Source organism: Lactuca saligna, chromosome 9 (genome assembly GCF_052625555.1).
Source record: "Lactuca saligna cultivar CGN05327 chromosome 9, ASM5262555v1, whole genome shotgun sequence".
Classification (NCBI taxonomy): Eukaryota; Viridiplantae; Streptophyta; class Magnoliopsida; order Asterales; family Asteraceae; genus Lactuca; species Lactuca saligna.
In genome coordinates this window covers 185116779-185188544 of record NC_136425.1, presented here as the reverse complement: position 1 = coordinate 185188544, position 71766 = coordinate 185116779, and the positions used below count along the sequence as shown (strand labels likewise).

General features: G+C 32.6%; 7 protein-coding genes across 15 annotated transcripts; 3 read left to right on the top strand and 4 right to left on the bottom strand.

Moving 5' to 3' along the window:
- Positions 1 to 2262: 2262 nt before the first annotated feature.
- Positions 2263 to 7550, bottom strand: BCA5 (beta carbonic anhydrase 5). 8 transcript variants are annotated; one of them, XM_078972282.1, is made up of 10 exons: positions 7381 to 7549; positions 4696 to 4761; positions 4506 to 4573; positions 3975 to 4136; positions 3844 to 3892; positions 3603 to 3716; positions 3435 to 3488; positions 3250 to 3332; positions 3059 to 3164; positions 2263 to 2661 (listed from the first exon to the last, which is right to left on the bottom strand). In XM_078972282.1, exons 1-10 carry the CDS (start codon positions 7420 to 7422, stop codon positions 2458 to 2460), a joined length of 948 nt encoding a protein of 315 aa, XP_078828408.1. In that variant the 5' UTR covers positions 7423 to 7549; the 3' UTR covers positions 2263 to 2457. The 8 variants fall into 8 exon arrangements, with proteins under 8 accessions (XP_078828408.1, XP_078828413.1, XP_078828412.1 ...); XM_078972287.1 differs by having other exon boundaries at positions 4696 to 4796; positions 7381 to 7528; XM_078972286.1 differs by having other exon boundaries at positions 4696 to 4793; positions 7381 to 7528.
- Positions 7551 to 16708: 9158 nt separating this feature from the next.
- On the top strand, positions 16709 to 20772 carry LOC145014026 (protein EXECUTER 1, chloroplastic-like). The gene is made up of 11 exons (XM_078972379.1): positions 16709 to 17388; positions 17469 to 17585; positions 17682 to 17747; positions 17854 to 17960; positions 18083 to 18164; positions 18262 to 18912; positions 19012 to 19135; positions 19198 to 19361; positions 19454 to 19528; positions 20344 to 20436; positions 20527 to 20772. Exons 1-11 carry the CDS (start codon positions 16912 to 16914, stop codon positions 20611 to 20613), a joined length of 2043 nt encoding a protein of 680 aa, XP_078828505.1. The 5' UTR covers positions 16709 to 16911; the 3' UTR covers positions 20614 to 20772.
- A 1354-nt stretch (positions 20773 to 22126) lies between these two features.
- On the bottom strand, positions 22127 to 25166 carry LOC145014027 (nicotinamidase 1-like). The gene is made up of 5 exons (XM_078972380.1): positions 24970 to 25166; positions 24191 to 24374; positions 23966 to 24099; positions 23116 to 23301; positions 22127 to 22322 (listed from the first exon to the last, which is right to left on the bottom strand). Exons 1-5 carry the CDS (start codon positions 25108 to 25110, stop codon positions 22233 to 22235), a joined length of 735 nt encoding a protein of 244 aa, XP_078828506.1. The 5' UTR covers positions 25111 to 25166; the 3' UTR covers positions 22127 to 22232.
- A 3789-nt stretch (positions 25167 to 28955) lies between these two features.
- LOC145017742 (Inositol monophosphatase family protein) lies at positions 28956 to 30488 on the top strand. Its single transcript, XM_078975713.1, has 2 exons — positions 28956 to 29447; positions 29566 to 30488. Exons 1-2 carry the CDS (start codon positions 29049 to 29051, stop codon positions 30361 to 30363), a joined length of 1197 nt encoding a protein of 398 aa, XP_078831839.1. The 5' UTR covers positions 28956 to 29048; the 3' UTR covers positions 30364 to 30488.
- Positions 30489 to 33443: 2955 nt separating this feature from the next.
- On the top strand, positions 33444 to 35235 carry LOC145018842 (protein translocase subunit). 2 transcript variants are annotated; one of them, XM_078976702.1, is made up of 4 exons: positions 33444 to 33630; positions 34272 to 34572; positions 34673 to 34794; positions 34897 to 35235. In XM_078976702.1, the coding sequence occupies exons 2-4, from the start codon at positions 34296 to 34298 to the stop codon at positions 35071 to 35073; spliced, it is 576 nt and encodes a 191-aa protein (XP_078832828.1). In that variant the 5' UTR covers positions 33444 to 33630; positions 34272 to 34295; the 3' UTR covers positions 35074 to 35235. The 2 variants fall into 2 exon arrangements, with proteins under 2 accessions (XP_078832828.1, XP_078832829.1); XM_078976703.1 differs by having other exon boundaries at positions 33446 to 33546.
- A 12874-nt stretch (positions 35236 to 48109) lies between these two features.
- Positions 48110 to 54579, bottom strand: LOC145014803 (dynamin-related protein 3A-like). The gene is made up of 20 exons (XM_078973243.1): positions 53976 to 54579; positions 52986 to 53268; positions 52866 to 52894; positions 52662 to 52763; positions 52478 to 52546; positions 52323 to 52382; positions 52108 to 52221; positions 51972 to 52020; positions 51742 to 51851; positions 51115 to 51207; positions 50909 to 51001; positions 50680 to 50817; positions 50487 to 50600; positions 50277 to 50369; positions 49677 to 49728; positions 49331 to 49479; positions 49106 to 49252; positions 48953 to 49005; positions 48756 to 48855; positions 48110 to 48671 (listed from the first exon to the last, which is right to left on the bottom strand). Exons 1-20 carry the CDS (start codon positions 54366 to 54368, stop codon positions 48399 to 48401), a joined length of 2514 nt encoding a protein of 837 aa, XP_078829369.1. The 5' UTR covers positions 54369 to 54579; the 3' UTR covers positions 48110 to 48398.
- Positions 54580 to 58590: 4011 nt separating this feature from the next.
- Positions 58591 to 61374, bottom strand: LOC145017188 (gamma-glutamyl peptidase 5-like). The gene is made up of 4 exons (XM_078975254.1): positions 60885 to 61374; positions 59338 to 59490; positions 59017 to 59184; positions 58591 to 58771 (listed from the first exon to the last, which is right to left on the bottom strand). The coding sequence occupies exons 1-4, from the start codon at positions 61203 to 61205 to the stop codon at positions 58670 to 58672; spliced, it is 744 nt and encodes a 247-aa protein (XP_078831380.1). The 5' UTR covers positions 61206 to 61374; the 3' UTR covers positions 58591 to 58669.
- Positions 61375 to 71766: the final 10392 nt, after the last annotated feature.

The following is a 71766-nucleotide window of genomic DNA, read 5'->3' as shown; positions in this document are numbered from 1 at the left end:
GGGTCAAGTACATACCAATTATAGTTATGGACTTATACACCTAATCCAACACATACGACTTTGTGTCATTCTATCAACGCCCAATTCCTAAAATGCTCAAAGTTGCAATTGGTGTATAAGGTAAGTTAATCAATTATCCCGTTGTTGTAGACATCATGTTGAACTTGAGATACGGATCGCTATCAATCTCATTAGTTGTTCAACTTTTGGTAAGGCGTCTTAGATGTCTAACTCTCAACACATAAGAGGAACAAATCCCATATTGACTATATCATCCTCTTTCATAGTTCACACCATACTTAAAAATGGCTTTTATAACTGCCCGGTTAAGGAACAACATTTAACCACACCAAAGCATAATACTCCCTACACTTAAATCCCACTATGTATCTCAGGTGTTAAGGATACAAAGATAGTACCTTTTAATCAAGTATCATTGATAATAACAATCCATGAGATGATCTCGATGCGGGTCAGTTCAATACTGGTTCTCTAATAAGTACCGATGAAACTTGGTTACAACCATTTGCCTACTTTCATCTAGTGAAAGTCAACCAATCCAATTCATATTAGTCTTACTTTATAATTTCTCCCACAATTATAACCGACTATAAACCTTTAGAATAATAACATTATTCATGGATTAAACATGTTAATATAGAACATAACAAGTATTAATGTGATGACTATATCCCAATAAATCATAACATTATCTAATAGTTGTTATTATAATGTTCCAATATCCAAATACTAAATCTAAATCAAAAACTCATTTCTAGAATAATAAAGTCTTATAGCTTAAGTGTGACCATTCATAATTAGCCAAACAGAATGACTTTATCAATGGATCTAATAAAATTTAATTTGTGTGAATTTTGTGAATACTATCATCTCCATACTTAACTTTACTCTAAGTATAGTTAAATATCCTGGAGAATATGATTGGTGCTCTTTCGTGACATATAGCATCTTACTTTGATTAAGTATACTCTCGAAGTCACAAAGATTTCTATGTGATCCTTTAATGGCAGAGATCAACATAGTTTTTCAATGATCTCATTCATCCAATCATATTTGAATTCAACTTCTAAAGTAGTGTATTCTTATTAAATTCATTCCAAAAAAACTTACCCTTCATTCCATAATGAAGTCAAAATCCAATTAAGAATAGAGAACAAAGTAAGAGATAAAGAAGACACGGAATAAAGAAGAGGCTAAGAAAGAGTAAGATAAGAGTATGAGAACTAGAGTAGAGGACAAAGAAAGAGTTAGATGAGATGAGAAAAAGTAGAAAGAAGGATTAGAGAAGAAAGATAAAAGTGACAAATGAAAGAAGTAAGAATAGTAGTGTATGCTAATAGAGAAAGATTGTAGATAATAGAGTATTAGAAACAGAAACAAGAAGAACGAAAAGAAAAGTTATAGAAAAAATCGCTAAACACTTAATGTCTGATGTTGTAGATATGTTTTATGTTTTGCAGGTCCAGATAGCAGTATCTATGGTACCAGAAAAGAAGACAGAAGCACAAGGTCAGGACTTAGATAGTCAGTTGTTATTTATTGTATTCTTTGTTGTTCATGTAAATATATAGATTTTATTGTAAATCCATGATTTGTCCCGGGAAGTAAAGTGTTTTAATTTGAGTAGAATTCTACAATTGTAAATAAAACTCTGATATTTCCCTTAAATTAGATGTTAGAAAATTTTGGTCTTTACAACTTGTATCAGAGTCATAGTTCAAATGAATTAGGTTTGGTGTATCCATTCCTAGTCTTAAAGTCTTAAATTGTGGAAGATGGATGAGAAACATACAGTATGAGTTGGTTTTATGATAAACCATGTTAAGAGATCAAGGTACAAGTTTGAAAATATGTGAAGATAAAGAACCTGAAAAATATTGAGTTTCGTAGATTGACCAACCTTGAAGGTTTTGGTCCAGAATGTTAGAGAGAAAAAAAAAAAAAAAAAAAAAAAAAAAAAAAAAAAGTCATTTTGCGAAATGATAAGAAAGGGCCCTCTAGTTAAAGAGGTGCCACAAGTATATAGAAAGAGTGATATTGCGGTATCATGAAAGAAAGATGTAGTAGAGATGGTATGTCCTAGTAGATGGACAATGGATAGAATATGTGACCCAATAGAGAAACATACAAAAGATTCAACCTAGAACACTTTGATCGGACATCACAAAGTAAGACTAATACTGAAATATACAAAAGATTCAACCTAGCACCATATCAACGATTGTCATGTTAAGCATTCACTTGTGAATCATCAACAACAATGTATATATATACCACAAAAAGGATACATAAATTTCATCATTCTCATATCAAGAGCTACACAAACAAACAACATCCCACAAATTACATTCAATAATACACCACAAACAACATTCTTGTAATATATTGTTCCTTTATAAAGTTGTTACTATCAAGAAGAGTAAGAACACCACAACATTATTGCCAAAATTCACGATTCTTGATGATGTATCCACCTTTTTCGTGCTTTTGACTGCTCTTTTGGTAATCAAGAGTCCACTTTTCATATGTACAATCTATAAAGTTATAATAGCCACCATGTAGAGAAAGCAAACCTTTTGCCACTCGTTCTTCTACCCATGGGTATGTAAGCAAGTTCAATAGTGAATGATTGATTGATTCCTGAAAAGTTAAAGATGTCAGACAGTGTTTAGCATGTATTGGACTGGACAAATGACCAAATTACCCTTACACTCCAAAAAGAATCATAATACTAACATAAGATAAGTTGTAAGGAAAAAAAGGAGGACAAATAGGTAAACTGGTAAAGGGTTAGTGTCTTAATACATTAAGCTATGTTTCTTTACTCAACTCATTAAGTCATTTTGTCTAGATTAATCAAAAAAAAAAATAGTCATGTATCAATGGGACAAAAATAGCAAAAAAAATCCACCCAAAAAGGTGGGGCAACTACAAGGACTCACTCTTGATCTCTTGTCTGCACAAAAGATGAGAATACCCTCATCCTCATATCAAAATAGAAAGTTGGTAAAAAAATGATAATAATAATCATAAGCACCTTTTCACAGTGTTTGCATTGCTGGTCAAAGCTGAGATTAGAAGCGATGGCTTTTGTGCTTGATTTTGCTGATTTTCCAACCACCACCCAATTCTTGATAAAGCTACTGAAAAATCAAGAAAAGTTATATGAGAAAAATATAACATGAAAAAACTTTAAAGAAAAAGATTTTGTAAGTCAAAAGTCAAAACCTTGAGTTTTCTTCATCCTCCATGCCCATTAGGGCACGGATGCCTCCACAACAGCTATGGCCAGTCACCAGAATATTTTCAACCTGCAATTAATTTTATTCTCATTATCAATTTATCATTAATTAGAATTACAGTTTTATATCCATCAGTAATAATTATAATTATTAACAGAAAGTAATACTTACTTGAAGTGCATTGACTGAAAATTCAAGTGCAGCATTTGTTTCACATGGTCCATTCTGCACATGAAATCAAGAAGATGATAAAACTTGTACAAAAGAAGCATGAAACTCTCAAAATCAATATATTTTCAAATAACTTGTGCCTATTAATGAAATTTTTTATAATAATACCTCAAATGGTGGAACAAGATTAGCAATATTGCGGACTACAAAGGCTTCACCAGGTTGAAATCCTAGGATATAAGAGGGGCAAACTCGGGAATCTGCACAAGAAATCACCAGGAACTGTTCTTACAATTGTTAGTCAACCAAATAGTTCCCATTCTAACAGAAAACAATAAGGTTATGTTTCATTTTGCACTTGTGTCATTTATAGACCAAGGGTAAAATGGTCATTTGGTCATAGTCATACCTTTGGGGCTTGAGCTTCAGCAAGTTCTTGATAGCACTCCAAGTTTCCCCTGTCCAGGAATAACAATGTCTCAAATGAATTAAGAATCTTCGATATATGAAACTTTCAGGTGTAATAATTTTGTCACTTACAAGTATTTTTCTTTTTTAAAACTCAGGAATCTTTGCTTCATTTCAGTGAACGAATCACTTCCATCTTTTGATTTCTTTATAAGATTTGGGGGATCCATTTTAGTTTCTTGAACCAAACCAACCCCCTCCCTTGAGGCTTTCAATTTCAAAGCCAGATTGCTCCTGTAAATGAATGAGGTGGATAATTTTAGAAAAAAATATATATAATATATTTTTTTATTGCAGCATTAGGCCATTAGCTAACATAAAGCAAAATAAAGACATGCTTATCTCTTGGGTCCAATCCCGAAGGTTGCAATGATGTCTGTAATGTTAAATATATGTTTTTTTCCTATATAAATAAATCATCAAACGTAAGGATATGTATATATATATGGTGGCATATTGCAATCTGCACCAAATGGGAATCGTATTTTGGATAATAAAAAGATTTTGCAATTAAGATATGATGAACACTTGAAACATACAGAATACAAGAAAGTTGTAAGCATAGCTTTAATAATATGAACTGAAAACTTTTAGAAAACCTACTTGGAAGAATTCAGAAATCCGAGGTGTGTCTGCTCAATTCCCGAAAACTTCAACTTGGAACCAGAGATCTGCCACGGAATTCAAAACAAAAACAATAATCGGTCATAAAAAACAGATTAACATTTCGTCGAACACCTTATCTGCATACTACATATACATCTAAATAGAGAGATAGAGAGAAGGGGGTTACTGTTGTTGTTGATGCAGCCGATTTCGAACACTCGGATTTGTATAGAGGAGAAGATCCAAGAATTGACTGCGCCATTTTCGGATTAATTAGAGGGTTTCCTGCTGGTTATATAGAATGCTAAATGCTAATTCTTTTTTAACAAACAAATTAGAGGCGATACTTGCGAATATATATAGAGAAACGGGAAGTATACCAACTGGGTGTTGGTGGCCAGATCAAGAACAATCGTTTCGTTCCAAGAAAGGCGGAGAAATCTATGTTGCCATTACTAAAAATAGGAAAGCTGTCTGCTCAAGCCAACTCATCAGTCCAATTGGAATAACTAGGCTTCTACAGGTGTCAATGTGATGTAATAAATAGATTATAGATAAGTCCAAAATCCCATTTTGGGATTTTCAGGACAACAGTATTTTCGTATTTTTCTAATTATAGTCATCAAACTCGTTTTAAATCATTATTTATTACATAAAGTGGTGTTTTCATTTTTTTTTTTTGGCAATATTTATTTATTTGTTATAAAGCCCTTCCATATCTTAAAGGTATATTGGCAAAATTAGTCAAGACGTAGCTTTTAATTACGAAGAAATTTTAGGCAAAAGTAGTTTATAGCTTTTATGTAACATTAATTAAAAACTAAAAATAAAAGCTACCAAAAACTAGTTAAATAATTTTTAGATTCAAAAGCTTTTAATATAAAAACTAGAAACTTCTGTTGTAACATGAATTTCAGTCGATCTCGAATTTTGTTAGCTCGTCTAAAGTGTAATGTTTCACCAAAGTCTTTTGATTTTGATATTTTTAAAAGTATTTTAATTACTTGATCATAAAAAAGTATATTTATATGTCAGAAGATTCATGTGATTCAAGCTCCAAAGTCCCAACCCAATGAAGAAGGAACTAGAATCAAGCATGACCAATTGAGCATTGGCGATGAATACGAAGAACAATATTTTAATTTCTAAATAAAAAATTAAAAAATTCACCGGTTTGTTGTGGTCTCAAATCCTCAGTTATTTTGAGCCCAATCACTATTTTTATTTAAAATAATAATAATAATAATAATAATAATAATAATAATAATAATAAAACTATATTTATCTAATTCATTGTTAATTGTTCTTTCTAGTAATTCGTTTAGCAAAGCTTGTCTACTAATGCCACACTTGTGTTTTTGAAAAGCTTGCCTACTAATGTCGTACTTGTGTTTTTGAAATATATATATATATATATATATATATATATATATATATATATATATATATATATATATATATATATATATATATATATATATATAAGTTTGTAATTATTACATGTTGAGTACATATTTTGTAGAATTTGGTTAAAAAAAGTTAATTTTTATTTTTAAGAACGGTTAACTATGGTGATGCTAATTTAAGTTAGATTTTGTTGAAAATGATTTGTTTATTTAATAGTTAATATTTTGTTATAGATTGTTGATCGTTACAATTTAATTCTTATTGTTTATTAATTTAAATTTTTATAATTTGGATTGAGGATGCATGGTATGTCATTGTATGGTTTGGGTCTGTAGCTGTCTGTGGGACCCATTTTACTTCATCAAAAAGACTACCATGTTCTTTTAACATATTATGGTAGCAGTCTGGTCACCATTTGATTGTATTTTAATGAAAGATATTTTAGATTTACAGAAATAAACAAATAAATAAATAACATTAAGCTATATATTTAGTAAAGTTTTACATGTATTTTAATCCTTAATATTATTGTCTACCATGGAAAGAAAATATGATAATTTTTGCACGTTCATTTCGAAACAAATATAACGTTTAACATAACATTTAATATTTGCTGATTCAATATTTACATTTATAACTTTAACATGTCCTATAATTTAGTCAAAACAAAATTGATTATTGATAATATAAAATTATATTTTATAAATCAACATATATATAATATGTCAATAAAGTTTTTTTTAGATTCTTATTTATATTATTAAAGGAGATTTCAATAGTTAAACTGATGTTGAATTAATTCATTTATATCTTTTCTTGAGTTCTGAATATAGTAATAGTTCATTTTTCAATTTCTACATCGACATTCATTTCTACAAAAAGTCCACAGACTTCTTCCATGTAATTACCCACGTCGACATCGCTAACAAACAAAATCGGAATCGGAGTTGTGATTATGATTATGATTGTATCGAAAAGAAGAAGATGAAGAAGAAGGGATGAAAATTAAACGGTTTTTGACTGAAGTTTTTGATCTTCCATTACTTTTTTCTCAATTTCGAGGGCAATTAATTGATATGCAAATGGTGAATTGATTGTCGGGTGAAGATTAAGTGGTTAGGGAGAAGATTAGATGATGTCTGTCAGTAAGCAACTCAATTTTGCCCTAATTAAACTATCTGCTTCATCAATGGCTTAAATAACAAGAACATCGCAGCAAGCAACTCAATTTTTGCCCTAATTCAACTATCTGCTTCATCCATGGCTTAAATCAGCTTCGTTTATCTCTCTCAGAAGGTACAATCATCTTCTTTTGCTAGCCACATACACACACGATGATTGTTTTGATTCTTTTTTGCTCAAATATGATGTGTTTTGACATGATCATATTTCAATATTTCAAAAAAATGGTGGAAAAATAAATATTATTACATAAAAGTAACAAACTAAGAAAGAGTATTCTTACAACTTTGATAGAACGCAGAAATGGTCGTAATCCAACCCTCATCTGTTCATCAAGTGTACTACTGTGTAAGCACGATGTACAACTTCTGTTCTCTCTTAGCCTTCGAGAGTTCTAGTCTCTCCCAAAACTTTGGAAACACCCTTTTGTGAATCTCCTTATATGCTTTTCGAAAACAGTCTCTCTATTTTTCTTATACACGTAAAGTTATTATATTTTTTTTAATTAAATTGTTTTTTAAATCTCTTTTTATATTCAACAATGCAATAATGCATGGGCATAATTTTATAATCACCTAAATTTATTAATGATATGGAATTTTGGCGACGAGTTTTTCAGTCCTTTTAGCAGATTGAGTGTTTTTGTTTTTCTTTTCTAAATATGAATAAAATATATATTTTTTGAAATTAGAATTTGAAACTATTATTTTAGAATAAAAAACAATTATTTCAAAAACTATTTTCAGATAGAGTTTATACAAAAAGTTTCTGACTTTCTGGTATAACAAAATTACTATGTTACTTTAAAATTTTCGTATGTTTATTATTTAAATGTTATTTTATATAATTTTATATTTTTTAAAAAACTTATAACTATTTTTCTCAAACAGTTATACACAAATAAAATTTTCAACTTTTAGTATTAAATAAAAATTACAAATTTTATCATCTAGATTCTATCTAACTATTTTTGTCTGTCATATTTTATAGAGTAAATTACTGAAATTGTCCCTGTGGTTTTGTCAAAATTGTACGTTTGGTTCCTAATTTTTTTTTGCACTCGAATCGTCCTTGTGGTTTGATTTTGTTGCGTTTTTTATCCCTATAGTTTGATTTTGTTGCATTTTTCGTCCCCTATAATAATTTACTCTATTTTATATAATAAGTTTACTTTGAAATACCATCTTAAAATATAATAGTTTAAAAAATGAAAATCATGTAAATCGATCTTGATAAGAGTATTATTTTTTCGATTTTTAAATAATATTTCACGAAATAAAAAATTGTGTGGATAGCGTGGAAGGTGGAATTATAATATTTGAATAATATTTATATAGTGGATTAAATTGGAAGAAAACTACTAAAAAGTCAATAAAGGAAGGATAAAGACTATGAATTGGAAGATGAGCGCGATAAGCATTCCAACTCAAAGCGATAGGGTATACAAATCAACCTTCACTTGATCATTTTGCCTTTTTTAGAAAATAACTTTATCACTTAAATATAAATAAATAAATATAATATTCATTTCCTTTATTGTTTTTAGAATGGCTAAAACCGTTATACATTTCCAAGCATATAATATAAAATACAAAATCAAGCCTCTGGTCATAGCATATTATTATATTTATCTTTTTTCTTTCAAAAAATTTTGATTTAACAATTTTCATCATTAATAATTTTAAAGTTAAATTATTAATATTTATACGTTGCAATTTTTGCCCCTTACTTTGAACTTACGGTTTTAGTCGTCACATAAATTTTTATAGTTTTTGTTTTGATTGATATTACTTTTTACCAAAACATTATAAATTTTTACGTTATTTTTTTACGTTCTTATTTTATATTCCTAATTTATATAAACGTTATAGATTTGTTAGATTTCTAAGGTTTGGTCCCCTTGGTTTGATTTTTTTTTTTTTTTTGGTCCAAACCAAATTTAAGGATCCATAGACCAAACCGAAAATCGAACTACAATTCAGCTTGGCTTGATTTGAAAATTAAGGAAATCGGATTTTAAGGTTAAACAAAATCCACAGTTTCAAACATCAAATATATAATATTCCAAACCAAACATAAATAAGCGATTTAAAATATGTAGTAAAACAATTTATAATAGATATTACTTAAAAAGAAATAGAATTAACAGAACTATAAGCATACATGCACTTTAACATATCACACTTCAAACTTAAGCGATTTAAAATATGTAGTAAAACAATTTATAATAGATATTACTTAAAAAGAAATAGAATTAACAGAACTATAAGCATACATGCACTTTAACATATCACACTTCAAACTTTACAGATGGTGGGCAAAAGAAATGGGCAACGACCAGCATAACATGTAACAACCCAATTTTTACGATCAAAATTTTCATTTTTATAAATTACTTTAAATAAAACATTCGTATGAAAACATGGTCGAATCATTACATCTCATAAAACTGTGCATAATGTCTGAAAATCCAAATCATAAAATAGTGATAATGTCAGAGTACAATCCCAAGGAATCTCATAGTGCGGAATCTGAGGTGTGTGTATGATGTGCAGCTACCGCGTCGGCACCTTCCCCTTCGTTGAAGAGGTACCTGAAACAAAACTGAAAACTGTAAGCATGAAGCTTGGTGAGTTCCCCCACAGTGTCACCTACCATATAATATATTGTCAAGCAATTCTGGAGCGTCTGACTTACCCAGGTCAAACCATTATGGGGTGTTTGATGTACCCAGGTCAAGCCATTCTTGGGTGCTTGACGTACCCTTCGGTCTATTTCACTCGACTACCGGGGACTATTTCACCCATACTACTACCACTTAAACACATATCATGCTAGCATATAACATATCAGGTAATGGTAATCTTGGGTGAATATCACAAAGACAATCACCTAACATATGACTCCTACTGGTGGACCAGCATTATGGCCTTAGACCTACCGCTACTAGAAGGCAACTTACCTCGTAAGGCTGACTGCTGGAAAACTGATCGGCAACTGTCTGACTGCTGTTCCAGTAACCCTCCGGCTATAATCCAGCAAAACACTTAGTTAGAACCTGATATCTACTCATAGGGTAAAATGACTATTTTACCCCTAACCAAGTCCAAGTCAAAGTCAACTTCCAGTTAACCCAACTCACCGAGTTAGGCCACCAACTCATCGAGTCCCTAACTCAATACCCGTCCTTATCCACGACTCTACTCGTCGAGTTTAGCGACGACTCGACGAGTTCCCCTTCTATATGAACATTGAATGAACATTCATCCGACTCGCCGATTTGTATGAACAACTCATCGAGTTTACCTTCATCTGATAAACAAGTCATGTCCTTGACTCGTCAAGTTGAATGAACAACTCGTCGAGTTCATCTTCAACTATAAGGAGATTGCCTTGGACTCGTCGAGTCTGTTCTTGCACTCGTTGAGTCCCATGAACTCCAGGTTTAAGGCTAAGTCCAATACGTTGGGTCACTCCCTTAGACCCTCTAAAAACCCTTCTAGCGCCCAACTGGGTTCCTTCAAACCCTAACAGCAAAGGGGAGTTTTGCTTCGGACTCGCCGAGTCTCAAGAACGACTCGTCGATTCGAGCATGTCCAAGTCTCATTTCTCGATTTCCAACATACAACTCTTGACCAAAAGATAGATCTAAGCTCCTTCAATCGTTCTCGCACGTAAAGTTACAAACTTTACGTGCATGCATGGGACTTTGAGCTCAAAATGACATAAAATAAGCTCTTATGATGCATGGAACCTTACATGGGTGCAAAAGCAACCCCTAACTGCCTTGTAACTCCCTTACTGACTTGATTCTGAAGCCTCAACCCCCAACCATGCTTGCAATCATGGTTGGTTACCAAAAATGGCTTATAAAAGCCCTAAATCTCCTCAAAAAGGGATCTATCAAATGAAAGAGCAAGGTTACAGCTTTATACCTCCAATGAACTGTGGAAGATGCACAAACTCGGTTTCCCCTAGTCTTCACTTGTTTCCTCAAGCCTTTCCCTTCCTCCTTATGCCCACAACTAGCAAGATCCACCAAAAATGTTTTAGCTCTTCTCAAAAACGGCTAGGGTTTGCTTATGGCGAGTTCTAGAAGCATTGGGGATGAAATGGAGGCTGAATAAGTGGTTTAAATAGGGTGCAAACCCTCATCTAAGGTTTTGTCTAGACAACGCCTACTCACCGAGTCCGAACGAGGGCTCGTCGAGTAGGTCATTAAACTTCTGCATCCAATACGCTTCGACTCGACGAGTTGGACCTCAACTCGCCGAGTCAAAGGCCAACATGCAAAGTACTAGAATAAAATACATACCATGAACCATGTGCTACATAACATACAATAATCACAACGATAACAAAGTGAGGAGAATGGGGAAAAGTGTATCACTGCCATATATGCTTGAAAAGAAATGAAGACAAGGAGAATGGATTAAAGGAGGGAACTTTTGAGGTTATAGAATTGAGAATGTGATTTGTTTGTGAAATATGAAATCTCAAAATATGTTTTCAATTTGTTTGAAAACTATCAAGATTTCACATCTTTAGAGTCAAAAAGAATTAAGACAATCCCTTGACCAATGAGAAATCCTCAAAATCGTTTGAAAACTATTATTCTTTAGTCTGTAAATTCTCGTTAACATTTAATATAATCGGACTCTTTCAAACATCATAAATATTTAAAACAATCGTATTCCCAATAATAGTTTAAATCATATAAATAGTAAACTCTTTAAATCATCTTATATCTTAAAAATATTTTAAATCTTTAAACATCATTCAACCATAAAGCATCTTAAATATTTAGAACTCTAAGTAGCAATACCCTTAAGAACATTTATAGTATAAATACTCTTTCTATTCAAAACTCTTAGTCTCTAATTTTTCAAACGTCTTTAATTTTTGAAACATCCTTAATCCTAAAACATGTTATATCATAAAACTATTTATTGGATCGTATCCAAAACATAACTCTTAATATCATAAATTTTGTTCTTTTTTAAAGAAAAAACTATTTGATAGATTACAATCATAAAATTTTCACAAATAAAATATATAAATGTATTATGTTTATATCACTGATCCTCATTCATCTCCTAGTCCTTTCTTATATATCTTGGTTCTCTTTTGTTCTTGTTGGTTCTCTTTATTCTATTTTGTTCTCTTTTGTTATGTTTTATATAAATTTAAGTCATGAAATCATCTTTAGTTTTGTATAGATGGCATGTATTCAGTCTTCCTCACATTGATGTATCATTATGTCAATTCACATTCCTTCAGTTCTCAAATGTTCTCTTAATCACCACCTAATCATATATTTATATGTTACAAAATGGTCAAAATATCCTTGAGAGGGTCCATAACTTTCTCGATTTCATTCTGCTTGTTATGGCCCTATATATAAGTATTGTATAACATCCCATTTTCCGTTATTAAATTTATCATTGTACTTTCTTTTAGAAGCTTAAAATTGGAATAACAATAAAAATAATAAATAATTAAAAGTAATTACCTAACATACAAGAACTATGTTTTTAGGTGAGGTCTAAAATGGTTAAATTTTGGTATCTTAAATTGTTAAGGCTTTTGACTATAAGGATTATTTTTACCAAATCCGATCATTAAGAGGACAAAGTAAAAAAAATTAGGAAAAAGGTATTTGGTCTAATGGGTAATAAGGGGTACACCATATAGTCTATTGGGCCAAACCCTATCCCACCTAGGGTGCACCTGACCGGTTTAAGTAACAAACATGGAGGGTGGATGGTTTTGTGTACCTCTCGAGAACTTTTGTCGGATTCCACCTCCACTCGCAGCAGCAACTACCGCCAGATCTTCATCGGAGAAAAAAAAGAGAGACGAGAGTAAGAGGGAGCTCATTCTGTTACTTGGAAGCATTGGGAGGTACAACTCTCATCTTAGCTTGTTTTCTTTCTTCTTCTTATTCTCTAAGACACTTCATATAACCACCATCAACCATCACCGAAAAAGGTGGTGGCACCTACAGTATTTGAAATATGATTTGAAATGATGTCATCCAAGGAAGAGTGTTGTAAATAATTGGATGACAATATTTTCTACCCAAATGTAAAATATGTGTAAGAGTTATTTTCAACTCTAATGACAAATATATCAAATATGTGTACGAGTTATTTTCAACTCTAATGACAAATATATCAAATATGTGTAAGAGTTTATTAATTATATCTAGTGATTTTATATATATATCTTCATTCTTAATAAAAATCTCTTCTAAACGCTACATGTCCTTTTTATAGACAAGCTTATTGCCACATGGCATTCTCTCCAGCAACATATTCCATTGTTTCCCGCCCATTGCAATTTGTGATATGAATTTCCTTGAAATATTCCTGATTTTTAGCATTTTACCTACAGAATCCTTTAAACGATTTCCTTTAGATCAGGAAAATATAATGCTATTAATTACTCATATTTATCTATACTAAAATTACTACATAATTTTAGAATAAAGTTATTAATATTATGTCATTGATTTCCCCTCACCGGTTTATTCCCGTTAATTTAGGAATAATTTAATTCGATTTCTTTCAAAAAATTATTTAAACATTCCAAAAAGTCAATCTTTTCTATCTCTAATATCAAAAAAATCAGGGATTTTAAATAATTCAAACAATCGATCATTTCTATCTCCGATATCAAAATATCAAGGATTAAGTTTGCCCATCATTTATATATACGTGAACATTCTTCATTCTTCATTTATCTTTTTCCTGCTTCAGTTCCATATAAGAGATAAGGGAAAGGGATTTGTCTATAGGTTTGCTATTTCCTCTAATTCATGCTTCATCTTTTTCCTCTCTGTTTTTATTATTGTCTTAAGTTAATTACTTTTCATTCCTTTCATTTTTTTTATATTTCTTTTCCTATTTCATCTTATTCTTCTTTTCGGCCATTTGTTTTACAAAACTCTTATGTGTTAAATTCATGTTATTTGTAGCATTTACCAACTTTTGCTTGTAATTAAATCAAATAGCATTTTATTTTGTAACTGTTCCAACTTTTCACAATGTTCTTCCTATTTATTTGTTAAAAATAAAACCAAATTTCATAATTGTTATCATTTTGTTTTTTGTTGTGCTGCTTTTGAAATAAAATTCATTTAGAGGATCATTTGGTCTTTTAAAATAATTTTTGTTAATTGACCGATACATTCCATTAGATTTTCTAAGTCCATAGATGTGTTTTAATTTTTTTTTATATTTACAACGATCATTCCAGTTAGTGTAATTGCATAAAATAACATTTTACTTTAGCTTATTATCTGAATATTTCCCTTTCTTATTCTATTTGGTTTGTAATTATATCCAATAAATTGATATGCAAATTATATTAACTGAACAAAATTCCTAATTGTTTTTCAAAATTTTCAAATTTGTAAATTGAGTTAAATGGCCAAAATGTCAAAGGAAGGATGTGAGTGTTTTGGTCCTTCTTACGAGTTCCGGCACACCAATCACATACATTATATAACTTGAAATAACATTGTACTTATGTTTCTTTGAAAATTTTAACATGGTACTTTCATTTTTTTTTAAAGTGACAAAATATTAATTTTATTTTTGTCGATTTGGGACAACTCGATATCAGCATCATATTGGTAAAAATGCATTGTAATACGCAGGAAATTGACTTTTTTTTTTTTATATAAGTTATAGAGAGAGAAATCAAAATAAAGAAATAAAATTAAAAAACAAAAATTAGAAATAATTTTTTATAGCATTGTACTTATAAATGTTTGATAGCAATAATCACGTAATATAAGCTATCTTAAAATTTCAAAATTTGAAGTTTTTGCTTACTCAAAAATCGTCAAAATAGCCCATAATTGCCTCCACTCTCAAGGAATTGGTATTTCTTTGCTTTCTACATCTTCTCTTGGCTATTATCCCACCAAATTTCCTGCAAATTAACCAGGTAAAACACTTTATATTTCTAACTTTCTTCTGTCAAAATAATGAACAAGGAGGAATAAGTGGTTTTCTGAATATGTTGAATCTTACTATCGTTTTATGTGGTACGTTGTTGCCTCAGTTGAAATCTGGAAGTACTGATTACGTCATTTTCTTCAATCCACATATTCAAAATAAAGCCCTACGATCAAATCGATATTAATACCACTATCCAAGGTTTTTCATTCTGAAGCGTGATCAACATTGACAGGGATCCACTTCAAAAGTTATATAATTGAATCTAATTTACATCTAAGCAATTGATGTGTAAGGTTCTATGATTACATCTTCAGATGTGGAGATGCAGTTTTGCTTTGAAAATAAAGACGGATGAAGGGTGGGCGGTGGTGTGGGGATTTTCATTAGGGCAATAAAATGGGAGGAGTAGTAGATGCTATTTATCAGGGGGTATGAAGTGGGAGGGTGGTATCTTCGAGACTAATTTTATTAGATTAGTTTTTTAATAAATGCATAAATTATAAATATTAAAAGGTGAAAATTTTATAGGATAATTTTTTTTATGTTTATGTTATATAACTACACATGTACAATATATGTAAGCCACCATAGCTTATAAAATTTTATAAAACATACAATTGAAGTGTTACTACTTATTTAGTCATGGTCTAATACATGTTTTAGATTTTGATTTTATGCATTTCCCTCTAATACTGATTATTTATGGCTTATTATGTTAATCATTAATCTTAAAATATGAAGTGTATTTAATTATATGTATTTATATTTAAAAAAGTTAGTAAATTATATTTGCATAATAGAAAATCCAAAATATTACCTAGCACATCAATCCGTCAAAATTTCTCTATAGCATATATACTTCTTACATGTCGAATAACGGTATTTATATTATTTTACAATTTATTTTTAATATAAAAATTATATAATATGTGCAAGAGTCTTTAATTTATTATATTTCTAATATTTAATATTATTTTTAATATTACTAAATACTTTTTGTCATTTTATAATAAATATCTACAATTGTGAATCAATATCTACTAATAACTATACAAATGTTGCTTTAGACTAGAAAAATATAAACTTAGCCAAAACATATGTATATCATCATACAATTATTAATCTTCCTTCAACAAATATAAATGTTACAACACCCTTCTCAACAATTTCAAATGGTACCCATTTTTATATTTACAAATATAAAAATATATGTTTGACCTTTATTTAACTCATAACAATAACAATTTCTAGCGTTCTAATTTTACCAGAAAATTATATTTTCGATAATAACGTTCAAACACCACTATCTATTAATAAAGATAATTACTAAGCTATACATTTATTAATTAGTAAATACTTTATTATCACTTTTCAATAAATAAGTTCAGTTTAATTAAAATTATTTTTTAAACTTTTCATCCGTGGTGCCCACGGGTTATAACCTAGTATATATATATATATATATATATAGCATCATTGTAAATGTAAAGATACACCAACTTAAATACAATTTACTAGTGATCATACTATCTTCAAGTCTCTCTTCTTCTTTCATAAAGTTTTAATTTAGTTTAATTAATCTTATTTTAATTATATCTAGTGATTGTATATATATAAATAGCATCATTGTAACCATAGGGACCATTTTCATAAATCAGGATGACCGTTTATGTAAATTTGTCATTATTCAATTTCTGTGATTGGCTGCCACACTTGCTCCATCCTTCTGTAAGCTGTTTTGCTCCCCTGCTCCACCGTGCGCCACCGTACTGCTTCTCTTATCCTTTGCAATTTTCTGCATCCCTTCGTCTACACTCGAACCTCCTTTCTGTCTCTTCTCTTCAATGGCGTCTATATCTCCCCCAGCCTTCCCTTCCTCCACTCGCAACTTCGATCCAACTCCCCACAAACTCTCCTACGCAACCCCTAAATCCAACACCACCTCTCATTTGAACCACCGATCAACCTATTCGTCGACTCTCTTCTCGCAATCTCTCTCCATCGGTTTTCATTCTAATACCATCTGTCGCTGCCAAAAGAATAACGATGAAGGCAACCCCGGAGACAACGAAAGCCCTCGCCGTTGGGACTCGGCGTTTCACGACTACTTTAAAAATGTGATTAAGTGGTTCGATGATTACATGGATGGCTATCACTATCATATTAATCAACCGGAAAACGACAAAGGGAAAACGGATGATTCTGGTGGTGGTGCTGTGATCGTTGGAGATGGAGGTGGTGATGAAGATTGGGATTGGGAACGGTGGAAGAAGCATTTCAGTGAGGTGGATAAGCAGGAGGTTATCGTTTCGATCTTGGAGGTATTGTGTTTGACTGTTTGAGTATACTCTTTTCTACTCTAGACTATTGTAATGACATTCTGACATGTATGTCACTACAGAATCAACTACACCTTGCTGTGGTTAAAGAGGACTACGAAGAAGCTGCTAGGATTAAAGTGGCAATTGCAGCAGCTGCAACTAATGACACTGTTGGCAGAGTGATGTCTCAGCTGAATGTAAGAGAATAATGTGCTTTGTTATATTGGGGAGCATCACAATCACATCTACAATTACAATACCTGTAGTACTTATCTATTTTCATGATGTTGCAGAAAGCCATAAAGGAAGAACGTTTCAAGGATGCAGCCTTTGTACGAGATCATGCTAGTGCAGGTTTGGTGAGTTGCTACAACCATTCTATCTTGGACTTTGAGAACTATATGCAATCTTTTTCTGTATTTTTTCACATATGGTTTACTTTATGTTGTTCATATGACATTTCAGGTAGGGTGGTGGACTGGATTTTCAGATGATAGCCAAGATCCATATGGTCGTATTATCCAGATAAGTGCAGAGTATGGAAGGTACCTTGCAAGAAGTTATACTCCCAGGTTTAGTAACTAAATCTTGTGCATAATTTTCAACATTTTACTCTTTTGAATCTGAGAAAATGACTATTTTACCCTTCTGTATATGTACATTTGGTTGATTCTAAAGATGCATTGTTGTTCAGGCAGCTTGCTGAGGCTGCAGATGGTGTCCCTTTGTTTGAGGTTTTTATCACAATGAATGAGAAAGGAGAATACAAACATCAGGTGGCTTTCTTTATCTATCATTCTATCTCAATTTCTATCAACTTCTGTCATCTGATCCTTCACTTATTTCACCATGGGATTGAAATTGCATAACCAGATTGTATACTTGAAACAAAGTGAGAATTCTAGAAACTTTTCAATTGATTCCGCCACATCATCAAGTCTTATCAATACCTTGAATTCCCTGGACTCCATGGATGAAGAAAGTGATCTATCTGCAAATGACAATGAAGACACGAATGCTGGTTTTGAGAATATTTTAAGAGATATAATTCCTGGTGCAAAAGATGTGAAAATTAAGGTGATGAATCTCACACCACTAGGAAAAATAGACATGAGTTTAATATCGAAGGTGGTTGAACAAATAATGGAGGAAGAAGATGAAGAAGTAGAAGAAGAAAGAGAGAGTGATACAGAGTTGGATAGTGATACAGAGCAATATGAGATTGATTTTGATGTTGGGATTACAATAGTTGATAATGAAGGTAATAGTCAAACTGCAGTCAAGATTATGGTTAGTGATTTGGCACAAGAAGCTTCTTCTAACAAATCTTGTAAAGATATAATTCGAACACCTGCCAAATTAGAAAAGAAAAATCTTTCATCTTTCACTTTCAAAATAGACAAAGAGAATCCACAAGATTCTTTAGGCAATAATGGTGGAATTGAAGGTAGTAAAAGTCAGAGCACAGACAATGTTATTCTTGATCTTGCAAGTTCTATTGTAAGAGGGGAGATACCCATGAAGGTTAGATTTGTCATTTGTCATTTGGGTACCATTTTTTTTTTTGGTTGTTGTATAGCAAGTAAGTCTTCAAGTTCTTGATGATATATTTCCAATTTTCAGGTGCTTGACAATGTGGATGAGTTGATAAATCTCACCATTAATCAGGGGCAAAATCGTCAATCTTTATCTGGATCTACAACATTCAACCGGATTGAGCTTCCGTTAACAGGAGACCCTTTAAATGGTAATCTTTTAAAATCTTTCTTTTCTTCATATGTTGTTAATTTAATGATTAATTTGATGCAGGAATTTATGTTGGACATGGGTATTACACTTATGAAATCGTTCAATTAAAACGAAAATTTGGTCAGTGGAAAGAGGATGAAAACAAGGAGTTTACAAATCTTGAGTTTTATGAGTATGTAGAAGCAGTTAAAATTACAGGGGACCCACATGTGCCAGCTGGACAGGTGTGTCATTTACATTCTAAAAAAAAAATCATATCTTACAACTATTTTCATCTTTTTTAACATATAATTTTATTTTATTTTTACTCCAAAAGGTAGCATTCCGTGCAAAAGTTGGAACTAAATATCAGCTTCCTCATGGAGGGATCATCCCAGAAGAATTTGGAGTGGCAAGTCTTTAGTGTCTTGTTTCTAACATACTTTTATTAGAGTAAATTACAAAAATGGTCCCTATGCTTTCTGATTTTTGCATGTTTAGTTCAGAATTGAAATGTTTTTCAGTTTTGGTCCTTATTTCAAGGCTTCATATCAAATTTGGTTCCTGAAATCTTGAATTAAAGACCAAAATTGATGTGGAACCTTAAATCAAGAACCAAAATTGAAACTTTTTTGAGTTTCGGTCCTTTTTATAAGGTTGCATATCAATTATGGTCCAGGCCTCCAGGGAACCTTGAAATAAGGACCAAAATTGTAAGTTTATTCAGTTTTGGTCCTTGTGTAAGGTTTCAAATCAATTTTGGTATGTGGAACCTTGCAATAAGGACACCAAAATCATAAAATCTTAAACACCAAAAAAACTATATGAAACCCTGAATTGAGGACCAAAATTGGGAGCTTTTACAGTTTTGGTCCTTATTTCAAGGTTCCATATCAATTTTGGTCCCAGGAAGCTTGAAATAAGGACCAACATTGATATGAAACCCTAAAATAAGGACCAAACTTGAAACCCTTTTTCACTTTGGTCCTTATTTTTAATGTTTCATATCAAATTTGGTCCATGAAACTTTGGTCCTTAAGGACCAAAATCAATATGAAACTCTGAAATAAGGACCAAAATTGATGTGAAATCTGAGACGAGGTCCAATATTCGAAAAAAGCTTCATATTTGGACTAAACACGATAAAAATCAGAAAACACAGGGACCAATTTTGTAATTTTTTTTTAAAAAAGTGAGCTTTTTTGAGATATTTTTTTGGCAATTCAGATTGCTCGATATCGAGGACAAGGGAGGCTTGCAGAGGCGGGATTTCAAAATCCTAGATGGGTTGATGGCGAACTTGTAATTCTTGATGGAAAGGTTTCCCATTTTTGTTTCTTTGATTTATTAATGAATTTATTTATTTTTTATTTAGGAAATAATAATTTCTACTTTTTTTTTTTTTTGCAGCGCAATAATGGAGGTTCTGTTGTTGTATTTGTATATCGGGCACCTGAGAACCATTCTGGGCTATTCTTCAAGCAGTTAAGGCTCTAGGAATAGATGCTTTTTTGTACCTAATTAGGCTTTTTGTAAGTAACCTCTTCACTAGTGCTACAAAATGTATCCATTCCATGGTATTATTTTAGGAATTGGATCAAAAGTACTTAAAATCCCTCTTATTATTATTTACAAGTTACAACATTTGTTTCTTCCTATTACAACATTGTACTTTGAAAAATCTACACTGTTGTATCCATCCAATCCAAATACAAAGCAATTTACATTGTTGTAGTTGGGTAAAATTTTCAAATTGCAATGTCTTAATAAGAAAAAAAAAATTAACATACGACGAGGCTATTGTTAGATGTGTTCTCTAGGTAGAGAATAAAATAATTGTAAGTACAATGTTGTAATAGAAAGAAAAAAAAAAAGTTTGTGTATAATAAACATATAATTGGAATGTAGTTGCTTTTTTATTTGGGAATTTAACCTGGTTTTTATGTACATAAATAAAACATTAAACATAATAAAAGCTCGTCAAACCCAAATAAGATTATAATTAAAAAAAAAAAAAAAAGCACCATGATCTATGATTCAAAGGGGTTCATTAATCGGATCTTTCTAAGGTCCTGATAGTTTCTGTCCGGGAAAGTGCTGTCTGGGAAAGAAACCATGCTGTTTGATTATACATCTGATTGACTGTGCAGAATAATGAAAAAAAAAAGTAATAATTCAATAAAAAAAATAAATTAAAAAAAAGTTATTTAAAAAAATTAATAATCTAGTAAAGAAAAAAAGAGGTGGGATTTGGTCCCATTCAGCTAGAAAAATATGATTTTGGGGCTTTCTGGGAAAGACATATCTTACCGGAAAAAACCCATTCTTTTGTCCAAATCAAACAGTCTTTCTGGTTCATTCAGTCAGAAAGATCTGTTTGGACCTGAAAAGATGTGTATCAAACGGGATCTAAGTTCTTTTCAAGTCAATATATCAAGGAAACAATGAATCTAATGATTAAGATAATTAATTATATATCAAATAATATAGTATCTTATATCTTTATATAATCTGAAAGTAATAAAATTTTGTACCTCGGGATGAGCCAAGGCATCATGAATCATTTATTGTCAAATGATTTCAACATCTTAATGGTTCAGAGAATGTAGGGTTCCTTATACGTTCAAAAGATGTATCAAATATGTTGGATGGATATTCAGAGGTTATTAAACAACCCTCAACTAAAAGCATCATTTAAATCGAACTTGATAAATTGATTACAAACTACTCCCGGTTACTTATAAACTTATTCCCATAATCATCAAATTTAACTAAAACATATTAACATAAATAATAACCAAATGTAGCTAAACGTGTCATTTCAAATGTACTTGTTTAAAAGAAATATTGTACATGCTCACATATTGACAAATTTAAGTGCAACAAAAACACTAAAGCCTGAAATGACTTCGAGAAATAAAATTGTAAAATTGGAGGTTGTTCATATAAGATTGCTATGTAAAGTAGTATTTAAATGTATGGATCATAAAATGGTAATGCTAGCGTCAACTTTCAAACTTGTAACTTGGGTATTATTTTAGGAATTAACATAATAAGAAAAAGCACATCATATCTTTCTAGAGACAAACTTAAACTTTAACATACACAACATATAATTACTTTTTTAGTCCATCAAAAGACACATCCTTTGCTATTTTTGCTCCTCTTCCTTTAGCCATGTAAAGACCCATATGGTGCATTATCTCCTGCCATAAAAGAAATGGATTAATGTCCCAAAAATCGTTGCTTAAAGCTAATTAAGGGTCTGTTTAATTTGATGAAATGGTGGAATAAGCTAGATGAGGGAATGAGACATTACATCCCACAAACATATTTGGTTGGCATCAGTTTCTTTGTATTATATGTAAATACAATGTATAATTTTGAGTCTACTATTTACATTATTTGATTATAGTTGATGGATTATTTTATTGGGTTAAATGCTATAGTTTGATACATTTCTCAAAATAGAATGTCCTAGTAAGAAAATAATTGTAACTTGTAAGTATAATGTTGTAATATAAAAAAAATAGAAGTAGATGACTATAATAAAGATATATGTGGAAGTATGCTGCTATTTCTTGCATTTAGCCTATTTTTATTTACATAAATAAAAAAAATAAAAGACAATAAAAGCTTATCAAAACCCAAATAAGATTATAATAGTAATAAATAAAAACTAGTCTAGTTAGTTTTAGAAAATATCATTGTAATTTAATTTCAAATCATGAAATAAAAAAAATAAAAAATAAAAATTCATATTAAAACTTAACTAAATAAAGGTGGTTATATAGCGCTTTAATTGTTTTTTTTTTTTTTTCTCAAAGGCATTCATCAACCGAATTTTCTCATATTTGAGGCAATCTTTCTTGTCCTTTATGGGTCATTGTATCAAAGAAACAAATAATCTCTGATCATCAAGTAATTGTTGAATTAATACAGTATCTAAATCTTATATCGTATATCTTTATATAATCTAAAAATAATAAAATTTTGTACCTGAGGATGAGCTAAGGCATCTTTAGTGCCCCTTGCATCCGATTCTGGGAAATCAAAGGTAGCACAACCATGGGAATACACCACCACATCTTCCAATGGTGCTAGAAAACCACGATTTCTTGCTGATAATGTTGAACAAACAAAATCCAGCACACATATATCTGTACATATTCCTGCCACCAATAACTTAAACAAACAAAATATATATATATATATATATATATATATATATATATATATATATATATATATATATATATATATATATATATATATATATATATATATAATTATTAGTTTGATCTTGTTTGATTTAGTACTATCTTTATTTTCTACTTAATAGACTTAATATAGACAGACCTTAAATAAATGTACACCATTTATTTAGTCAGCGTCACTTGCAGACTAAAGGGTAAAATTGTTATTTACTGTTGTTAAGACAATTCCAATACATTCAGTCCAAATGAGCAACAGTCTTTGTCCACTCAACACTCACTCCAAACATTAATTTATTCGTAACTACAAAGGTAAAATGGTTTATTTTAGTCCTAAAAAAACCTTTGTCCATATAACATTTATTCCAAATAAACATAAGTTAATTATTCGACATCACTTGCACAACGGTAAAATGGTCATTTACTATTGTTTAGATGGTTCGTTCGGTCCAACGAAATAGTCTTTGTCGATACAATACTTATTCAAATACAAATATCATTTATTTAAGGAGAGAGAAAAGGTAAGATGGTATTTAATTTCTTTTTATTTAATTGGTAAAATGATCATTTACTTTATTATGTCCAAAAAGGAAATATATATTAATTTATGGAACAAATAATTCATAAATACTTACGAGTTGGATGTTATTGGTTTTGATCCAATCCGCAAAAGCATTTGAACCGTCTTCTTGAATAGAACCAATATATCCATCATAACAATCCTTGCGCCTAATCGTTACATTTGGCTCTTTCTCCAACCACTCTAGAGCTATATATAAAATGAAATTTATATAAAATATAATTTGAAAAATAAATGTTATAAACTTAATAAAGAAATATAAGAAAAGATAAAATAATACTAGGAACCAAATTGGATTCATGAGAGCCAGCAAGACAGTGAGAAGGATAAGGGTGTTCGAGTTTTCCAGGTTGATGTGTATCTAAAAACGCAAGAATCGGCCATTTGTTCTCACAAAATATTCTTGAAAGTTTCACCGACTCATTGACCATTTCGGATATCTGGTGGTTTGGCTCTCTTGGTGCCTTTTTTACAAAAAAACAATCATTTGTCAATATGTAAACTTTAGAGTAAATTACATTTTTGTGTTGTAAGTATAGCAATTTTGGTTCCAAAAAGTTCTTTTGCTTTGTTGAGTCTAATTTGAGGTTTTTGTAATTTTTTTTTTGTCGTTGTTTTAAGTAAATTTACTATTTTTGATCTTTAAGTGTAACTGATTTTTTCAATTTTAGTATTGAAAATATAGTTATTTTACGTGGAGTATGGACCAAAACCTTATAAAATCTCAAATAAAGACCAAAATTACAACATAAATTCTTTTAGTACCAAAATTGAAAAAATTAGTTGTACCCAAAGATTAAAATAATAGTTTACTCTAAACTTAATTGATGGAGCATCAATGATCAAACTATGAACCAAACTAGACAAGCTTTTTTCAAACGCTATGTTTTACGGTAAAAATGAAAAGAGCATTTACATCTTTTGTACACGATCAAAATCAAATCTTTTATCAGTGTGAAAAAAATAACAGTTTTTATCTTATTGACATCATTATTGGTTTCAATACAAGTTTGTCAAGTTTCTAGTTTTACATAACACACGTGATATTTATGAACTCACCAAGTTTCCGGCTCCAATGGTGCAGAAGCCATTGATGATGTCAACAAGAACGAGTCCGGTTTTGATATCTTTCGGTATGCAAAGTGATTCCTCTTCTAGTGGTACTTCTTTCTTCAAGAGTTCAAGTGTGTGTAGCACCATTTTTGGTTCTCTTGAGCTTCAATAATGACCTGAGTACTTAAGAAAAAAGTATGGTTCATATCTTTGAAGTTATATTGGTGTCTTGTAGTATCTGGAATGATCCTACCTCTTGTATTGGTAGACGACAAAATATGATTCTTTTGAATTTGATAGATGACAAAATGATCACCTCTTCTTTTTATACTTTTGAAAACCACTTTAGATATGGTTTGAAAATTGTTGTTACGATGGGTCCCATAGTAATAATTTATTAAGAATTTGCATATGTTGTATGATTCGTTTCAGTTTTCTACTTACTGACCATATTTTACTAGACTCATGTTTGGTTAAAAGAAATAAATCTTTCTTTCATATTAAAAAAGTATTTTTTTTTTCTTTTGTAGTTAGAAAATTAATTATGGTATATATTTATTTACATTATTTTTTTGTTATTAAGAAATCTATTAAGTAGCATACGAGACTAGCTATATGTTTTGAATATGATTGCATCAACCGACCACTTTTTTGTTAAAATATGGAAAAATGACATATCCCGAACTTGTGAAGTTTTTGTCAACAATGTTCGTATCCACTCAAAATTGTAATAATTTGATTTTACATCCCCATCGTCACATATATGAAAGTGACAATATTCGGTATAATGCAACCATGTATGCATAAAAGATTTGGTTAATATCATAAAAGTCCTTATGTTTTCGAGAAATGTTTCCTTATTAAACACGCTTAGATTGGTTGTACCAAATTCCATATATAGACCATCTAGTTTAGTCTTGTTCAATTCATTTATGTCTAGTCTCGTGTATTAAACGCTACCATAGAGTCTAGTTTTGGTCGTTGCCTAGATCTTGGCTCTAGTTGGATCTAACCACACTTTGTAGTAGTTCTTGGATAGAGACTAGAGATGTACAAAAAAAGAGGGGATTTAAGCACTTGGAAACTATCATAATATTTGACTCGTCCATACCGTAATCGAATCCAAGTTGCAAACAAGTTTTGAATTAGTGATCTTAGCCAAAAGATCAAACCAACCAAGAGCGGTATTGTTTGACCAATTTAACATATTATACCCATCCATTATAACTATCAACATAAAAGAATATGTTTATAAAATAAAAGGAATTCTTCAAAAAAAAAGTCCTAAAATTTAACCTTAATTTACGAAAAAGTTCCAAACTAAAACTTATTTACGAAAAACCATGAGTTGTCGGTAAAAATGACGATTTGACCAATTTTTTTCCGGTTTACCGGTTTTATTACTTACTTGTTTTGTTAAACTCTTATTATTTTACCTTAATTTACGAAGATTTCTCTGAAATAAAAGATCCCGATAATCATAATTTGACCAAATCTACAATTTAAAAAGTTATCTCGAAATTTAGGATGTGTTTGATCGTTGAAAATTTTCTAATAAAAGTTAGAAAACATATTTGGTTTAGTATTTTTTTTTTCCAAAATTTTTCTAATTAGAGAAAAGAAATTTTCAATTTCTAAATTACATGTAACTTGAAAAATGAAAGTTGTTGTTTTCCTTACTTAATTTTTTTTTAAAATATAACCTTATATACATATCTCACCCCTACTCTCACCCGACACTCATTCCACCTTATCCCCATCCCCCTCTTTACGCACACATCCATCCCCCACATTCATCCCATACTGTCACCCTATCCCACCCACCCCACCTCCACATGAACCACTTTTGTAACAATACATGGACCATTTTATAATCATTGCTTTAGAAATTGTAGTTTGATGTGTCTTTAACAATGCATAACATTTGCTAAATGTTTATGCATGTAATATGCCAAATATTGTATCATTTGAAAAAAAAAAAATTAAACAACCCAACATATTTTCTATTTTTCTAAAACGGAAAATGAAATCTCAACCCGTTTTCACCAAACACATTGCTAAAAATGAAAACTCCATTATTTTTATGATTTTGTTCAAATAAAACTAAAAATAATTTTTCACAACCAAACACACATTTAAAGCCTCAATTATGGTGGTTACTTTTGTAGTTATCCCTAAAAACTAAGCAATTTCATAATTCATAACACTATAATTGAAAATCATGTAAAAAAGAAAATTACACATTGAACTATAAAAGCTTTGACAAAATTGGGAACTAGAGTACTTTTTTTTAACAACCAACTCATAAACCTTCTAAATCTACAAATTTGTTCCAAACGAGACTTAAAGCTTCAACCTATTGGTTAAAAGGCACTTTTCCAGTAACTTATGATACCTCTAGAAAAATGTCATTTGATTATTAGTAACTTGTGTGTTGATTGGTGATTTATAATTAAATGCTCAAGAAAAGCTAAATAAATATGAAACATATTTTATTACAACTTTTCAAAACATAATATAAATATATTGATTTGTTGGCCTCTGGTTTAGTCTTCAAACCACAACCAAATTGTATATCATGGTTTCAATAAAACCGACTTATCGACGTATGGAGTACCAACTCAGACAAATAAGCCAAATTGTCACATTTAGTAAGTGTGTTCAATTTTGGATGAGTTACGCATATCCTTATACCTAACATAATGAATCAATTGATGAAGTTATCAAGATCAATTTTGAGGGTTTTTTTTTTTTTTTTTGTACAAATGAATATAGCATTCATCTTTGTGATTATGCTTCTTGAAAATCGAGCAAGTCCAACGGGTCGAAACCATCAAAAATATATCAAAACTTGAAGCTAAACTAAATATTTTTAAAATTATACCTATATTTTTTTTTCTTCACAAAACACCTTTTTGGAAACCCCTTTTACTACATATAATTTCAAAAATTACTTGTAATTACTTTTAAAAACAAAACTATTTTGCCTCACCCAATCCACACAACCCGTCTTGACTCTTGAACAATACAAGAAAATATTAGTTTTGCTTCAAACGTTTTAAGGAAATCGATAATTCTAGGGCTGTCAAATATGTACCATGGAGAACCAACCAACATGCTACCAACTGAACCAAGATAGTTGGTTACCAATATGTTCGGTAGCCAATATGTTAGGTTGACAATACCATACCAATTTAGTAAACTTGGTACGGTAACGGTATTAAATTTTAAATATCACGGTATTACCGTACCAACCAATTCATATAATATATACCGTACCAACTAATATCAAGCTTTTCAAATTGTAAAGGAAAATATGATTTTGTTTATATATAAACAAAATCATATTTTCCTTTACAATTTGAAAAGCTTGATATTAATCATTACACTTACTCAATAGTTATTACCACATTAAACTAAAAAACTAAAAAGTTAATAAAATTCTTTAGTAACTAATATATTATTTTATTAATTTATATTACTAGACAAGAAAGTTATCTCATGTTGTCATTGCGAATTTTTAAATATTACAATTGAAAAATAGATAGAATTTGGTAATCTACCGTTACCATTCTGTACCAACCAAATTTGTTGGTAGCCAAACAAGTTGGTACCAATTTTACTTGGTACGGTATCGGTAGCAAAAAAATTATACCAAATAGAGTTGGTACGGTACACGATTTGATTAAAAATAAATTGGTACCTTACCATGTTCAGCCCTAGATAATTCATGATCATGAAATTGCCAGATAGAATTTTTAATTGACATTCAATTAATTATTAAAATATAATAATAAGGTGTCAAATTGATAGTCCGTATATATTGAGTTTAATAAACATTAATTTTTCAATGGAAAAATATTTTTTTTTAATATGTTTAATTAAACTATATAAAATAAAATTTAACAGATTGTAAAAGTTAAATAGTAAAATGGTATTAAAAACATAAAAGATTGATATAAATGTGTTAGGCTGTAACACGAGAATAAACCAATTTCCCAACTTCAATATCATCAAAAATAATCAATTCCGAAGATGTTCCCTTTTCAATTCCACCCATCACCCCAAAACGCCACAGCCATAGAATGCAATCACCCACCACCACAATCACAGCCGCAATACAAAATCTCAATCTCAACCCCAATTTCCTACCAAAATTCCCGCCAAACCCACTTCGCATCCTCCCGGAATTCGTCAACCACCGTAGCACTGCTAGTATGGCTTCCACTTTCAGTAGGTTTAAGGTCAATTCAAAATTGGATAACAGTTCCGGTGAGTTTCTTACTATTACCGAGTACGCCGGCAAGGGAGGCGCGAACGTAGGTGACGATCTGGTGGTGTTGTTTAGTCACTTGGAGTATGCGTTCAAGAGAATTGCAGCTCTCGTTGCTTCTCCGGTCAATTCCAGCCTCGGAAAAAGCTCCGGCGGTAGCCAAGATGTGGACGCCGGTAGAGATAAACCTAAGCCGCTCGACATTGTTTCTGTACGTAGACTAATCATTTCTGTCTGTATTTTTCGATCTCGTATGTGCAAATTATTAGGGGGTTTCGTGTTCTTAAAATCCCCTTCATTGATGATATGTTTTTTTTTAATATTCCCAGAATGAAATCATATTGTCTTCTTTGAAAAACTCCGGAAAAGTTGCAGTTATGGCTTCCGAAGAAGACGATGCTCCCGTTTGGATAACCGATAACGCCCCATTTGTGGTGGTAACAGATCCCCTCGATGGTTCTCGTAACATCGACGCTTCAATCCCCACCGGAACCATTTTCGGGATCTACAATCGCTTAATAGAAGTCGATAATCTTCCAACGGAGGAAAAGGCGTTGCTGAATTCATTACAGAGCGGCAATCGCCTTGTTGCCGCAGGCTATGTTCTTTACTCCTCCGCCACCATACTCTGCACCACCTTCGGTTCCGGTGCACACGCCTTCACTCTCGATCATTCCACTGGAGACTTCGTTCTCACACACCCAGACATCAAAATCCCTCCTCGAGGTCAGATCTATTCTGTAAACGATGCGCGATACTTTGATTGGCCGGAGGGTTTGAGGCGATACATTGATACAATCAGACAAGGGAAAGGGAAGTTTCCGAAGAAGTATTCTGCGCGTTATATTTGTTCGTTGGTTGCTGATTTTCACAGAACTTTGATGTATGGTGGAGTGGCGATGAACCCTAGAGACCATCTTCGGCTTGTTTATGAGGCGAATCCGCTGAGTTTTGTGGCGGAGCAAGCCGGCGGGAAAGGGTCAGACGGGAAGAACAGGATTCTGTCGATTCAACCGGTGAAGCTGCATCAGAGACTTCCGTTGTTCTTGGGAAGTCCCGAGGATATTGATGAGTTGGAGAGCTATGGTGATGTTCAACAAACTGTAAATCCTGGTTATGATGTTTGAATGTATGATCGATACCTTTCGTTTTGTGTAATAGTATCAATGTCGTCTGTAAATTACTACATGATTGTTGTAACATTATATAGAAGATGAATTTTAATAGATATGAAAGTCGAATGGTTCATGTCCTTAAACTAGTTTAAACGGCCACAAGATGCATAGTCATGAAACTAGGCTAATATTTAACTATATTATTAACATATATTCCATTTTTTTATAGAAAATAAAAGTCATGTAAATATTGTCATTTAAGTAAATTTACCGTAAAAATAATTAAACTTTTGTAACACTAAACAATTATTAATAAAAAAAAATGTTAAAATACTTTGACACGGTTCTATATATATGTTGAAATTTAGAGAAAAAACCAATAAATCTAGTAGTATATTGTTAGAAATGGGTGAGTAGAAAAGAGAATGGTGGTAATCAAATCAACATTGTTCATGGATTGCGTAAGATATGATAAAGCTATCTTTCCCAACGTCATATCGATTTTTTTATTTGATATTTTTCTATCCCTCCCAACCCATTGTCATACGATTTTTTTAATTTTTTTTTTCTTCTTTCTTCTCCAACCCACAAGATATGATAACCTATCTTTCCCAACCCATTTTATATATCATTCTTTTTTATTTAATTAAATTAAAAATTATAAATTAAAATAAAACTATACAAATAAATGAATTGTGTATTCATATTTGTAAACTTATAAAACAAAAAATAATAATAAATAAATAAATAAAAGATGCTAGTCAAATGCATTCAAGTATATGGTTAAATTGCATTCAATAAAGTTGTATTTAATGAAGTTGGCAGAAGACATTCAATCTCTATTTTTATCCATGACCTAAAGCCACATGAATACAAAATATTCAATATATTCAACACTCACACTAGCGGGTTCACCAACCCATTTTAAAAGCATTAACAGTGAACCCGGTGAACCTACTATTGCTGGTCATCGTTTCCCGACAGTATCGGCTAATCTCGTCTATGAAACCGCAACAACTTCGAGAGGCCTTACAATGATTGAGTTACTAATAATTCAACTTTGGATAAACGTTATGATCACTTAAACATAGAATTTGCTTCTGTAAAAAAATATATGTAAATTTAATTTTGTAAGAAAGTTCCAAAATAGTGAAATATGAGTATGTATTTAATATATTTATCTATCCGAAATCTGGCTGAGGACAACGGAATTTGTGAATTTGGTGGTTATATAACTGTTTTTTTCAAAAGTGAATGTAACCGTTCAATTTGAAGCTGCCCACATACATCTTGGATGATGTTAGTGTTGGAATATGATGGTTTTTACGAAAGAAACACAATTGAAGCAAAATCAAAATTTTTACCATATATTACGCCAAGATCACAAGTTCATGATTAAATACAACAAACCTTAAAACCAGAGAGAGAGAGAGAGAGAGAGAGAGAGAGAGAGAGAGAGAGAGAGAGAGAGAGAGAGGTGAAATGGTATATCTTTCTTGTTGAAAGAGTTCCTTGCATTATTTTGGATGATTGGAGAGCCTAAAACATAACTCATTTAATATGGAAGCACCCTAAGACAATGATCAAGCAAAAGACAACAATCATTCTCTTTCTTGATGCCAAACCGAGCCTAGAAAATGTTGTTATCAATCAAACATAAGAAAAGTCTTTAGAACCTATATAGTTCATCTAAACAATCCAATTGTACATAATGTTGGTATGATTTGTCGAAAAATCAAGACATTCTAAGTGTCTTTGGATCTCCAAAAAACGGCCAAATAATGTAGGTAGATCTTCAAAATTAGGATCGAAGAGAAAGTCAAGAGGGAGAGAGGGAAAAAAAGGAGGTGATGTCGACTCTAAGGTGAGAGTTGATTAGGGCTTTTTATGATAATAATCTTCTTATATATAGGTATATTTATCCCTTGAGTTATGAGATAAATATTTATCAATTTAAATTAATGATAATTACACTTAAAACCATTAATTATTTTTAGTTTCTAGTTATATCATCATCTCATGATAAATTAACAAACTAGTCCTTCTAATCTCTTTTTTGTCATCTTAAGCTTAAATCATATCTTGTGTGTAACAAAAAATGACTTTGGCTATGGACATATTTCCAACAGTCAGTTGTCAGGTTACCACTTGTCAACCAGTTAGCTTAGCACTGTCTTTAAGACTATCTAAAGTTTTCTTGTTTCTTTTATGTTCCTTCGTTCCACGTATGTTTTCCAATGCATTCTAGGTCCAAAATTATATAGAGCTTTTAGGGAGCTGCCTAAACTCCGAGGGATCTACCCCTTCTCTCGTACCTATACTTTAGGACTACTGTCTGTCGCTCTACCTCATAGACCTCACAAGGAGGTTTGACCTCATATTTCGTTGTATGATCAAACTCACATTATTTATATATGTGCATTGTACACCTCTTAAATTGTATCATATAACAGTTTAAATCCTTATTGGACACTTGTGTTAATTCAAGGTTGTAAAAAACGCTTGGCGTTAGCTAGTCGGTGGACTGAGGTTAAGTGATTAATTGGTTAGGCAGAGATTAATCGGAGGATTAATCGGAGACCATTAATTGCTAATTTGTTGAATTTTAAAAACCTAAATATGACTAATATCATATCAAAGTTCATAAATACCACTAATATTATAACAAAATAGGTTAATATGATTAATACAACACTAATCATACCTCAAATAGTTTCCATTGAGATAAAACTTCTTCAAAATGTTAAAATTTCATCGTTTCATACTATTTCACTCATTATTTATGGGGGGATTAATCGCTAGGCGCCCTCTAATCGGTTGAGTAGCGCCTATGAATTAATCGGGACCTAGTCGGGATTTTTACAACAGTGGTTAATTCTAATTATAAAAATGATTGTTAAAATCATCAAAATATATTCTATAATAGGATAAAAATAAATAAATTTGGAATGTACATGGATAGTCATAAGATTTGCATTATTTAATTTCTCTAGTCATAAAATCAAAATTCATTTGCATTATTTAGTTGATTAATTGTTTGGTAGCAAAGTACTACCATGTAAAATACCTATATTGGATTTCTATATTTCCATTACATTTTAAACCCTAAAATTTCATAAGCCCTCTTTCATCGGTCTACTCGTTTCCTCAGTTCGCTCACATTTCGATTTTCGACCTGCTGCTCTCTCGAACCAGGTAAATCACTGTGGCTGATTCAATTTCCGATTTTCTCGATTCTTCAGCTCATTTCGACTTTGCTTCTTCCAGATCCCCGTTAAGGTCAGTCCTCAATCTCCTCTCTGTTTTTATTTATGCATCCAATCAATTGAATATTTTTCATGATTTGCTTGCCGATTATGGAGTTTGTAGAATTTAATCGAAACGATGAATTTACTCTAAGTTCAACCACGATTAAGATATTAGGTTAATGAGGTAGTTTAACTTCTACCCCACACCTTCTATACGGTTTTTCTGAAGGGTATCTGGAATTTGAATCTGTATAGTGGATTATGAATTTGTAATTTTTATAATGTAGGTTTAGTCTTATTTGCAATCGGCCCAGATATGATTTTGTTATCTGCTATACGTTTTCTTTGATTAGGCCTTCTTGTTTATAGCAAACAAGACTTACACTTGCTGTTCTCTGATTTATCAGAAACTTTAGAAAGCAACTCTTATGCTTGCACAAATCATGATGAATGTGAGATAAAATGGAAAAGAAATAGAATCATTTTATCTCTAAAGTTTTAGGGTATCATGCATTTTCTTCCATGTTCTTTCTTTGCTTCTGTTATTATTTTGCTTTCAAGTATTCTTGCAAGCATTTTCTCATTTGCTTCCATTATATAAGTAAAAATAATAAATTTTATCGGGAATAAACCAAACTAATGACAAATTTCCATTTTATTGACACCCACCAGATCTAAATCAGTGATCAATCAATCATGCTTTTTGGGGCAATAAGATCCATAATCCGACCTGTGTCAAGAACCCTAATTTTATCTCGCTCTATCACAACCACTTCATCCCCTTTAACTAAACCATTGCTTTCTGCTGCATACACCAATGAGCTGCACCCCCTTTTTGGGTCAATCCACAAGAACCACCTGTTTTGGGGGCCCACATCAGTAAGGGCAATCCAAAGTCTCACAGATACCCGGTTCCCAAAAAGAAGGCCTGTTGATAAGCCACGTAGGAAAAGGGCTAGCTTGAAGCCTAAAGGTATGGTGTAAGTTTAATGACTCTATACATTGTATTTACATATAAATAAGAAATTGAATTCAAATTGGATTGATTTTATTGATCATTTGTGGAAATGTAGGGCCTTATGCTTGGGTTAAACATGTTCCTGGTGAACCAATTCCTGCAAATCAACCAAATGAAGGAAGTTTCAAACGTAGAAACGAAAAAAAGCGAATAAAACAACGCCATGCCTTCATATTGGTATCATATATTTTACACATTTATTTATTAATAAAAACCCGTAAGGTTAGTAAAAAAGAAGAAGCTAAATTTGGGTTTTTTTTTTTTTTTGATGATAAAAAGTCGGAAAAGAAGAAACGAAAGGCGCAAATGCAAGAAGCCAACAGAAAGAAAAAGATTGGGAGGATAGAGAGAAAGATGGCTGCAGTTGCAAGGGACAGGGCATGGGCTGAAAGACTGGCTGAATTGGAACAGATTGAGGAAGACAAGAAAAAGGCGGCTATGAGTACGACGGCTTGACGGCTTGGTTTTGAATGTTTGGAAGTTTCTAGATACGTTTGATGATGAAGTGGACATTAGGATCTAGAAGTGTAGCCTTTCGAGTAATTTTCCAAAGATTTTGTTTGGTTTATATCAAATTGTTCATTTCTATCTTCATTTCGGAGAATAAGTTCTCACCTACTTCAAGGTTTCCATATTTACTTTTTTTTTTTTAATAAAAAAACGGCTAAGGCTAACCCATACACGTAATATTCTACTCCTAAATCTACACATTTTGTCCAAAGTGGGACTTGAACACTAAAAAACTTTGGCTAACTTTGGCTTAGGGACATCTTTGTGTCAACTATTGATGCTTTTGTTAATTATTTACTTTATCTGATCATTTTGCCAACTAGGTTCATGGGATATGTGTGTTTGTATCTCCACACACTTGAATTGGTGAAAGCTCTTCGTCTGAGGAGATTGTGGTTATGGAGTATGATTCACCCTTTGACCATATAGTTGTTAGACAAACCAATGAAGAAAATTTTCATGCTTGTGCATGGCATCCCCTTGAGCCCTTATATGACTCATGTGATCCCCTTGTGCATGGTAGAGGTAGTGGTGGAGGTAGCGGAGGTAATGGTGGCATAGGTGGTGGAGGGGGGAGGTAATTGTGGGGGTGGTGGTGATGTTGGCGGGGGAGGGTCCATGCAAATAGTATGCATATCTACCAAAGACTAAAGCTCATCAACATTTAATATACATGTGTGGCTCATTAATCAGTCTCAATCTTTCACGTGCTAAAGTTTAATCTCTAATTAGTGCCACTCGAAATATAAGATGATGTGTGTCTATCGGAAACTGAAATTCAATCCATAAGTGTTGTTCTAAATTAGTTCTGGGACATATTCATCGGTCTTTGATTTATGGTATCAAGAACTCACTGATAATATTAGATATTATAATTTAATTATTCATAAGTATCCCCATGCTGATTGGAGACTACAATTTAGTCCCTAATAAATATCCCTCTGATGATTAATATATCAATCATTGACCAAAGGGCTTGTAGCCTTCGGTGATTAATATATCAACCATGAACCTCTGACTAGTATGTTAATTAGTGTCACATACTAAAAATCATTGACCAAAGGGCTTGTAGCCTAGCGGTATACGGTGTTGCCCTCCCTACTTGAGGTTGAGGGTTCAAGTCCCATCGTGGACATAGGTGGATTTAAGGTGTAGTTTAGGAGTAGGTTAGATTTGCCGTTTCAAAAAAAAAAAAAATATCAATCATTGATACATGGTATTCATGACAATGTTAATTAGTGTCACATACTAAAAATTTAGTCCATGATAAGTGTCCATTTGAATGTAAAGTAACACATGTCTATTAGAGATTAAAATTTTATCTCTAATAAGTTTCCCTCAAAAATCATAATCGGTGTAAATCTATTAGAAACTCAAATTCTGTCTCTAATAAGTTTCTTCAAAAATGAAAACCACCACAAGTCTATTAAGGACTCGAATTCAATCCTTAATAGATTTCCATCCAAGATAAAAATTAAGTATGTATATCATAGACTGAAATCCAGTCTCTAATAAGTTACCCTCCAATGTAATTTCGCATAAATAGAATTGGGACTAAGTATCAGTCTCCAATAGGTTTGTTCAGTCTCTAATGATTAACACATTTAAATAAGTCTCAAATAGTATCGATGGCTGATTAACCAGTCTCTAAATTTTTAGTCATAGATGCCCAATTTTCTTGTTGTGAATGTTATCTTGAACTTTTGTATGATTTTGGTATGCTTTGATTCAAACATGTTAAAACACCTTTAAAAGCTAACATTATAGTAAAACCAGATGGTCTAGATAAAAGTGAGAACCTGCTAGTTAATGTCACTGAGTCTCAGAAACTCATATAAAAACTATAACATCCCAAAATCACGATAATTTTTTTTTTCCATTTTTAATCAAGTAAAATCATTGTTTTCAAACAAAACCCAAGTCAAAAACCAAGTATCAAATACAAATATCTCAGAATCATAGTGTAACAAAATCTCCCAAATATATCATCGAATGATGTGTACGATCATGCATTTGCTTTCCCCCGATCATCTGAAGTACCTAAAACATGAAACTTAAATTGTAAGATAAAGCTTAGTGAGTTCCCCCAAAGTACCACTGTAACAAACCGTTATTTCGAATCTATGTAATAGTATAGATCAATTTGCAATACTTTTTAAAATAATAAAGAGAAATGTTCGTATACTGTGTGCATTAACATAATCGACCATCAAAAATGAAATGACATCAAGTCTAACACAAGGATTTTGTGTTACAAACAAATGATTCCAAATTATGATAAAATGACATCAAGTCATCAAAAGTATTTCAAAATGTTAAACTCTTCTATAAACTTATATTTTTCCTCAAAGATCATATATATATATATATATATATATATATATATATATATATATATATATATATATATATATATATATATAAGATTTAAAAGAATTAGGACTGATAACTCACTTTATTTCCTTTTCCTTGTTTAGATGTGGATTTAGGGTATCGGTTATTTGTCCGACTACCGTTTCAATTTTAGTTATATATCTTATATATATATATATATATATATATATATATATATATATATATCCTTTGTAACATGTCGAGCAAGGGGATGCATTCATGAATAGTTAGCATCAATACTGAAAGTACATATAAATTATAATAGGTATAATTTATGAGTCAAGAACACTAACTCACGAGTCAAGTATACTAGAGTATACTATTTTATAAGAACATGGATTTATACTAATGTACAAGAACAAGAGTTTGATTCAAAGCTAAACAAGGGTATACAACTTTCAAGTAGATTTGGAGTATACTAAACAAAGAAAATACTATCAATCTTTTATTTCAGAATGATTGGGTTTTTATTATACACGTAACGTTTATATGCTTTTTATGAGACAACATGTTCAAGTTGTTTATTCATTTAAACAACATAGTTAAAGTCCTAATATTATAACCAAAATCTCCAGCAGGGAATCAAAACAAGTGTGTATAGATCTATATCGGGATTGACAGCCCTGCACTTGGGCTGCTAGCTACAATCGAGCATACACGCCTATGAGTGACAATTGTTATCAACATTTTAACACCTTCAAAGCGTTGTTTTAGGCCATCTATTCATAGTATGGCTATAATAACTCATTAAAAAGATATTAACAATACGTTAGTGTATAATTAACTAAACATGAGTACATTTTCAAAGTACTAGTTTATAGAGATACTATCACACCCCAAAACCGAGAACGGCGGAAACGTTCTGGGGCGGAGGACGTCATGTACAGTATCAAAACACAGTATAATAGTAAACAAGTAAACAACATCATCCATTGCATTAAATAAATAATTTTAATACAAGTGTGTTCTGTAGTATATAAGACACCAAAACATTAATCAAAATATAAGATGAGTCTTGAATGCGCTCCATCTTCTCAAAAGTTGGCATCAGTACCTGTCTACTGATGACCTGAGAATACAAGTTATTTTGAAAGAGTTTATCAGCATTAAAGCTGGTGAGTTCATAAGTATTTAGTGTCTATGTTTGTATCAAAATGTTCGAAACAGTGTTTGAAGTAAGAGTTTGTAAACGTTTGTAGTAAAAGTTCAAATGATATACAAACCAAATCTTTAGTATTTTCTCAGCATGATTTTTTTGTCTAAAAGGGTAGGCTTAATTGATGTATTTTATAAGAGGTAAAACCTATAAAAATATTAAGATATATATATATATATATATATATATATATATATATATATATATATATATATATATATATATATATATATATATATATATATATTTGGGGGGTGGGGTGGGCTTACTAAAAAAGCGAATTTCCCTCTTCCTGGTAATGAATTAAGCGGCAGCGAGGAGGTCCGGTTCCATAGCGATTTCGTCTGCTTTTGGAACTTAGATTCCTAGGGACAAAGAAAGTGACTTCGGACTTTTGAATTCTCAAAACCTCCTTCGAATTCAAGAACTTGAGAGGGTCTCACAGGCATCTCTCTTCGAGCGGCAGTGCAAGCTCGGATGGTGTTAGCGCTGGCAGAAAGTCCTGGATTAGTTTGTACCGGTGTAGGTTGATTTGTATTGAGAGTAGAGTTAGTGTCATAACTAACAAATTAGCTAGGAAATTCTATACTTTTGTAAACGTTAAGAAGGCAACAATTGTAACCATAACTTGAAAATGTGTATGATGTTCCATCAAAATCCAATTATAAAGGCCAAAACTTTATACAAGACACTTAAAATAGTCAACTAAGGATTGAAAACCATAAGAATCCCGATTTAAGTCCATTATGGACTAGGATTCTCTTATTGGGCCTAATGGACCAATAAGCTTCCAATTTGACTATTTTGGGCTTAGGACCCTTAAATGGGCTTTAATTGGACCCATATTTATAAAACTTAACATTTTGGGCCTAGATGGGTCTAAAATGAATTGGTTTACCCTTATGGGGCCTTATTGGACCATAATTGATCCAATTAACCCTAATGGACCATAAAAACCCATTCTTTTATTCCATTTGGGTCGTAAACTACCCAATGGGCCGAAAATTTTCTCTATGGGCCTCATGGTTTCGAACAAGCCAAGAGATTGAGCCCAATGCCATTTTCTTTCACTTCATTTGGCCCATTTTCGGCCCATGTGTGTAAAAAAGAAAATGGATAATTAACTTAAACCATGCCACCTCATTTTTAATTAAAGGATAACTAGGCATTTATTTATCATGTAACCAAGCACTCTCATGTTTCCATGCACTCCTATCCCCTCTCTTATTAACCCTTCGTCCGTAAACAATAAACACACATACATAATATCAAACTCTTTCTAAATACACAATCAAGAGCCCCTCTCCCCTTTCATCAAGAATTTTCGAGAATTAGAAGCATTTCAAGGAGGTTTCATCCAAAAATCACTTCAAGTTACATACTAGCGAACTCATCAAAACTCGAAGGTCCCTTCAAGGATCTAACTAGAGCCAAAAATCACACCACATTCTTGCATTCTTTCATCAAAACTAAATCCAAACCCAAAGGTGAGTTCTTACTCCTTGTTTTTCGGTTTTTACATGATTTTTGGTGGAGAATACAGGTAAAATGCGTAGATCTATGTGTTATATGCTTGATATGTGTGGTTTCTTAATTTATTTTGTAAAAATGTGTTAGATCTTAACACATCTCGACGTCTTAAACAACAATGAGTAAAAATCCATGAACTAAGACACCTTATAGATCATATTACCAAGATAAAAGTGTTCACATGCTTAAGATGGGAAAAATAAAAGCAAAAATCTTGTTAAGTATCATATTTGTCAAGTAAACAAAAGATAAGGAAAAATAGTGACATTTACGGTTTTATAAGGATCAAACAGGTCATACTTGTATAAAACTGGGTTTTTATGATAACCATACTTTTCAAAGGGCCAAAAGTGTAAATTTTAGCCTAATGGGCTTAATATTTGGGCCTCACTGTTTTGGGCCCAAATTTGCGAAAAATAAGAGTTTTAGGGTTAAAAATGTCATTTGATCAAAATTTGAGCCATAAATGTATATAAACCAGATTCAGGGGTGAAAATAACATTTATTTCTAAATTGGGGCTAAAAATGCAATGTTTTTGGATTTTAGCCAAAAATGTAAAATTCATGGGAATCGGGCCAAACGTCAAAATTTTTTACAAATAAGGGCTGAAAATGTAAATTTTGATAAATCAAGGGTTGAAATGGTCAAATAAATATTTTGAGTCAAACGTGTCAATTATTAAACCATTGGACCAAAAATATAAGTTTTTATCAGGATTTAAAAATGGTTTGTTTTATAAACTAATAATAATATTATAGATCAAACATTGGATATCTTAATATCATAAGTAAATGCCTCATGTAAAAACACTATACCGCATCAAATATTCAAAAAATGGAACAATCGTACGAATATTGGGTCTGGTACTTGTAATACACGCTTATTGGGCATTCGTGATCCATTTGCATGTTTATTGGGCCCAATATATTCAAATCGTGTCTGTTGGGCCTTAGTGACCCAATGACATGCTCAATGGGCCTAAATTAATTTTTACATGTTATTGGGCCTTAATGACCAATTCGGATGTTAATTTTGCCCGGAGAGATTCATTGTATGCTTAATGGGCTTCAACGTGTCCGTTTGCATGCCATCAAGCCTAGAAATAACTTACGTGTTTAATGGGCCACATCTGTCCTTATTCATGTTTGTTGGGTTGTGCCTTTCACATTCAAGTATCATCAGGTGTTAGTAAATCAAACTATGTTTAACATTAAACATATTCATGTGGAAATCATTGGGGTGTGGTGAGAATTATCGGTCGACACCATTGAGTGTTTGGTCATAGCCTGTAGTTATAATCAGAGTCTCCAGGAGGGAGAGCGAGAGTTTGTGTATAGATCTATACGGGGGGTGACTCCCTCACACTTGAGTTGTTCGCTACAGTTAGACTTGGCCAGTCTAGGGTGAAAAAATCTTGATCAAAATCGGCGTTTGGAAAAATGTCAAGACAGACGAATTAGTCAGTTATCATGCATGGTTATAATGACTCATATAGAGATCCATTACCATCTATACTTTTCAGGGGAAATCAAATTCATATATTGTGGCGCATCAAAACAATTCATACAATAATGCAAGTACTACAATACTGTTATAGATCGGAAAATATCGGTTCTTTCGGGGAAAATACCATCATTCACTTCCTTTTATTTATATCAAATACAAAACAAGGAAAACTTTTGGATTCATTCATTTATACATGTTTTGAAATCACACACACACACACACACACACACACATATATATATATATATACACACTAGATCATCACATCATGTCGTAAACAAATTTTACAGAAAATATCGGATTTTCTGGGTTAAACAAACAATACAATTTCTTTTGATCAAATATGCTTATGAACTCACCAACATTATATATGTTGACCATTTTCAAAATAACTTGTATTCTCAGGTAACCATTAAGTCGAAGAACCTTCAAGTGTATTTTGGGAATCTTATTTTGAGAAATGACAACTCTCGTACAATTTCTGTTTTGAATATGTAATATTAAACAATGTACTTGATGTGAAAAATGTTGGTTCTATTATGTAATGTTTGGTGATGATTGTGTTATGTTTCATATATATTCATTGTGATGATATTTCAATTGATAGTCACACGAGCCCCCGGACGATTCCGTCGTCTGTTTCAGGGGTGTGACAGTTAGAATTTTGTAGTGTTATGTATGATCGAACTAGTTCTTATAAATAAAAGAGTTGTTCAAGTTTGGAAAATCACGTGTTTATGGAAAATCAACAAGACATTAATATTGGCTATATCTTACTTTATGTCGATCATATTATTCTTACCATATCCTGTAACACCCCCCTCTGGCACGTATCACAATATTGTCCGCTTTGGGCCACTCGGCACGAGGACTTCCCAGGGGGTCACCCATCCTGGTACTACTCCCGCCCGAGCACGCTTAACTGCAGAGTTCTTATGGGATCTGCTGCCCTCACGGCTTTAAAACACGTTGTGATAGGGAAGGTATCCACACCCCTTATAAGGAATGCTTAGTTCTCCTTCCCAACCGATGTGGGATCAGATCTAACCCACTTTCCCGAATCGAGTACGGATCCTCTGCTTTCAATAGTACGGGCCCATACTACATTCCACATCTATCCGTACTTTCCTCAAGAACTGCTTTGACTCCACCAGGTCCCTTTTCTACTACTACTGCTCCCAGCACTCCCTCATCCTAGGCTTACCCTAGGGAAACCTTTGACTCAACTCAAACCAGTCCTCAGCTGCTGAAGGCCTCCTCGTAATGCCAATTAGCCATCACCTGGATACCATCACATGTGACGAGGCTCAGATAATCCTTCAAGTAAAAGACTTGTTCCTACAACAGTTGGACTCAAACAAGAGCTGCGCAATAGGACCAAATCCAACACTCTGAGATTATTCAACCCTGATCACATGTGACGTGACGTATCCACCTAATGGCTAACTCCCATCACTTAGAATCCCACAATGCGCAAAGCAAGCAGCATTCAGACAAGGGAAAATCTAACCATAACATACTCAAGCAATCATATCCACATAGCAAGAATCTGAACTAGCATGCAGCACAACTCATAAACTCAGGCATAACCTAATCAGACTATCCTACTACTGACTATTCAGCACTATCGTGCAGATCAAAAGCACATATAACAGGCACATAAGGCATCCTCCCTAGATCCTTAGTCCTAATCTAACATGTTGTTCTATTAACTGATAATCAAATCATAAACTTGTATGGGTATTTTGGGGTACTTACTTGAGCTCGGTTGATTGCATGCACCACACCTCTTTTCTCTTTTCAAAGTTCTTTTCTTTCTGAATTCTTTTTACTTTTCTAAAACTAATTTCTTTCTCAAAACTCTTTTTACAAAACTGTCTTTCCATTTTGAAAACTTCCTTACCAATTCCTCGGTTTGAGTTCAGACACACCCGAGAGCATGTCCGAATCCCTCAAACCAAGGCTCTGATACCAACTTGTAATGACCCAAAATTTAGGACCAAAAATTTCTTTTAATAAATCATTACTTAAACATAGTATGAGTATAAGTTTCCAAAACACATGTTCATTATCAGAGTAAACATTCCCAGGCTGTCTAATCTATGGTGTGTGCCATGCGATCACCCCGAGCTCTTCCCTCCGCTACCGGAAGTACCTGAAACCAAAACTGAAAACCGTAAGCACGAAGCTTAGTGAGTTCCCCACCCTACCACATACCACACATAACCACATACTGCACATACTGGGCCACGCCCACTATCTTGGGCCTCGCCTGCTATAGCGGCCCCGCCGCTCCAGGCCTCGCCTGGCTTCGAGCCCCGCTCGGATACAGATCTGTTTTACTTAGGCCTCGCCTGTCACAGGGCCTCGCCCGCCAACAAATAATAACACATAACATTTCACAACACATATCTAATACATGCAACTGGTTCTGTCCTAAGGCCTCGCCCATGTCCTGCTACTGATGAGTCATGGGACCCCGACCACGCTCCTAATGGTAGTGAGGTACAGGCCTAGCCCACCCTCACTCATGTTCTAGTTTGGGCCTCGCCATTATTCTGCTACTAATGAGATATGGAACCCCATCCACACTCTGCTGTTGGTGAGATACGGGACCTCGCCCACACTCACCTCCCTACCAGGTACATACATGTATCACACAGACAACAAGTATAAACTATCATATAAACAATTCCTTGGGCACCCGCCCGCTATTGCTGGACCTCGTCCTGCTGATAATACTAGCATATTGTGCCTAGGGCTAACCCCCAGGTCTTCTACTCATAACCACATGGGCCGACATTGTGGCCTTAGACCCATTCACACAAAAGGGTAACTCACCTGCACTGGCTGAACTTGCTGATGATCTCACTAGTTGCTGCCTGACAACTCACGGAACTCCTGCTCCCCTTGCTCCCCGAACTACCAATATCATTGCAACACTGAGTCTACCTGACCCTCGAAAGACAACCAAGTCCACCCTGGTCCAAGGTCAAAGTCCTGGTCAAAGTCAACCTTCCAGGTCAACCCTACTCGCCGAGTCACCCTACTGACTCGCCGAGTTCAAAATGATCAGATTCCTTCCATTCGCGACTCGACTCGCCGAGTCAGTCCATGACTCACCGAGTCTACCGATTTCTGAGTCCAGACCTGTCCAACTCACTGAATCTCCACCCGACTCACTGATTTGAGTCACAACTCGAAGGGTTTGGGGTTTCGCGACCTGACTCGCCGAGTCCAAGAACAGACTCGCTGAGTACAAGGCAATCTTCATACGACTCGACGAGTTGTTCATCCCGCTCGTCGAGTTTCTCCACAACTTCATGCTACTCGCTGAGTCCACCCATAGGACTCGCCGAGTCCCTTCAGTTCTCCTTACACGCAGAGGACTTTTGAGTCATGCATGGACTCCAAGTTGTAGATCTACCCTTCCCAAGACTATTCCACACGTAAAGTTGCAAACTTTACGTGTACAGAAGGAGATCTAGGCAAAACATGCCAAAAACTAGGGTTTAAGGCCAAGGGGCTTCAAAATCGACTTAATGGCTAATACTTTATGCTTCTCCAGACCATAACACACTTGGATCTGAAGTAGCAACTTCAGATCTGGCTTCTAACTCATAAGGGTGGCTAATCATGGCTTAAAAGCCCCAAAATTCACAACCAAAATTAGATCTAAGAGAAGGAAATGACTTAATACCTTCAATACTTCAGAAAGGTTCCACAAACTCCAGATCTGAAGCAAATCCTTGAAGCTTCACTGATTCCCCTCCTTCTTCTTCCTTCAAATCACCCAAAAATGGCTTGGAAGCTTGAATACACAACAATGGAGGCTTAGGCTTCGTTTTCTGAACAAGGGGGGGCTCTAAGGAACCCTAATGGAGAGAATAAGAAGCTTAAATAGCGCCCAAAGTCCCGGATTTAGGGTTTTCCTCGCACAGACTAGACTCGCGGACTCCACTTGGCCGACTCGCCGAGTTGGCCACTTACACCTTGACTCGGATCCCGCTCGGACTCGCCGAGTCTACCCTTAAAATTAGGGTTTTTCTTTCCTTTCTTGGCCTTCAAAACTTTGGGTGTTACATATCCCCTGGTTGCCTTCGTAAACACACTATTTAAAATCTTGTCCATAAATTTACCATAGAGAGTTTAGTCCCTTGGTTATTTCTTTGGCATTACGGTTGCCCATCCTCCTTGTGGGCCTTATTTATGTCAAAGAAAATATGTTATGGAAATACTCAAACGTGTCATTATATAATCTTTTGCATCAATCCCACTCGTATTGATACAAAAGACAAGATCCTCGTCACCATCGAATCGGTATATGTTGATCACTTACTAAAGTGGAGACTATTCGGAGCTCTTTAAATACGTCTTAACATATATGATCCACATGATTATCATATGATTTCCTTCAAACATATATTGTGCTTGCTTAGCGGCACTCTTGATTACAATTTATCCGTTTACAAAACATGTTACCACCTCCGTGCCTACAGATGCCTAATGATGATGATTGGGATGGTTCCTAGACGTCATTCCATTTCTCATTATTTCATATTTTGGGAGATAACCTTATTTCTTGTTCTTCAAAATGACATGCAATAGTTTCATGCTCTAGTGATGAAGTTGAATACAAGGGTGGCTAATATTGTCTTTAAAACTTGTTGCATACGAAACTTAATAACGGAACTCGCACTACCCATTACCAAAGACACTTTTTTCTACGATGACAATGTGAGTGTCATATAACTCTCCAACAATTATGTTTAATACCAACAAACAAAACTGATATCCACTTTATCCAAGAACAAGTCGCTAAAGGCAACATCCGAGTTTTTCTCGTCCTTCTAAATTCAAATCATTGATATCTTTAGCAAAGGACTTTCAATTTTTTTTTTAAAACTCCCAGACCAAGTATGCTTACATCTCTAACAGGGGTGTATTACACTATTATCATATTAGTAATTAGTGTTAGACTAGGATTCGCATGGTGGAAGGAATATTTCCAAATATAAACCTACCTATCTTGTATAAATAGTTGATGAATTAAAGAAAGAAGTTCAAGTTCAAGAGATCAAATACCACTATTAATGACAAATTTTGCATCTATCAATATGTACAATGATTTTTCAGTCTTAATTTTTTTTTTTTGAACAGCCACGTTAGTATTTGCCTATAATCAAACTCGGGACCTAGTGGGTTAGCCCCAACTTGTATAAATTGTCAATAATTAATAATCCATATGTGGTGTTTACCTATACGTAACAATAGGGAACACAAGGAGTCTCTTATATAAGGGGTTGAGGTGTGGTTTCTTTACACATTTATTTATTCTGTCTCAAATGAGCCACATTATACAGTTAATGTGGTGGGAACATGGTCCCAATGATTCCCAACAAATTCAAATGAAATATAAAGAGAATAACCAAAGACAAGAATATAAGTGGAAAACATCATAGTCGAAGAACTACAAGTCTCCATAAAGAAAGATCCCTTATATTAGAAATTATAATGCAGACTATTTTTTTTGCTCTAAACTCAAACAAAATAATAAAAGAAAGATTCAAATACTCCATGTATATTTGATAGGTGTGTTTAGAAACCAAAGTATTAAACTCTTTTTATAGGCTTGGACACCATTCCATCTTACTACCTTATACCAATATGGGATGAAAAGATTTCTTCCATTTAGCCAAATTAAAAACACAATAACATCTAGAGGTTTCTTTTCCTCATGAAACAAATGGAGGGTGATATAAGAAATTTCTTACGAGATGGTCTTTAACCTTCCAGGATAATGATTAGACATGTCAAAATGGACGGTTAGAGATGGGCACAGACAGTTATTTCTAGGTTCTATTCACATATAAAGCCTCCATCTGTTGGTTCTTGGCATTGATCCAATTTGGATCATGACAAGCATCATTACAATATTTAGGTTCCAAAGATTTGACCATATTTGTAGCAAAACAAAGAGATTTGGTATCTAACATGGTATAATTAACAACCTTTTCTACAACATTCTCCATTCCCTTATAGCACACAATTTTCATACACCATATAACAATAGCTAACGAATCACACACAGCACATAATCATCGATAAGCATTTTTCATGTCTTGCATCTCTAATTAGCCATTGTTGTAGGTCAATGCACTATATGGGGGAATTTCATTTTCATGAAGCGAATCAATGATGCTATATAAAGAATTTGTTACAAGAAAGTAATGTCATGGAATACTCACACTTTACACATACCAGCATACATATTTCTAGAAATCTGTTGAAAAGACATGAATGCCCTCATCATATCCTTATTATAAAAAATAGCTCGCACAAACAACAGCAACATATGTAAACCAAATCCACATCACTTCTTTTTAAAGATAAGATAAAAGAAAACCCACACCCATTCATATTACAAAGAACCGGAAAATGCAAATCACTCACTGTACATTAATTCAACATTCCCAAACAGTTGGATATGATATGATATGATAGACTTGCTCAAAAATGTGGAATTTATGGATGATCAAAAAGACGGAATTGCCCCAGCACCTCGCTCACTGGAGCTTAATAAAAAAAAAATGCACTATATCGTAATTTTAAGAAAAAGAATATAACGAGTCTACATCTCTAATGCATATCTTGTGTTGTACTTGTAGCATGAGTTTGTGTAGTTTAAAGATCGGAAGTTGGGTAGAGTCCAAGAAGGGAATTGCGATTGTTTCCATTGTAGTATTCTGAATTCCCGTAAAAGGAGGAATTGGAATTCAATTCCCCGGAATTGGAAGACTTATTACGTGATCTTTGATTCTTGGGGGAAGCTGTGTAGTCCATTGAACTGCTTCCGGAAGAATACATTGATGATGTTGGGAGACCTGTCGGATCCTTATTGGTCAGACTGTAACCCCGTTCCACTGTTTCGGCTTCTAGTGGTAATTCGTCCAATGTCTAATATAAAAAATGAATTGATTGAAAAACATATAATCAATTAATTAATTAATAGAATTTTATTAAATCAAATTGAAAACCTACACGAAAAGCTTGTTGAAGAACACGGAGGAGATCACGGGTACGTTTTCTCTTTGTGGCAACTTCATCGGGTTCTTGTAACATTTGTTCAAATAAATCATCTCTGTTTAAATTAAATCAAATATAAAGTAACTAAAGATAATATAATGCTTGTTGAATCCAAATAAGTTATCATTTTACATTAAAAATATGAAAAGTACCTGTAAAGCTTTTTAATGAAGACATTATGCAACTCTCGTTTTGTATGGTTAACCTGACATTGCATCAAAAAGAAATATATATATAAACATTAGAGAAGCTTCTCGGAATGGAAAATAAATAAAAAAAAAAGAAATATATAAGATGAAAATTACCAAAAAGTGCATGATGGCTTTGGGCACATAATCTTCAATGTTCTTCCTGACAATGTCATAATAAGATCTCAACAACAATTTCGTAACATTAATCTCAATAGCCTCCTGATCAGAATTGGCATCAGATGGCCTCAAAACCGTTGGTGGCTACAAAAAAATAAAAAAACTATTAGTATTTCTTTTGTTATATTTTTATAAATTCTATTGATAACTTCCATAACACACCTCCCTTAAATGGATCATTGAAGAAGAATAATCCATATGATCAATGGTATGAACAGGTTCATTAAATGGTTTGCTTGAAGAGTTTTCTTTAATGGACATTCGGTTATCTGACCCACCAAAAATTGATGAGATCCCCCAGCTTGTGCTTCCTAAAGAAAAATCACTCAAAGTTATGAGTTATATGCAAGAAATAGCAACATACTTCTTTTGTTTATTTGTTTATTATAATAACCTATTTATATATTTTTCAAAGTACAATGCTATAAGTGGGTAGATCTTTTAAAGTATAATAGGAAAAAAAAAATACTTTAATTAGAAGAAATGGAAGTAAGATGCTATTTCTTACCAGATGTCGGCTTCTCAACCTCGCCAACTGGACGAGACCCAGGCTGATTATGCTGGAAAATTGAAATTTCTAAAAATTAGTACCAAAAAAATAAAAATAAAAGCAACTTACTTTAAGAAACTGTATTTTGAAATAAACCCAATTATAACATTCTACTTTCAATATTTTTCTTATAGAATTTTTTTGCCAACTATAGCAGAAAAAATTGCTTTGTGTTTGGATGATATTTGTCAAAAAAAAAAAAAAAATCAAAAGTAAAAAGTAGTAATAGAAAGAAGGGTTAATCTCATAAAACACCTTACATTTTGTATTTTTTTGCCTAAAAAAGAACTTCTACTTTTTTCATTTTTTCCTAAAAAAATGTGAGGGCTTTTTCAGGAAAAACTACAAAAACTTGAGGGTTTGTTTGGAAGCAGTTAGAAAGTTGAGGGTTTTTTATGGAAAAAAAAATACAAGGCAAAAAATAAAGTTGAGGTTTAATCCGGAAAAAACACAAAATATAAGGTCTTTTATGATAAAAGAATTTAATTATAATGTTATTAAAAAAACAAATTAAAGAAAGTAGATTGCTATTTTGAACATGTGAAGCATTATAACAACCTGCTCTGTGACAATTCCATTGACCTGTCTACCAAGAATTGCACGTGACTTGATGCCTCTTTCAGATTGTGGTGCTTTGTCATCAGCAGCATCCTGACCCAAATAAAAATTATTAAAAAGAAAAAAAAAAAGTCAGAAAAGATGACATCAGCAAGTGAGTAAACAAGCAAACATAATATCAATCAAACTGTTTAGACTTTAGAGTTTCACCTTTTGCCTTGAATTTGTGGTTGTAATTTTAGAAGACTTCACCAGCTGCATTGCTGTTTCAACAGCTTTACTCCCACCAATAAAATTCGGGTGTGAAGTGTTTATATAATCCATCTGCAATAGATATTGGATATCACTTTATGAGTTTTAAATTTTTTGTTTTAGAAATAATCAATTACACCATTATATATACCTCCATTTCAACAATGTGTCCAATCATAGTCTCTGAAGGTTGAAGACCATCTCTTAAAAAGTTCCCAATTACATCATCCATTCGTTTCCTAAGAACAGGAAACCTCTGAAGCTCATTAACCATACAGTGATGACTCATCTGAGACACAAAAACTACAATCAGAATTCCAATGTAGTAACACTTTCATCAAAATTAGATAGAATATGAAAAGATTTGATCAACTCCAAACCTTAATTAACTCATCATAAATAAATCTTGCACATTGAACACTTGGATCTAATAATCGAGCAATTTGTCTTCTTATAAGAACTTCAAAAGGAATCTGCAAATGGACATAAAGCATCCAACTTTAAGCCTATATAATAAATTATTCAAGTAGAAGCATCTGTAGGGTTTAGGGTTTAGGGAAGAAAAAAGAAAGAGAGTAAGACCTACTTCAGGCACAAATAATGCAGATCTTGGGCCGGTTGCATTTTGTATGGCTGTGCGAATGTCATCATCAGTCAAATCCTCACAAGGGTCAACCTCCTGAAACAGGAATACAATTTCATCAGCTATTAAAGATGAAAAAAAACATATGCAGATCATTATATTTCATTTGAAATATTTATCCTGAAAAGGTTGAATGCAAGAAACAGCAATGTACCTTCATTGGTTTGTTTATTATAGTATCCTACTCTAGTTTATTAGGACATTATACTATGAAAATCTACCCAACTATAGCAATAAATTTATAAAAATAGCTTTATATTTGGATGACATTGCTATAATTGATAAATTTTTCACAGGTCAATGCTATAATAGAAAGAAATGAAAGTATCATTAACAAATCAATGAAAGTACAGTGTTATTTCTTGCATTTATCCCTGCCTAAAGAAAAGGTTTCATTTACGATGAGGAGATCCACTCATGAAATAACAACATGAGCCTTATAAGCAAATTATCCATAAGAAACTAAGGGAGAAAAAGCTTTAAAAGATGAATCAGGTGGAATAAAGGGCAAGCAGTGTAGAAAATAGAAATATTATGCATGTTTATAGATAAAACTTAAAGTATACAGACCTCCAAACTCTTCACAAATATTGACTGGAAAATATAATGTATTCTTGCTCCTCCAGAAAGCTCAGATGTGGACATCTCTTCATTCTTTCCCTCAATCATTGATGAGAAGGCTGTTTAAAGAAATTAACAGATTAATTATGGGATCGATACCTAGAAAGTTATAAAAATATATATACATTTGGCTCAATTTATAATGAACAAAAACAAAAAAAGGGAGAAAAGTCACAAACCTTCTGAATACTTTGAAAGAATATTCAAAAGAAGAGCTCCCATGCCTGCCTGCAAATTATCAAAAAAAAAAAAAAAGTTATATAATACAAAATAAAACTAGCAAGATTCAAGATCATGATTATCCATAAGATATACCTTTGACTCTGTGATCTCTCCATAACTAGCATGCTCTTTTGCCACTGAAACTAATGTAGCACTAATGCGAGACTTCAACCCTGGTAGCACTGTTTTGATATGTTGCACCAAAATCTGCAAATCAAAAGAAACAGATAAATATCATCTTTTAACAAATATCACATTGTTCAAGGGTAAAAAAAAAAAAAAAAAGATTCTTCAAACAATCACAATACCTGGTTCAGCTTCTTTGCTAGTTGAGGCACACCACAACGATCAGCAAGCTCATTATAAACCTGCACTATAAATAGTTAAATTAACTAAAGATCTCATCAATGCTAAATTGTTAATTTATATATAAAAAATAAATAAAGTAAAAAAGTAGTCATACCGGACGACTGCGAAAAAACTTCTCCTCAGCCACAAGTGCATCTTTAATTGTCCGATTAAGCATAATATCCTATTTAACAATATTGTATATAAGTTGTGAGATTAAATAACACAAGAAAAGCCCCACAAGTGCATCTATAATAATAAAGTTTGGTTTTTTAGTGTTGAAGGAAGAAAAATACTACCTCTTGACTACGATTTACAACACCCACATAACCAAGTCTTAGGGGAATAACTTTTCCAAGCAAAAAGTTACGGGCGTCTGTACCTCTATCCATGATGTCCAACTAAATAAAATGAATAGGATACAACATGTCAGAAATGAATAACAACAGATAACAAACAGGAATATGACTAAAAATTAAAACTTGGGTTTATGTATATTGCACCTTTGTTATCACACCAATTGTTCGGTAACCTGTCAAAATAAAGAGTATAATATCATTTTAAAGAGATGATTATGATTCTACTCAAAACATGACAAGTGACATCAGCACAAAGTCACATACCATCTGGATCAGCATTTCCAGCAATCTGAAGGGCGTCTGAGTTGGCAAGGTCTGAATTTGCTGGTGTAACAGCAAGAATTAAACAGCTGGGAGTCTTAATGTATGACATTATCATTGTTCTGATGCGAGCTTCAATATCAGAGGGCTGATCACCCACAGGAACTTTTGTTATGCCAGGTAAATCAACCAGAGTTATGTCAAGAACATTAGGTGAGAAAATCTTTAAACGGATTTGCTTGTCAGAAACACCCTTGTTTCCCCCTGCTTCCCTGTCAGTCTCAGCCTATAGTATCCATATTTTCAGATAAGAAATCAGTTGTCAAATCTTACTTGACAAGAATATAAAGTGCTTCATCTTTCTGTTTAAAGGCTAATGATCATACAGAATTCAAAGACATTGTTACTCTGTTAGCATGTAAAGTTGTAAACAACAAAATTCTATTCGATGTAAGTTTCTGTAGGTAGTAAAATTCGTCTAGGTAGCTAATTTTATAAATATGACCAATGAGTTTACTTCATATTAATCCTTCACAGGTACACTTGAACAAGCTATGATATAATATCTCGGAAAAGTAGCTTAATAGAATACAAGTTGACATCAGGGAAACATCTTCGCTTACTTTCTTTTGTCAAACTAAGAATTGATGTGGTGGAGATAGAATGTGCAGTTGAATTATAGGAGTTGTCTATGCTTGCCTAGAAGAGGATGGGAAATCTAATGAAGATCAATATTTTTGTCATCCAATCATTCTAATTTCGTCTTAGGTTAGGTCAAGATAATCTACTGTGAGAAATATTTAGATACAGCTATCACAGAATATTAGTAGCGTGGCATAAGTGATCCCAATAGATGGTAAGAACTAGGATGGAAAAGCACGCAACCTAGTGAAAGTAATATAATATGGACACCAACTGTCTCTGCAACCATTGGAGGCCATTAAACTAACATGATTTGAAGTGAAAAAACATAACAAACTATAGGAATCACACCTGAATTTCTCTACGAATTTCATTGAAATCATAGAACTTTTTCCCCGGTACGTGCAAAAATTCACCATACTCTTCATCTGTCCCATCGGGCTTCCGCTTGATCTGAAGGAGCTGAAGCACAAGCGGTCGGCGCGTACAGATATCGGAACCCCTAGGCAAAAAATCACGGCCTACAAGAGCTTCAAGCACACTAGATTTACCACTGCTCTGGCTACCTACAACGGCAACCTGAGGGAGCTCGATAGTGGACGAGCTTCCGAGTTGAGCGAATATATCTTGAAGCTTGTTGACGATTGGGATGACGTTGTGGCCAAGCGGAGCGGCGTTGGCATTAGTTGGCGGTGGAGGTTGTTGCTGTTGAGACGTGGAAGGAACCACTGGTTCGTCGCCCATTGGGATGAAGATCGATCGAACTGGAATTTGGTGAGGATGATGAAACCCTAAGGTTGTAGGGTGGAAGGGTGGAGGAGAGAGAGTATGTTTGAAAAGGAGATTCTAGAGAGAGAGAGAGGGAAAGACGTGTGGAGGTGTTTTGATTAGCGCCCAAGCCAGCTTGAAAGTCGATTTCCCCTAAAGTTAGCAACTCAAAGAGCTGGACTAATTTTACATCATGAACTCGTGAACTTCATGATTTAGAATAACACTATATTTATATATTAAAAATTGGTAATAAAATATCAATATACCAAAAAAAAAATCATATAATCATATATCTATATTAAATATTTAAATCTTATCAAAATATCATACCAACAGCAACTGATAACAATAAATTAATAAAAACTAATGGTTCACACATAATAGAAAATAAAGGTAAAAATATTCCTTAAAAAAAACTTGAGTTATGTCATACATTGATCAACCTAAGTACGTAGAGACATTGAAGTTGCGTCTTGGCATCGCCATGACATGCGTTCTAAAAGGTTGATAATAAGTTAATAGCATTAATATATAATCATCTATTTACAAAGTATACTTTTCAATTATATGTTGGCTTGACAATTATATGATACTCACTATCTAATCTTATAATTGTACACTTCATTCCAAAATTGTAACTAAAACGATTTGGACAATGAACTGGCATACATGTGATTAAGTTTTTTCAAACGATTAACTTATAAACTCTTTGAAATCCACACTTGTGTCATACGCTATGTTAGACTTGATCCAGTAGCAGACACATAACATTTGAAGAGGGGTGTCACTCGTATCCGAAGGTGGTGGACCTAGTACGATTTATTTATTTATTTTTTATTTTTTTATTAATATTTTTACACTACGGGGCGGAATCGAAGCAGTGACACAATACCCCAAATGCTCTTCACAGGTTCGCCACTGACTTGACCCATCAACCAACGACTAGTTGAGAGCCATCTTTCTTATTTAACCCTATGATAGTTAGGCATTTTTTCTAAATACTAGTATCTAACCAAAGCAAAGAAGTACCTATTTGTTGGTATCTACTCTTAGATCAGTCAAATAAGAATATTTCATAAAATGTGGATTTCATTATGGAATTCATATTTTTTAATGACAATGTCATTAAAAAATATCAATTTTAATCACTATAGCCTAGATTTATGTTTTCAAACTTCTAGAGTAGTTTTAGAATTCATATTTTTTAATGACAATGTTATATTGGAATAAAGAATAACCACCACATGTGGAGGTATGTATATGCTCAAAATATTACTTAGATGTGATGGAAAACATACAATATGTCGTAGCATTTCAAGGCTTTGACAAAAGGATTAAGTGCATCGAAAAATAATACCAAAACAAGAAATTGAACAACTACAACTCCTACTTCTATGACGATTTTGATGATGTTGATAACAATGATGAAGATATTGAACCAAAAGATGAAAGTGAAAGCCGCTAGAAAAAGTCAAGACAATAAAAAAAATCATACTAGACTTGACAAATTTGATAAAGATGACAATATGACTGAACCAACATGAAAAATATTGCAATTTTGAATGAAAAGCAAAAATAAAATGTGAAGACAATAAGAAAGAACATAAATTTGTGATGAAGATAACAACAGGAAAAAATTGACACTTTTAAAAGATTTAAAAAGTAAATATCAAACATGTGTTTCTCATTGTGTTTTTATTTACCAAATAAAATTGGAATATATTTCGTTTGACTAAAAAACTATTATGATTGTCTATTCGTTAAAAGAAATAAATAAATAAATAAATACTAGTAAATAATAGAGGTTTCAATAAATCAACCCTAGACGAATTTATATGGGCATATTTTAGGATAGTTCTGGTTTTACTTTGCCCGGTTTAACACTTTAAAGTTTAAACGAAAACTAGGACCAATTCAAGTTCTAGCGTGGTGGTTGGTTCCAAACCTGATTTGACCTACAACACGGAGTTATTAAGTTAAAATATTAAGAGAAAGCAATAGAACTATGTGAAGAGAAAAAAAAGTTTATTGTTTGCTTTATTTTATGGAATTGTTTAAATCATCTTAAACGATTCGATTTAATTTACATATATAGAGTGTTTTGTTTATTCAATCAATAATAAATAATATAATCTAATTTTATTTATGTATTTTTTTATTGAATTTATTTACATAAGTATCATAATTTTAATTAATCTTGAAATAGATGAAAAGGATATATTTTTACTATTAATACCATTTGGATTTAAATGAGCTTTTGTTATGTTCTATTCTATTATTTTTGCATTAAAAAAGTTAATTAAAAATAAATAATGTATAGCATAAATTACTATGATACATTTTAATTAAATATAATATAAAAACTTCCATATGAAATTTCAATGTATTTCTACTAGCTAAACGGAACATAGTCGTAAGATGTAATGAATTATTTTATTAATATGTCATGAATATTCATTTGCTATCTATTCCATCCAGCCACATAAATCGAATGTTATGTAGTATTCGGTATATAGTAGTCGAATGAAATGGAAACAAAAAGAAAAACATTTGTTTGTGAATACATTTGTTTTGTAACACTGATGAGTAAGTTAAATTCAAGTTAATTTGTTTTAAGATTTAAGGTTTTGGGTTTTTAACGAAACGAGTCGCAACTTCTAAAGGTCACGACGCAAATCATGTCGATAAGTAGCAACACAACTTTTAAAAGATTGCGACCAGAGACAAAGCATTAGGTCTCAGACCATGAGCCCTATAATGGTATTAACTTTTAGTGAATTAAAACTCTTATTGGCTATTTTCATGAAGTCACAACTTCATATTGTCATATGTTTTCTCATAATTGATCATTTTGACATTTTGGTCAATATTTGACTAAAAGTCAAACTTTTTCTAAATTTCAAGTTCTTACAGCACGAGAGCGGTGAGTATAGAATACTCGTTGTTGATGAAGGAACGACACGGGAGCCTTGAGTCCATGTTGATTATCAACATAATGACATGAGAGCCTTGTGTCGTTATTTTCCTAGTGGATCGACACTAGAGCCAAGAGTCTTGTTTGTATACATTGTATTATATGTTGTAATATGTAGTATTTTACGAACTCACTAAGATTTATACTTATAGTTGATTTAATATTTTTTTAGGTAGTTCCTGTGATTAGAGAAAAGCTCCCGCTTGACTATATGACACTCACATCGCTACTAATTTACTATAGACTTTATGTTGCTATGATGTTTGATACTTTGTGATACTATGGCTTGATGATATTTTGGAACGATTTAGAAGCTTAATCTTTTTATGATAATGTGTTTAATATGATTTTAAATGAAAATTTTTGGTCTGAAAATTAGGATGTTACATTGTTTATTATATGAGTGTGAAATTAAACATCCCGTAAGGAATGTGATTCCGTCTTTTAATTTGATTTTCATCCTACAAAAATCAAAATAATGTTTTTTTTGTGCGTTTTACATTTCTACGAAATGGAATGATATATGATCATTTCATATATCACTTTCATGTATAAAACCTTCAATAACAAGAATACATATTTATAACAATACTTCAAGTAAATTATTTTTTATTATGAAAAATATCAAAAAAATATTTTTTTATTGTAATTATATTTTCAAATTTCATAATACTTAACTTTTAATATTGCATACAATTTTTTTTAAAGATAAATATATTATTTTACTATCTTGAATATATATTATGGAATTAATACTTTTTTTAGTATATATTTCAACTTACAAGAAATAGGTCTATATTATTTTTTATCTAATTAAAATCCACTTTTATAAACAAAAATTCTCCACTCATCAATCAAATTTCATTTAGTTTTCTAATTACATATCAATATATTCCTTTAAAATGTAAATCAACCAAACATGAAAAGTTGACAACAGAAAGTAATAAACCATTTCGTTTACTAATAAACCATTTTGTTTCTTCCTCATTTCACCATTCATTTACTAGTACATCTACCCATCCATATCTCAACCAAGTCCATTCATTTGAGGTTATAACTTAATAATGTCATGTGTCACGTTAAAATCCTCGTTAAGATCATCAGTTAAGAAAATACGATCGATTAATAAAATATGGTGTAATTCATCGAGGTTTATCTTTTTCAATATTTTCTTTCAGTTTTCATTTTAATTTAATCCAACATAAAATAAAGACGAGGAAATGAATTTAAAAGAATATATACACTAATTCATTCAACCATCTATTTGTTCATGGAATTCAAGAATATTTATAATTCATCATCATAGTCTCCCCTTTAGAAAGCTAGTACACAATTGTTTCCATGCCTCCCTATCGGGCTCATTGTCCTCCATGCTAGCCCTCCCCTTTATAGCATTCCACTCCTATTCCAAAACATCATATCATCCGTTTAGTAAAACAACGTTAAATGCAAGAAATAACAACATACTTTCATTAATTTGTTTATTACACCATCCTACTTTCATCTTATCTTATTACAACATTGTACTTTCAAAGTACAATACAATGTTGTAATACAAACAAATGAAAGTAAGATGCTATAACTAATACACAAATAAATTAATTCAAAAGTACATTGTTGTTTTAAAAGATATTTCTATTGTAGTACCTCAATAAGATTACGTTTGAGAAGGCAATCGATGAGTTGAAGAAGAATATCTTTGGTGTACTCAGGGTGGCCTTGAACGCCCATTAAGTGATCCCCATATCTAAACATCTCAATCCTAGTTTTATCTGATGATGCCAACACTTCCACCTTCGATGGTAGTTCATGAACCTAATGTCAATCAAAAAGGTTAAATGAAATAACAATGTACTTTCATTGATCTGTTTATTGTAGCATATACTTTCATTTCTTCCTATTACAACATTATACAATGTTATTAATTGTAATAAAAGGAAATGAAAGCAGGATGCTATTAAACTGTACCTCATCACGATGACATTCAATCAAGGATAACCGAGCTGGCAATTTCAATTTAGAAAACGTTTTTGTGGATGTTGAGAAATTGATGGTTCGTACTCCTATGTCCCATCCAGATGTTGCACGCGCAACCTTTCCTCCAAGTGAGCGCGCTAATACCTATTAATTTTTTCATAAATGTCATGAATTTTATAGAATCTACATTTTGTATGTATAAATTAGGTCAGTAAATATACAAACAAAAGAAACATTGGTTTATAAAACATGGGTTGTAAAGATTATTAAGTTGATAACTTGATAAATGATAATGTTTATAATTTATCATTATATAAATTAGGTCACTAAATATTCAAACCGAAAAAACTTTGTTTAATATGACATGAGTTGTTAATAAGTTGACAACTTGTGACTTGTTAATAAGTTGACAACTTGATACATGATAATGTTTATCAAAACCTATGGGATTATAATATTAAAATATCATCCATTCATTATACGCATGTTTTTTTTAACATTTATCACCAAATATTACAAGGTGTCGCTATTAAAGTGATGCAAAATTTAAGAACTACAATGAGACAGATTAGACAATGAGAGAGACTTGTGGAGAGGTCGAAGTCGAATTCTTGGATCATATGGTGGTGGATAAGGACATGTGTCTTATGGCCGGTGGTGTGTACCTTTTTAAGTGGAAATAATTCAAGAATCTTTATTCTAAAAAAAGCTTCATAATTTGTTTGTTGGGTATGTTAAAAGTAGACATAAAAAAACAAGCTCTTAATTCTTGTACCAGAAATATATACAGAAATAAAAGAAAACCAAAATTGGAAAGACACGAAAACCGATATGAAAGATCTGAAATTTAATGAAGGAAGTTTGTGGACCAAGTATTTTAAAGATACCAAGGTCCACCCGAATATTTTGTTAAATGTCACATGACAATATTTCATTTATTTTGTCATAATCTAATGTCGTTATTTGAGGGTCTTCATCAAAAGCATCATACAGAATTACACGGCATGACCTTGATTAATGGCGTGTATAAACGACATGATAACAAATTACGTTTTTGTTTTTATATATTAAAGCCGAAATCATGGCTATATTCATAGATATTTTAATATTACCATTAAAAAATGCCCATAAATTTTGGTCATCACACATGCCCCTTTGATCTCATTAGAATCAACTTGTATAAATTAAACATATTGTAATATTTTTTAAAATTCAAGACATAAAGTTGACATTTTGATGTTCAACAAATATTAACCTAATTGAGTTCAAATATTTGAAAACATTGTTTTACAATACGCGTGTTGATGACTTTTTAAACTTTAGTGTCAAAAAAAAAACGACTAGAACTTAAGTACAAGGACTAAAACTGAAACTTTATCGTATAAACCAGAGATATCGTGTAGAAGACAGCTGTTCAGTTGTAAATCAAAGTTCTGTAAGTCGTAATTTACGACGAAACTGTAAAAAACTTCAATGATGGCTTTGAAATTGATCAGATGAAGATGCAAATCAGTAATGAATCAATCGATTAAAGTTACCTGGTGACCGAAGCAAATGCCGAGTACTTTTTTGTTCAGCGAATCCAATTTCTTCAGCAAAATGAGAAGTTTACAGATCCAAGCATCGTTACCATGTGCGTCGTTACAGCTACCGGTGATTACAAAACCGTCGTAGAGTCCGATCTCGTCATCGGAAGGGAACTGACCGCTGCAGACACGAAAAACGTCCCAAATCTCGCCGTCTTCCGCCAGCATTCCAATAAAAACCCCAAAGTATCCACCGTATTTCTTCTTCACGTAATCGGAGTCCTCCGCGCACAGAAGAACAGCAAATCTCTTCGTCCTTCTCAATTCCTCCATGAATAATTGGATGTGTGATTGTCTCTCTCCTTCCCTTTCTCGCCGATATGTGTGTAAGGTGTATGATTCACTCTAGAATTGGGGTGGATTCTAGTGCGAGAATGGGAGGAGAGAGAGGGGAATTGGGCTAGGATTGATCTTTTTTTGTTCTTGATCGTTGAATAATTTGGTTGATTTCTTCGTTAAATACATGTGTATATATAGCTGTTTATGTAACAGGGGATTTTTACTTTTATACCCCTTTTTTGTTTCTCTATTTACTTTTCTGCCACTCAGTTCTTATTTTTATTGCCACGGTGTCACGTCATAAACTTCTTACAGTTGGCAATGGATACATTTAAGGCTACCGGTTTTGATTTCAAATTTACAATAAGGCCAAACAAAATGGAATCGTCAAATGAAGTCGCTAATCTCACTAAGGGCATCAGAACACCGCCCCCTAGCGCTGGCTAGGGGGCTTGCTAGATGAAGCTCGTTACGAGCTTGGCGAAAGGAGAGAAGGAAGGATGCCTAAATGTGATTGGCTGCTTTACCAATTAATGTGCAAAATTAGCAGATTCAACAATCAATCACAAAAATAAGGATGCAAAATGAGAAATCATATCCTTAGAGCTTCAATCGACCAGATGGAGAGTAAACAAAAAAAAATTGTTATATTCAGAGAAAATTGCCTGAGACAAGGAAAAATCCAACTTGTTATCTATCATTCACATTTACCTGAAACGGCGATGACAGGGGAAAATCAACAGAGACGAAGCCACGAAAGATGAGCAGTAAGTCAGTAGGGAAACGGTGAGACGACGAGGAACGAATGGAGATGGCGAGAAAGTATTAACAACAAGAAACAAATGTTGGGATTTTCTTTTGCGTTGAATGCTTCAGTGTTTTCCCTCAAACAAGAAACAGTTTAGGGCTTTGCTTTTTTTTTTTTTTTTTTTTTTTTTGGGTAAATTATACAAGTTGGAGATGGGAATATAAAAGTTATAAAAAAGACAGAGCTATATTAATCATCCCCTTCATAAACATATGTCTTTATTTTTTTAGCTGAAACAATTTGGGTAAATTTTGAATTATTAGAAAAGTTTTTATTTTTAATTGTTTGTGTTTTAAAAAATTATAATTTAATTAAATTTGAAAAAAGATGTTAGGAGTGTTACCACTCCTTATGAAATGTTAAGAATTAAGTGTTAAGACAAAAAATGACATGACATTTAAAAAAGTGATGTGGCAAGCTGCTAGGAGTGTTACCACTCCTTCTAGCCTAACATCCCGGCTCTTTCAAAAAAAGATGATGATATTTGCCAAAAATCTAAATTTTTGATTAATGAAGGAACAATATAATATTTTTGTTCAGTAAGATACCAAAATTGATGATTGATTCATTTTATACTAGAAATAATCGTAGAAAATACTTTGATAACACGAATTCTTATTTTTCAATGATTTTTCGCGATCAATACAATTGGCTGACTCTCGTGAAATCATTTCATATATATATATATATATATATATATATATATATATATATATATATATATATATATATATATATATATATATAAATATTGATTTTTAATTTTTCTTTTAACATATTATATACTATGTCATTTCAAAAAATTAGATGATATATTTGAACATATATTCGATGTCATACATATGAAAAACAATGAAGTAAACACTCGTTAAATAAAAAATGAAGTATTACAATGGATCATTTTTATCGGACAAAAATAAAATATAACGATTAAAACATAGAATGACCAAATATAATGATTTTTTTTATGTATATTGGCCTTCAAAAATATAAATTATTTTACATCGGTTTAAACATTATTGTTTTATTTATCCATTTATAAAACGATAGTTGATATTGTTTTTTTTAAAACACTAGGTGTAGGCAACTAGATGTAACACCATTTTGATATCACATCACATGCCACATCATCAATAATGTTATAACACCAAGTGGGGAAATGGTCATCATGTTGTATCTGTTATGGCACCAACTTTTTTTTTTTTTTTTTTTTCCATTTTATTATTTATTATTTATTTTTTTTCGAATTTTTTTTAGTTTAGACAAATATTTTTTAAATATAACATAAGAAATAAAACATAATGTTTAAAAATTATAAATAACACATAATAGTTTTTAAAGATTAAAATTAACATAAAGATTAAATTACACGTAACATCCAAAAAAATAAAAATAAATAATAACTTCCAAATTCAAAAAAAAAAAAAAAACACTATTCATTATCGTTATTGTTACCATAGAAGATATAATCCGCCAAATCCTCTCGAAGTTATCTATGTTTATTTGCGTCCTGAATGTCAACAACGCGATGCAAATAATCTGTTGTTCCTGGTTGAAACTGAACGTGTCTGGGCTCCGTTGGTATATAGTATGCAATATTTCGCCCTTTATCTTCTACTACCATGTTATGCATTATGATAAATGCATACATGATATATCGTAGAGTTTCTAAATCTAATGGTCATGCTACATGTTCGACTATATGTCACTTCGCTTTCAACACTCCAAAAGCACGTTCCACATATTTACGTGCTCCTTCTTGTCTTCTCTTAAAAAATTTATCCCGTTCTTCAACCGGGTGGCGGAATGCCTTCACGAATGTGAAATACTAAGGATATATTCCATCTGTAAGGTAATACTCATATTTGTATTCATTTCCATTCACCGTGAAAAGAGCATCTGGGGCTTTTCCATTCAAAAGATCGTCGAATATTGGCGACTGATCAAGAACGTTGACGTCGTTGTTGGAACCCGCAACCCCAAAAAATGCATGTCAAATCCATAAATCTTGAGAAGCAACAGCCTCTAAAACCAACGAAGGTGATCCGTGATGACCACTTGCGTATTGCCCTTTCCATGCTACCGGATAATTTTTCCATTTCCAGCGTGTGAAATCAATGCTTCCCATCATTCCGGAAAACCCATGGTGTTCTTCATGCGCCGCATACAATTCTTGCAAATCATGCAACGAAGGTTTCCGCAAATACACGTCTCCAAATGTTTCAACAACACCCCTTGACAATGTATACAAACTCTCCCTTGCGGTTCTTTCGGACATTCTCATATAGTCGTCCATGTGTCGGGTGACTCCCCCATAGCCATCAAACGAATGGTTTCTTTACCATTAATAATGATTCAAACATGGACGTAAGTCCTCAATCTTTTTTTTGTATGATTGATTTAACATTAATAATGATTTAAACATGGAAGTAACCTTATTTGTTCTGAATCACCTCTTGTCATGAATTCCTTTATTGGACACAAGGGTAATTTTACCTCATATCTGATGATGAATCATACTTTAGCAAGGTTTTGAAAACTAACCGACAACCGACCGTCTTAGGCCCTGTTTGATTTGGATCTGAATGGGTCAGGCCAGACAAAAATGTTTGGCTCGGTCAGCTCCATGTGTTTGATATGCCTCAACTTTGCATCTGACCCAATAAAAAATGTCTGGCTCGCTCATACCCAAAACAATTGCTGACTGAATTTGATTGAAATTCATTCCACCATTGCCCCTACACCACCCTCATCCTCCTTTTTGACATCCCCATTTTCACGGCCAGAAAAGACCGATTTGTTTATGCTTTGTTTTATAAAATCAGAGTAATCTTTTAAAGAAAACGGTTGCGGAATTTGTTCCCAAAACAAGATATGATAATAACTTATCAAAACATTTCTCAAAGAGAATGTATTTTCATTTAATAATAAAACCTCGGGATGTCATGTTCCGATACAAACATATAAGCATAAACAGAACTTACATTCAATTACACTAATGATTTACATCTCCTTTAAACTCTCAGTGCAAAGCAGCTTCGTATCGATACCTGTGATACAATTAAACTGAGTGGGTCAGACTTGGGAGCCTGGTGAGCATATAGGGTTTTCAACCCACAATAATATAATTATTATATTCAATCATCAAATAATCAACCCAATTACCCATCCCTGTTATCTCCATTTATTTCTTAAGTACATTCCCTAAGGAATTATCCTAAGGGTCATCTCCTACATCGTATTTACCTCTCATCTCCTTACATCACATTTCCTTGTATGTTTGTTCCTAAGGACTTTTTCCTAAGGATCATTGCATGAATACGTAGTCACAACATCGCCTGGACTAGTAAGTCATAATAAGGGTTAGACTATCATCGCATGAATACATAGCCACAACATCGCCTGGACTCGTAATTCATAGTAACAGTTAGAGTATCATCGCATGAATACGTAGCCACAACATCGCTAGGACTCGTAATTCACCACTTACAAGTTATGAGCCTGCTGGTGTTTCCACGGGGTCATCTAGAATAGTCTGTGGTCTCCATTTATACTCTGGTAGATGACTACATCGCCAAATTTCCACATCGTCGGTCAAGGTTATGGTATCTCCTCTCATCTCACATCACCTATTTATCATTACCTAATTATCATCACCTTTCTATCATCACCTATTTCTCATCACCTAATTATCATCGCCTCTTTCTCATCACCTAATTATCATCACCATTATATCCTCACCTTTCTCTTATCACATTCGTTCAACACACATCAACTATTTCATCTACCCATGTTCTATCCAACATATTTGTAGATATAAATTACATATATAGTTTAAATCATTTAATACCCATATAAAAACATCAATTCCAAGCCCATCTCATATAGACAATTATTATATAACACATAGCACGTATTTCATATCTAATGCTTTATATTTATGTGTTTAGAAGAGAGTAACCGCATACTCACACATATAAACCACAATATATATACACATAACACGTATTTCGTATAAAATACTTCATAATTATGCGTTAGAAGAAAGTAACTACACACTCACACATATAAACAACAATATACTTAATATCACACATAACACTACACACTCACATGGATAATATCAGCCAATTTTTATTTAAATTTAATATCGAAATTATTAAATAAACTTCAAAAATTCATATCTTCTTCATACGAGCTTCATTTTCGACGCTCTTTATATCCCCGCGTAGGTGAGACTACGATCTACAACTTTCGTTTAGATCCCGTCAGCTAATTTTGACTTTATTTTTTATTATTTATTTTTAGTAGGCCGGGACAGGAAAACTCCGTTATAAAATCATAACTTCTTCATCCGACGTCTGTTTTCGCCTATCTTTTTATTGCTTTACTACAATTAATGAGATCTTCAATTCTCATTTAGATTGTTTCGGCTAAAAACCGCTTGGTCTCAAATCGAGCATTCGGGCTGCATACCGCTAAGTCAAAACTTCGAAAAATCATAACTTCCTCATACGAAGTCAGATTTGGGCGTTCTTTTTATGCACGCTCATGGTTTAACGTATTCTACGACTTTCATTTAGATTGCTAAGGCTAAATATCGCTCTAACGTAAATTTACTTTTTACGTCGCGCTGTGTCGTGTCGGTTCTGTCGCGAAACTTCGACAGGTCATAACTTCTTCGTTATAACTCGGATTTCGGCGCTCTTTATATGCACGGAAACCTTGTAACATATACTATAACTTAATTAAGATTATTCCTTCAAAATAATCTTCCATCAAAAAGTCATTTTTGACGCTTAACATCTCTAATTGACTAGCCCGGATCTACGGGCGTTACATCCTTCCTCAACCATCAATTTAATACCTGGAAAGGGAAAAGGAAACTAGAACACAGGCACACAAAAAAAGATCCATGAACAGAGGTTGCGTTTGATCAGGGGAAGAAGACGACTCAAAATTGAAATTAAGCAGTTTTGGTCCTTAAAGATACCCATCTTGACCAAATCTACATCAACTTTAAATTGTCTTGCATAACTAATTTATGGAAATTACTAGTTGGACCTTGAACTTTTATAATCAATTATTATTATTATTATTATTATTATTATTATTATTATTATTATTATTATTATTATTATTATTATCCGTCACTAGAGCATCAGGGTAAAATGGTCATTTTGCATCAGTCAGCATATTCAGTTAGATGTATCAAACGAAATGGTTTCTTGCATCAGTCATAATTTATTACTCAGACAAACCTTTCCTAGTCAGCACTTTCTCAGTCAGCAACTATCAAACGGGGACTTAATGGTTCGATGTTTCAGCTGGTTTGACTATATATATATAGGGTTAGGTTCATGTTAGACGGTCTAATTTTGTGAGACCGTGAGACGTAATCCTAGTAATTCATTTGGTAGATAAAACAAAAAACATTTTTAAAATGACTTTCTCAGTCAGCAACCATCAAACGGGGACTTAGTGGTTCGATGTTTCAGCTGGTCTGACTATATATATATATATATATATATATATATATATATATATATATATATATATATATATATATATATATATATATATATATATATATATATATATATATATATATATATATATATATATATAGGGTTAGGTTCATGTTAGATGACCTAATTTTGTGAGACTATGAGACGCAATCCTAGCCATTCATTTGGTAGATAAAACAAATAAAATTTTTAAAATGCAAAATAATTGAAAATTTTCAAAAAAAAAATTCAAATATTATTTTCGGCATTTATATTTTCCAAAAAAAAAATACCAAAAAAAAAATAAAAAAAATACATTTTTTACATATTCTAATAAAATAATAACATATTTTACATATCCGAGAAATGTAGTATAATATTCTAACATTCTAAAATAACATTATATATTTAAAGTGTAATATTCTATTAGAATATTTTACGTATTAAAAAAAAACCGTATTTTTTTATTTTATTTTATTTTATTTATTTTTTATTTTTTAAAGATAATTAAAGTTCCGAAAATAATAATCAAAAAAAGAATTTTTGGATTTTTCCTTTTATTTTGCATTTTAAAATTATTTTTAGATTTGGTTTCACTGACTAATAAAATTAGCATTGTCTTAAATGAACCTGAACATATATATATATATATATATATATATATATATATATATATATATGTGTGTGTGTGTGTGTGTGTGTGTGTGTGTGTGTAAGTCCCTAATTTGCCTGTGTATCAATCGTATCCGTTTGATAGTGTGGAATCCTAGTCAAACGGATGATGTTAGATCAAATAGAAGAGAAGGAGAAGAAGAATAATATGAATCTCAATGTATTGATGAATAAAATGATTATCCGGATACAAAAGATTCACACACACTAACACACTTGTTCTTCTCTCTCTAGGCTGTACACTTCTTTTCTGTTCGTCAATCTCTACTCTTCACCCTAACACCTATATATATACAAGGGGAACATGGGCCGTAAATGGGTTTACGGCCGTAAACCTGTTTATGGCCGTAAACACAACCGTAAACACATATACGACAGTAAACACCAAGCAGTTTACAGTCCAAGACACAAAAATACATTTTTCTATAAAAGTAAAATATAAACCATATTTTTGACCCAATAATCTCCCCCTTAGTTTATAACTTTCTTTTCTTAATTGACCCAACAAGCTCCCCCTAAAAAGTAGCTAACTTTTCTTGTTAATCTTCATTGAGAGATTGGCTTCAGCATTTATCTTTAAATTCTTCACAACTTCAAAATGACCTTGATGAGTCTTCAATGAATGACTTCATCTTGAGCACTTGGGTTTTTCTTCAGAATTTGGCATTGAACGCAAATTGGGTGAAGATGCTTGAGTTACTGATTCCTGAAAGATAGCGCTTTCAGCTTGAGAATCTTCAGAGAGAACAAATTTTATGGATCACTTCAGCAGGTTTAAGATGACAACAGACTGATTGAGGAGGCTTCAATGCAATATGTCACATAATCTTCAATTGCAGCTTCACCTTGCTTTTGGGGTTGAAAGATTGAATTTGAAAGAATAATCTTCGTTTCTTGCTCCTTCGAATGAAAATTCTTCGATGATCACGGATGAAGCGTTGGCTCAGAAATCTTCGATTCAGTCTCCATGAGTCTTATCTATACCTGAAATCACTTTTCAAGACAAAACAAAACTAAAGGAAAACTTAGCACACAAAAAATATTTTTGGAATTTTCATATTTTTTGAAAAATAAAACAAAAACAAAAATATTTTTGAATTTTTAGTTTTCTAATTTTTTATTTTTTATTTTTTTTTATTATTTTTTTTTAATTCTCTAAATTTGTGCTTAGAGGAAAACTATGAACAAATTTAACAAAAAGAAAAATATTTGGGATCAAAGTTGTGAGACAGCCTGAACTTGTTTATCAGTACCATCACCTTCAGGAATAGATCTTGTCAATTACCGGTATTGTGGTACACTTAAACACAAAGGATATCGATAAACTTTTCTAAATAATCCATTTAGATGATGACGACCACGGGTATTGTTGTCCACTTAAATTAAGCAACGAGATCTACAAACAACCTCTAAGTGGTTCAATTTTAGTTGCACTAGAACGTGTTCCCCACTTCCCGATATACCCTAGTTATCAAGAACTTCCAAAGAACTCCTTACTTTAGGTTAGTAAACAATTATTAAGGAGGAAAACAGATTTAGAGATAGATGCATATGTTGTGTCCCAGGTTGGATCTATTTCAATCACGCATAGGGGACAACATATGACTAACAGAAATAGAAGGATATAGAGATAGTAGGGTGCATATGCTGTGTTCTAGGTCGGATCTTCCGGTCACACAGAGGAGACAACATATGGCTAACAGATAAGAAGAATTTCATAGATAAAGAGATGCGTAGAAATAAAGTTGCATATGTTGCATTCCAGGTCGGATCTCTTCCAATCACGCAAAGGAAGCAACATATGAATGACAGATAGAAAGCAAGAAAATAATTTCCTACAGACCTACTTTATCAGAACCCCCCAGTCGCCCTATCAGTTTCAGAATTAAGGACATAAGTCCGTACATCAAGGAAAAGTCGAACCACTATTTTAGATGCGTATTAATTTAGTGTATCATGTAGGTTCCCATGTTTATCTCACTGCTCAATCTACCCGAGCATCGTATGGTCCGTCCAAACAATCCTATCTAAATCCACAATGTCAAATCCTCCGTGCCTACCAGCACATTGAACACAAAGTCTAGACAATTCAGATTTAGTCCCTTACACATGTTTTAGACTGCCCATTATCACTTTCTTGATATCACTTCCCAACACATTACCTACTAACGAAAAACTATAAGAAAATGAAAATTTGTCTTTGAAATTCCGGCTGCTATCTGGAAATTCCCTGAAATTTTGATCCTTCAGCTCCCTGAGCTACCAATATCAAAATATCACTTAGTCCAAATCAATAATCCTTCTTGGGGTAAAATGCACGTTTTACCCCTAGTCCAACTTAGTCTCTTTCTAAGGCCCAAACCATGATCAACAAAGGCCCAACACTAGGTAGGCATCCCAAGCCCACTAAGGGCCCAATTTTCTAAATTGGGCCCAATCCATCTAATAGGCCTTACCTTAAGCCCAAACATATTCTTAGCCCAAAACATCTGACTTCTGATGGCCCACTAAGGCCTAAAGACTCAAAGTCCATTGCTTGGCCCGACCTGAGGCCCAAAACACACCAAGCCCACAACTGATGAGTACGCGGGGGCGTACTCCTCTATAGGCTAAGCGTACTGGCTGAATGGAGCATACGTTGTGCGTACCTGCATGTACGCCCAACTTACTTCTATGTTAAGCCACTTTCCTATTAAGTGCTTAATACTCTACTCCAAAAGCTACAAACACAGATCTAAGTCCTTTTAAACGTCTTAAACCATAAAGTCCATCACTTGGTGGCTTGCAACCCACCAATAGAGCCCAAACGTTAAATGTGAAAACTAACTTCCATGGAAACGGTCTTAACTCATGCATGAACCTATTAGGACATCCTAGATGGAAACTTTTTTCCTTAGGGACTCATTTAGAACTGAGAGTAGCAACTCCAAGTCCTAGAAGTTAGATGGAACCACAAAGCTTCAAAATTTGACCAAAATGGTCCAAAAAACCAATATAAGAGGTCTAAGGAGGTAATCACCAAGTTGAGATCTTTATACCTTGAAATGGTTAGAAATGAAGCAACAATCCCATATCTGTAACCTCTCCTTTGAACCATCACCATGCCTTGCTGCTTGCTTGTTTGGAAAATGGATCCACAACACCAAGATGCTTCTTTAGTGGCCTTGTAAGCTACAAGAACACTCGAATATGGATTAGGGTTTTGTAGTAGCTCTTTTAGGGTGGAAATGGAGGCTAGCCTTCTAAGCTACAAGAACACATTTCACATTTTCTCAAAAATCTCAAGTATTTTCAACATATTTTTAAAAAATTATTTATCACAAATCCAGGATCCTCAAAACATGTCTCCAATGCGGGTGTGTGTACAATCAAACCGGTGCCTTCCCACGATACTGAGAAGTACCTGAAACGCATAACACATAACACGGTATGCATGAAGCTTAGTGAGTTCCCCAAAATACCACATACACAAATAGTAAGCCTTTCATGGTTATAGCTCGCCATGGACCCTCCAGTCTCATGCGTCTCGGTGTGGACCCTCCGGTCATGTGTCTCAGTGAAGACCCTC

Coding starts and splice junctions, on each gene's coding strand:
- LOC145017742 (XM_078975713.1), top strand. CDS start 29,049: ATGCAATCACCCACCACCACAATCACAGCCGCAATACAAAATCTCAAT. Junction 29,448..29,565: donor AGCCGCTCGACATTGTTTCT/GTACGTAGACTA, acceptor TAATATTCCCAG/AATGAAATCATATTGTCTTC.
- LOC145017188 (XM_078975254.1), bottom strand. CDS start 61,205: ATGGAGGAATTGAGAAGGACGAAGAGATTTGCTGTTCTTCTGTGCGCG. Junction 59,185..59,337: donor TTGAATGTCATCGTGATGAG/GTACAGTTTAAT, acceptor GATTGACATTAG/GTTCATGAACTACCATCGAA. Junction 58,772..59,016: donor TCAAACGTAATCTTATTGAG/GTACTACAATAG, acceptor GTTTTGGAATAG/GAGTGGAATGCTATAAAGGG.
- LOC145014026 (XM_078972379.1), top strand. CDS start 16,912: ATGGCGTCTATATCTCCCCCAGCCTTCCCTTCCTCCACTCGCAACTTC. Junction 17,961..18,082: donor GCAAGAAGTTATACTCCCAG/GTTTAGTAACTA, acceptor ATTGTTGTTCAG/GCAGCTTGCTGAGGCTGCAG. Junction 19,529..20,343: donor TCCCAGAAGAATTTGGAGTG/GCAAGTCTTTAG, acceptor TTGGCAATTCAG/ATTGCTCGATATCGAGGACA.
- BCA5 (XM_078972282.1), bottom strand. CDS start 7,422: ATGAGGGTTGGATTACGACCATTTCTGCGTTCTATCAAAGTT. Junction 4,137..4,505: donor GGATTTCTGAATTCTTCCAA/GTAGGTTTTCTA, acceptor ATTCATTTACAG/GAGCAATCTGGCTTTGAAAT. Junction 3,165..3,249: donor GAGGATGAAGAAAACTCAAG/GTTTTGACTTTT, acceptor TTGATTTTTCAG/TAGCTTTATCAAGAATTGGG.
- LOC145014027 (XM_078972380.1), bottom strand. CDS start 25,110: ATGGTGCTACACACACTTGAACTCTTGAAGAAAGAAGTACCACTAGAA. Junction 24,100..24,190: donor TGAATCCAATTTGGTTCCTA/GTATTATTTTAT, acceptor TTTTATATATAG/CTCTAGAGTGGTTGGAGAAA. Junction 22,323..23,115: donor ATGCCTTAGCTCATCCTCAG/GTACAAAATTTT, acceptor CTTTTATGGCAG/GAGATAATGCACCATATGGG.
- LOC145014803 (XM_078973243.1), bottom strand. CDS start 54,368: ATGGGCGACGAACCAGTGGTTCCTTCCACGTCTCAACAGCAACAACCT. Junction 53,269..53,975: donor AAATTCGTAGAGAAATTCAG/GTGTGATTCCTA, acceptor TGGATACTATAG/GCTGAGACTGACAGGGAAGC. Junction 51,002..51,114: donor CTGCATTATTTGTGCCTGAA/GTAGGTCTTACT, acceptor GTCCATTTGCAG/ATTCCTTTTGAAGTTCTTAT.
- LOC145018842 (XM_078976702.1), top strand. CDS start 34,296: ATGCTTTTTGGGGCAATAAGATCCATAATCCGACCTGTGTCAAGAACC. Junction 34,573..34,672: donor GGCTAGCTTGAAGCCTAAAG/GTATGGTGTAAG, acceptor GTGGAAATGTAG/GGCCTTATGCTTGGGTTAAA. Junction 34,795..34,896: donor AACGCCATGCCTTCATATTG/GTATCATATATT, acceptor GATGATAAAAAG/TCGGAAAAGAAGAAACGAAA.